Source organism: Anas acuta, chromosome 7 (genome assembly GCF_963932015.1).
Source record: "Anas acuta chromosome 7, bAnaAcu1.1, whole genome shotgun sequence".
NCBI classification, from domain to species: Eukaryota; Metazoa; Chordata; class Aves; order Anseriformes; family Anatidae; genus Anas; species Anas acuta.
The window spans coordinates 1,037,715-1,109,803 of NC_088985.1; the positions used below are offsets into that span (position 1 = coordinate 1,037,715).

At 50.4% G+C, this 72,089-nt stretch overlaps 2 long non-coding RNA genes across 2 annotated transcripts; one reads left to right on the plus strand and one right to left on the minus strand.

The window, feature by feature from the left end:
- The first annotated feature begins 4,593 nt into the window (after positions 1 to 4,593).
- LOC137859466 (uncharacterized) lies at positions 4,594 to 7,383 on the plus strand. The gene is made up of 3 exons (XR_011098306.1): positions 4,594 to 4,707; positions 4,924 to 4,990; positions 7,272 to 7,383. It is a non-coding gene; the product is annotated as an uncharacterized lncRNA (long non-coding RNA).
- Positions 7,384 to 7,693: 310 nt separating this feature from the next.
- LOC137859465 (uncharacterized) lies at positions 7,694 to 13,611 on the minus strand. Its single transcript, XR_011098305.1, has 2 exons — positions 10,387 to 13,611; positions 7,694 to 8,691 (listed from the first exon to the last, which is right to left on the minus strand). It is a non-coding gene; the product is annotated as an uncharacterized lncRNA (long non-coding RNA).
- Positions 13,612 to 72,089: the final 58,478 nt, after the last annotated feature.

Here is a 72,089-nt window from a genome sequence, read left to right on the forward strand (position 1 = left end):
GCCGAGGCAGGGAGTGCTGCTGGGTGGGCTTCGGGGGAGCAGATTTAAGGAAGGGGGGAAAATACTGCTGTGCAACAGCAGCTGGGAGAGAGGATTGTGAAAGCGTGAGAGAAGCAGCCCTGCAGCCCCCCAGGTGAGCGCCGCAGGAGGGCAGGAGGTGCTGCAGGCAGGCAGCAGCAGTTCCCCTGCGGGCTGTGCAGGGAGAGGCCCCTGGTGGAGCAGGCTGTCCCCCTGCAGCCCATGGGTCCCCCATGGAGCAGATCTCCACGCTGCAGCCCCCCCATGGGTGGAGGAGGCCCCGGTGGAGCAGGTGGCTGTGGCCTGGAGGAGGCTGCGGCCCATGGAGAGCCCCCGCAGGAGCAGGCCCCGGGCCGGAGCTGCAGCCCGTGGAGAGGAGCCCACGTGGAGCAGGGGCAGAGAGGGACCGAGAAGGAGTGGTGGAGATGAAGTGCTACAGACTGAGCACAACCCCCAGTCCAGTCCCCCTGTTCCCCTGCGCTGCACGGGGGGAGGAGCTGGAAGAGGTCAGATGGGGGGAAGGAAGGTGTTTTGGGTTTCTTTCCTTTGGTTCTCACTTGTCTAGCCTGGTAGTAGTAGTAGTTAGGCAGGAAATCTTACTGTCTCCCTATGCTGAGTCTGCTTTGCCCATCACGATCCCTGTTGAGCGATCTCCCTGTCCTTGTCTCAACCCTTGAGCCCTTTGCATCGTATTTTCTCTCCCTTTCTCTTTGAGGAGGGGGAGGGAGAGAGTGGCCGTGATGGAGCTCGGCTGCCCACCCACCGAAAAGCACTGCAGCTGCAAAGTACTGGAAAAGTTTTCAGAAGCAACAAGGTGTTTAACAAGGAAATGTATAGTTTCCTTTTTCAGGCTTCCTAAATAATTGGGCTTATTTCATATGCCCAACTCGGAGGAGGAGAATTGTTGATTTCACCTTCTTTTTTCTTCCTTGGAAATCAAAGGTGAACAGCTCTAAAAGGAAGGGGAACGTATCAGAAGCAAGCTTTTTTTGGCTTGTAATCCTTTCTTAAGGAAAAGATTTCTCACACACCTTTCCCCAGTTGTAGGGGGGCAGAGAATAATGTTGGAACTACTCCAATTAAAGTCAGCTTGGGGAGAGTGGTACTTCTCTACTTGTTTCTGAGACGTTCGCATTAGCAACAGAGAGTGTTGTGTTGCCGCTGCCAGGGGCCTACGGTGATGACTTCAGAATCAGAATTGAATGATGTCACTGTGACACCTTGGTAACAGCTGCCTCTGAGCAAGTTTAGCGAGGAGGGACAGAGAAGTGTGCTGGATGAAACCACGTGAGGACTTGTGGATCCCACGTTGAGGTGCATCGAGAGGGCCCACCCTTCTGTAAGTGTTTGGATGCTTCATTTTAGATTTCTGTAGTTTGTGTCAAGTCCTTTCACAAGCATGAAGTTTGGTACTTTGGCTCAGGGATGTAGCTGCACAGAGTGACAGGTGCAACATGTGGCTGAGGGCCTCTGCACGTTCTCTCTTTCCCACACACGATCAAGAAAGAAGGGTAGACAAATAAGAGTGTGCTGTGGTCCTGCCATAGACCTCAAGTACTACAGCATAAACAAGAGACTTAAAAGTAGCCCATCACATTAAACTTCAGGACAGCAATGCACTTCGTCAGCTGGGCTGGCCTGTTGAGTGGAGTGTCTCAGGATGGAGTGTATGAAGATGCACTCCATCTGCTTTCAGATTAGCACTTGCAGTGAGCAAGCTGCCTGGCCTTAACATTTTTCATTTCATTTTTCACCCGACTTTTGTTGGTTCTTCTTGGTCTAGAAAAAAAAAAAAGAAAAAAAAAAAAGTGAACTCAGATCAAAATAGAAGGATTTCCTTTTCATTAATTCCATGTTCTTAACTTGACAGGTTTGGTTATTGACATAGAAGGGACATATCTGGCCTGACTGCAACACCCATGCTCGCAGTGTGGGACAGTTCTCATAAAGGTGATTCCGTGTAGTTTCTGGAAATGAAGACATCAGATGGCAAAGGTAATCTCCCAGATTTTTTAATTTTTTTTATTTTTATTTGTGCTAATGCAGGAAAGGCAAGTAAGAGTAAAAGTAAGAGTCCAGGTAGTGTAAGAAGCAGCAGCTGTGAAGGAAACTTCCTTCTGGCTGATATGGCTCCATATGTAGTTGTGGAGGTCATAGTGCAGGTGGAAGCATGTTCTCGTCCAAATACTTAGCTCTCTGTTTTCACAACAGGTCGAGCAGCAGAATGTCTTTGAAACAACTGTGCCTATGACCAAGTTCATGCATCGTGGTAGACAAGGTAAAAGCTCTGGACAAGCAAAGGGGAGGGCTGGATGGGCATGCAATACGATCACTTCAATCTTCTCTCTCTAAGAAACCTTACTGAGAAAACAAAACAGAACAGAACAAATGAAACAAAACTCTCCAGACAGCTCTGGTGTTGCTGTAGGATGGAATACAATTGTTTTCCTTACAACCCCCCAGTTATTTCCGTGTCTGTTCTGGACCTTGGGATCTCTTTTGGGAGCTACATTACGCAGAGCAATACAATAAGGCTGAGATCACCGCTGCCTCAATGTAATGCAAAGGTGAAGGCCTTTATGACAGGCAGTTTGGAAATGAATGCAGCCCCATCTTGTCAGCATCAGAGCAGAGCCAGCTCCAGCTGGCTCCAAAAAAGAGCTGCTGCTGGCCAGAGCCGAGGCAGGGAGTGCTGCTGGGTGGGCTTCGGGGGAGCAGATTTAAGGAAGGGGGGAAAATACTGCTGTGCAACAGCAGCTGGGAGAGAGGATTGTGAAAGCGTGAGAGAAGCAGCCCTGCAGCCCCCCAGGTGAGCGCCGCAGGAGGGCAGGAGGTGCTGCAGGCAGGCAGCAGCAGTTCCCCTGCGGGCTGTGCAGGGAGAGGCCCCTGGTGGAGCAGGCTGTCCCCCTGCAGCCCATGGGTCCCCCATGGAGCAGATCTCCACGCTGCAGCCCCCCCATGGGTGGAGGAGCCCCCGGTGGAGCAGGTGGCTGTGGCCTGGAGGAGGCTGCGGCCCATGGAGAGCCCCCGCAGGAGCAGGCCCCGGGCCGGAGCTGCAGCCCGTGGAGAGGAGCCCACGTGGAGCAGGGGCAGAGAGGGACCGAGAAGGAGTGGTGGAGATGAAGTGCTACAGACTGAGCACAACCCCCAGTCCAGTCCCCCTGTTCCCCTGCGCTGCACGGGGGGAGGAGCTGGAAGAGGTCAGATGGGGGGAAGGAAGGTGTTTTGGGTTTCTTTCCTTTGGTTCTCACTTGTCTAGCCTGGTAGTAGTAGTAGTTAGGCAGGAAATCTTACTGTCTCCCTATGCTGAGTCTGCTTTGCCCATCACGATCCCTGTTGAGCGATCTCCCTGTCCTTGTCTCAACCCTTGAGCCCTTTGCATCGTATTTTCTCTCCCTTTCTCTTTGAGGAGGGGGAGGGAGAGAGTGGCCGTGATGGAGCTCGGCTGCCCACCCACCGAAAAGCACTGCAGCTGCAAAGTACTGGAAAAGTTTTCAGAAGCAACAAGGTGTTTAACAAGGAAATGTATAGTTTCCTTTTTCAGGCTTCCTAAATAATTGGGCTTATTTCATATGCCCAACTCGGAGGAGGAGAATTGTTGATTTCACCTTCTTTTTTCTTCCTTGGAAATCAAAGGTGAACAGCTCTAAAAGGAAGGGGAACGTATCAGAAGCAAGCTTTTTTTGGCTTGTAATCCTTTCTTAAGGAAAAGATTTCTCACACACCTTTCCCCAGTTGTAGGGGGGCAGAGAATAATGTTGGAACTACTCCAATTAAAGTCAGCTTGGGGAGAGTGGTACTTCTCTACTTGTTTCTGAGACGTTCGCATTAGCAACAGAGAGTGTTGTGTTGCCGCTGCCAGGGGCCTACGGTGATGACTTCAGAATCAGAATTGAATGATGTCACTGTGACACCTTGGTAACAGCTGCCTCTGAGCAAGTTTAGCGAGGAGGGACAGAGAAGTGTGCTGGATGAAACCACGTGAGGACTTGTGGATCCCACGTTGAGGTGCATCGAGAGGGCCCACCCTTCTGTAAGTGTTTGGATGCTTCATTTTAGATTTCTGTAGTTTGTGTCAAGTCCTTTCACAAGCATGAAGTTTGGTACTTTGGCTCAGGGATGTAGCTGCACAGAGTGACAGGTGCAACATGTGGCTGAGGGCCTCTGCACGTTCTCTCTTTCCCACACACGATCAAGAAAGAAGGGTAGACAAATAAGAGTGTGCTGTGGTCCTGCCATAGACCTCAAGTACTACAGCATAAACAAGAGACTTAAAAGTAGCCCATCACATTAAACTTCAGGACAGCAATGCACTTCGTCAGCTGGGCTGGCCTGTTGAGTGGAGTGTCTCAGGATGGAGTGTATGAAGATGCACTCCATCTGCTTTCAGATTAGCACTTGCAGTGAGCAAGCTGCCTGGCCTTAACATTTTTCATTTCATTTTTCACCCGACTTTTGTTGGTTCTTCTTGGTCTAGAAAAAAAAAAAAGAAAAAAAAAAAAGTGAACTCAGATCAAAATAGAAGGATTTCCTTTTCATTAATTCCATGTTCTTAACTTGACAGGTTTGGTTATTGACATAGAAGGGACATATCTGGCCTGACTGCAACACCCATGCTCGCAGTGTGGGACAGTTCTCATAAAGGTGATTCCGTGTAGTTTCTGGAAATGAAGACATCAGATGGCAAAGGTAATCTCCCAGATTTTTTAATTTTTTTTATTTTTATTTGTGCTAATGCAGGAAAGGCAAGTAAGAGTAAAAGTAAGAGTCCAGGTAGTGTAAGAAGCAGCAGCTGTGAAGGAAACTTCCTTCTGGCTGATATGGCTCCATATGTAGTTGTGGAGGTCATAGTGCAGGTGGAAGCATGTTCTCGTCCAAATACTTAGCTCTCTGTTTTCACAACAGGTCGAGCAGCAGAATGTCTTTGAAACAACTGTGCCTATGACCAAGTTCATGCATCGTGGTAGACAAGGTAAAAGCTCTGGACAAGCAAAGGGGAGGGCTGGATGGGCATGCAATACGATCACTTCAATCTTCTCTCTCTAAGAAACCTTACTGAGAAAACAAAACAGAACAGAACAAATGAAACAAAACTCTCCAGACAGCTCTGGTGTTGCTGTAGGATGGAATACAATTGTTTTCCTTACAACCCCCCAGTTATTTCCGTGTCTGTTCTGGACCTTGGGATCTCTTTTGGGAGCTACATTACGCAGAGCAATACAATAAGGCTGAGATCACCGCTGCCTCAATGTAATGCAAAGGTGAAGGCCTTTATGACAGGCAGTTTGGAAATGAATGCAGCCCCATCTTGTCAGCATCAGAGCAGAGCCAGCTCCAGCTGGCTCCAAAAAAGAGCTGCTGCTGGCCAGAGCCGAGGCAGGGAGTGCTGCTGGGTGGGCTTCGGGGGAGCAGATTTAAGGAAGGGGGGAAAATACTGCTGTGCAACAGCAGCTGGGAGAGAGGATTGTGAAAGCGTGAGAGAAGCAGCCCTGCAGCCCCCCAGGTGAGCGCCGCAGGAGGGCAGGAGGTGCTGCAGGCAGGCAGCAGCAGTTCCCCTGCGGGCTGTGCAGGGAGAGGCCCCTGGTGGAGCAGGCTGTCCCCCTGCAGCCCATGGGTCCCCCATGGAGCAGATCTCCACGCTGCAGCCCCCCCATGGGTGGAGGAGCCCCCGGTGGAGCAGGTGGCTGTGGCCTGGAGGAGGCTGCGGCCCATGGAGAGCCCCCGCAGGAGCAGGCCCCGGGCCGGAGCTGCAGCCCGTGGAGAGGAGCCCACGTGGAGCAGGGGCAGAGAGGGACCGAGAAGGAGTGGTGGAGATGAAGTGCTACAGACTGAGCACAACCCCCAGTCCAGTCCCCCTGTTCCCCTGCGCTGCACGGGGGGAGGAGCTGGAAGAGGTCAGATGGGGGGAAGGAAGGTGGTTTTGGTTTCTTTCCTTTGGTTCTCACTTGTCTAGCCTGGTAGTAGTAGTAGTTAGGCAGGAAATCTTACTGTCTCCCTATGCTGAGTCTGCTTTGCCCATCACGATCCCTGTTGAGCGATCTCCCTGTCCTTGTCTCAACCCTTGAGCCCTTTGCATCGTATTTTCTCTCCCTTTCTCTTTGAGGAGGGGGAGGGAGAGAGTGGCCGTGATGGAGCTCGGCTGCCCACCCACCGAAAAGCACTGCAGCTGCAAAGTACTGGAAAAGTTTTCAGAAGCAACAAGGTGTTTAACAAGGAAATGTATAGTTTCCTTTTTCAGGCTTCCTAAATAATTGGGCTTATTTCATATGCCCAACTCGGAGGAGGAGAATTGTTGATTTCACCTTCTTTTTTCTTCCTTGGAAATCAAAGGTGAACAGCTCTAAAAGGAAGGGGAACGTATCAGAAGCAAGCTTTTTTTGGCTTGTAATCCTTTCTTAAGGAAAAGATTTCTCACACACCTTTCCCCAGTTGTAGGGGGGCAGAGAATAATTTTGGAACTACTCCAATTAAAGTCAGCTTGGGGAGAGTGGGACTTCTCTACTTGTTTCTGAGACATTGGCATTAGCAACAAAGAGTGTTGTGTTGCCGCTGCCAGGGGCCTACGGTGATGACTTCAGAATCAGAATTGAATGATGTCACTGTGACACCTTGGTAACAGCTGCCTCTGAGCAAGTTTAGCGAGGAGGGACAGAGAAGTGTGCTGGATGAAACCACGTGAGGACTTGTGGATCCCACGTTGAGGTGCATCGAGAGGGCCCACCCTTCTGTAAGTGTTTGGATGCTTCATTTTAGATTTCTGTAGTTTGTGTCAAGTCCTTTCACAAGCATGAAGTTTGGTACTTTGGCTCAGGGATGTAGCTGCACAGAGTGACAGGTGCAACATGTGGCTGAGGGCCTCTGCACGTTCTCTCTTTCCCACACACGATCAAGAAAGAAGGGTAGACAAATAAGAGTGTGCTGTGGTCCTGCCATAGACCTCAAGTACTACAGCATAAACAAGAGACTTAACAGTAGCCCATCACATTAAACTTCAGGACAGCAATGCACTTCATCAGCTGGGCTGGCCTGTTGAGTGGAGTGTCTCAGGATGGAGTGTATGAAGATGCACTCCATCTGCTTTCAGATTAGCACTTGCAGTGAGCAAGGTGCCTGGCCTTAACATTTTTCATTTCATTTTTCACCCGACTTTTGCTGGTTCTTCTTGGTCTAGGAAAAAGAAAAAAAAAAAAAGTGAACTCAGATCAAAATAGAAGGATTTCCTTTTCATTAATTCCATGTTCTTAACTTGACAGGTTTGGTTATTGACGTAGAAGGGACATATCTGGCCTGACTGCAACACCCATGCTCGCAGTGTGGGACAGTTCTCATAAAGGTGATTCCGTGTAGTTTCTGGAAATGAAGACATCAGATGGCAAAGGTAATCTCCCAAATTTTTTTATTTTTTTTATTTTTTTTTGTGCTAATGCAGGAAAGGCAAGTAAGAGTAAAAGTAAGAGTCCAGATAGTGTAAGAAGCAGCAGCTGTGAAGGAAACTTCCTTCTGGCTGATATGGCTCCATATGTAGTTGTGGAGGTCATAGTGCAGGTGGAAGCATGTTCTCGTCCAAATACTTAGCTCTCTGTTTTCACAACAGGTCGAGCAGCAGAATGTCTTTGAAACAACTGTGCCTATTGTTATAAGTTGCCCCCTTAATTAATTTTCAGAGAGCATTGCATTAATAATAGAAAGGAATTTATTGAGTAAGCAACAGCAAGCAAAACAGCGCTGGGCGGCCGGGGAGTCTCGGCTCCGCCAACGGTGCGCACCTCACCCCCCCCCCAGGGTCTCTTTTTATATCTTGGTGATTTCAGGATTACGCAGCACGTCCGGGTATGTTCTGCGACTGCGCGCACTGTTGCTAGGGGGTCGTCTCTGTCCCTCTGGTGGTCGTGAAGATGAAGGCCGTAGTCTTCCTCGGCGTTGTGGTTCAACTTCTTTCTTTATTTGGTCATGTTGGCCCAGCGTGAGACAGGAAGGCAAGATGTTGATACACTAGTTTAACAACTTATCAGGAGATGGTTACATGAACTTTGCAGCAGTGCTTTTTGAACAAAAGAGGCTACTGAGATGCAGAAGGAGAGAAGGGGAGAGGGTTCTCTTTTTTGTTACATTAAGCAAAGGAATTTTCATAGTGTCTAGCTAAGCATTATACAGCTCCTTACTTCAGCAGGGAGTTTTCACAACGCCCGTTCCTCAAACAGAACTCCTTGTTTTTACAAAAGACAATGAACGAACATTTATTGTGTATTACAATCCCTCCTTTTTCTTTTAGTTACTCATTTTGTTCATTGAAGCTCTGCAATGCCTGGCTACTAAGAACTAATGTTTCCTCGATTCCTTCGTTGGTACTTATTGGCTCGTATCTGGCATGTATGAGCATTAAATGTGCCGCTTCTAAATGTCCCTTTACAATCGCAATCAATTTATTAAAAATACATGGTCCAAAAGTTAGTGCTATTATTAAGAACAACAAAGGTCCTGTTATTGTTGATAATAAAGTAGTAAGCCAAGGTGAATAATTAAACCAAGATTCGTACCAGCTCTGTCGGGCTTCATTCTCCCGTTTCCTTTTTTTTTCAACCCTTCCCTGGGTCTTGCCATTGTATCTCTTACCTCTCCAGTGTGATCAGCATACACACAGCATTCCTCTTTCGGGGCTGCACACAGCCCGTCCTGTTGTAAAAAAAATACCAAATCTAATCCCCTATGATTTTGTAACACTACCTCTGAAAGCAACCTGATAGATTTTCCAGGGCCGAGATGGATTGTTCAATTTGGGTCAGGTCCTCGTCCACAGCAATGCATAAGGAAGTAAATTCTTGATTTTGTTTAACCAATGAGGCTACCCTGGTCCCCACTCCAGCTCCTCCCAGGATTATTAGGGTGGCCAAAGTTAGAGCCATGAATGGTTCCCGTCTTTCCAGATGATGACTTTCCACTGTGTCTGGGTGTACATATAATCCTCAGGGTGGTATAGAATCCTTGGTATAATTATCACCTGTATACAGAAATCACGAGACGCATTAAAGAGTTTTAGTGATAGACAAGGAGTTATGCCCACTCACAAACAAACCCACCTAGCATTGTTGGCTGGGATTAACCACTCGGCTGATTGTTTTCCATTCTCCATGATATTACGTAGGTGACACTTCCCACTAGGAACCGTGCACACACACCTACCACCTCCAGTGACTTGTGTTAGTGTTACCCTTATGTCTTTTCCCCAACTGCATTGTAGAGGGTTGTTCTCGTTTGTGCGGGAGGGCTCCCCAGGATTCCCGATAGCATCATAATATGAAGGCCTTATACTAAAGCATAATCAACAGTGTTTTGTTACATTTGGGTTTGTTTTGTTTAATAATTGGTAGCTGGCATTCATGACCCCCCCATATGTTATTCTCAGCTATGTTATCATTCTCGGCTTTACCTGAGCTCGTAGGGCTGCCGAGGGTTGGAAGTGTAGTATTTTCCGCAGGCTGGATTCCCTGGACATTTTCTGACAATACCTCATTTGGTCCTACTGCCTGGGGCCTATCGGCATCCTCCTTCTTATTAGTATGAGTCCTCCCCTATCTGTTCTGTGTTTGTAAAATCTGACACCTCACATTTTTCCTAGTACCCAGCTAGTATCATCCAAGTTTGTTATATTTATATATAGAACCTTGCAAATTTCTTTATTTCCATGGAAGGTTCCTGTATACCCTATACCATGCCCTCACCACCTGTAACGGGGACCTGCTTGTTGGTTACAACCTTGCGGCCCATATCCCACTTGTAAGAATTTATTCCGACCAGCCCCGAGTGTCCAGTCCATAACAATGGTTTCACACCCCCAGTATGCACAATAATACATGTTCGGGTAATTACAGTACCCCTTTCCTGGGTTAGAACTTGGGCAGAAATAAAATCCTGATCGGTTAAAGCATGGCTGCACTGACACCAGGTCACATAATGTGATGCGGAAACTGGGAGCACCCGCTGTCGTTGTTTGCTGGATGACGAATTGATCCTTCCATCTGATCAAGCTCCATTTAAAAGGCTGATGGGGATGCGCAGACCCATAGCTGACCAAAATGATGATACTGACTCCCATGTATCGTAGGAGGTGGTTGGAGCCCATCTAAATTGGCGGCCCCTCAGTCCCCCACCGTTTTCACTTCTCTGCCTCGCTTGTCAGTTCGGTTGCAGCGAACTACAAGGTATCGGTTCTTCTTGGCAGCAGCAGTGTTCTTCAGGGGAACCTACTAGGGAGCCTTTGAAACAGGGCCTCCTCCCCTTCCCACGATACACAGATAATATAAAATACTTATCGAGTCCGTCTTAGTGTCAGCTTCAAGTCGTCAGGGCCTGGAGCTGCCTCCCATTTACCTTCCCGGATTGGTCCTTTCACACGGCTGGCATGCGTCCATCCTTTCTCCGCAGTTCGAACAGCCGTTTCTGTGGTAAGCAAAACAACATAGGGGCCTTCCCCATCGTGGTGTTAAAGCAGTCTCTTTCCAAGTCTTAATTAGAATTGAGGGTGATCAAGTGGCAATTCCAAGTCATAGGGTATACCATATAGCATTTCAAAAGGAGAAATTCCTACATCAGTTCTGGGCTGTGTCCATATGTTTAACAGTGCAAGGGGTAAGCATTTTACCCAAGAAGCCTTAGTTTCCAGCACAAGTTTTGTTAGTTGTTTCTTAATTTCACCATTCATTCGCTCTACCTTTCCAGAAGAGGAGGGGTGCCAGGGGCTGTGAAAATCCCACTCAATCTCTAAGGCCTGCTTTAACCCTTGCAGTAAAGCTTTACACCCATTCAGTCACATGGTCAATTACGACAAACAAGTAACTCAGTAAAGTCTACCTGTATACTTTGGAAAGGTCAAAACCCTGGCTCCCGTCCCCCTCTAGACAGGTTACAGAAGGCCTTTTTATTTACCTTTTGACATATAGTACATCCTCTGCATGTGTGCTTCTCTAAAGTATATATTCCTACATAGACATGCTTTCTTAGAACAACATCACACATTGCTTGCACCTCCCAATGACTCTTCTGATGTAAAACAGTTGATATTTGCCTCATTATCACTTTATTCAGCATTTCTCTCCCATCAGGGAGTATTGATTTTCCTTAAAATGATCCACATATTTGTAACATTAATACCTCCTTGGGAGGTTGTAATTGCTCCAAAATCTTTTTTAGAATTTACCCAAATAGATAGGTGGCCCTGTATAGCCCTGAGGTAAAATTGTCCACCTATATTGTTGCTTCCGCACCCATTTCAGGGTCTTTCCAGTCAGAGGTGAATATACATGTATGTTTGCTCTCAGGGCCAGAGAGCACTCCATTAATAACACTGTTATTCTAGTCTAACAATTTACTAGTTGAATGCCCAATTTAATCATCAAATCCCTTCCCAACAAGTTAGCCTCTGCCTTGGATACATACAATAATTGCCCAGTGATCATTTTATCCCCTAGTCTCAGCTTGGTATCCCCCAAAAGTGGCACTGTTATCCCAGTCCCTTCTACCCCTATCACATTTAGGGTTTCATTTGTTAATTTAATCCCTGATACTTTACAAGTCAGTAATGACTTAGCTGCCCCAGTGTATTGGGTTTGATGGCAAGGTTCGGGGGTGTGAGGGGTGTGAGGGTGGGAAACTGCAGTGGCAGCCCCCGTGAAAAAACAAAAACAAAAACAAAAAACAGAAACCTCCCCGTGGTAGATAAGGGACAATTTCATCTGGCCCTAAAGGGGCCCACTGCTGCCCAGAGCCAATCCAAACAAACAAACAAAGAAACAAACAAAAAGCTGCTGCTCAACAGCAGTTGGGAGAGCGAAAAACCCCCCCGCAGACACCAAAGTCAGTGCAGAAGGAGGGGGGGGAGGCGCTCCAGGCGCTGGAGCCGAAGCCCCCCTGTGGCCGCTGGAGAGGCCCCTGGTGGAGCAGGCTGTTCCCCCCTCCCCGATGCTTGGGAAACTGAACAAACACCACAGCAAATATGCAAATATACCAAAACTTCTAGACTGTTACTTAGATAATGCCTACATCACCTTTCCCTGCTCATACAACTTCGAATACCTTTAACACTTTCAACAAACCTTTTAACACTTCCTTTATCTTTCTCTAGCCTTTACTTTTCTAATGCCAACATCAAAGGCTCAGTCAGGGGCCAACTTAATTCCGTACCTTTTCCCTCCAAGATGCTGAAACAACCTCAATATACAACATTTCATCCTGTTTTCCTTCTTTCCACAAAAACAACATTGACCGTAATATGGTGTTATAATTAATACTTCCATTTAGGGGCCACTCCGCTCCATCCTCTAGTTTATAAAGTGGCCACCACTGATTACAATATTTGATAAGGGTTCTTTTACTCTCTGTACCCTCTCATCCCACTATATCCCTCCAATGTGTTAGTATACATCCTAGGGGGCTTTTCCTCGGGATTTCTTTGCTTTCAACTTTTCCTATTGTAATCTACAGTGGTTAATATTCCACCGTTTTCCTAGAAGCTCTTTACTAGTCAATCCCAATCCCTCCAAAATCCACAATATATAGATACACAAGTAAAATCAGACCACTGTAAATTAATTGCCTGTAGACAATTACACTGGGAACATTTAAACCTGATGAGCCGATAATACGCCTGGGCAAATTTTGTTCCCTTAGACATACACCTCAATGGCAGTTCTTATATTTACATATTTACATATTGACATAGGTATAAAAGAACACTTTAACAAAAATGCCCGGGCTTGTATATATACAATATACAATGTACAGTTATTATTCCAGTTAGAATTATTCCTCAGCAGCTGGAAACATTATGCCAGTTGCCATTAAAGCTCGCTTACCCTCCTCCTGTCTTTCTTAAAATCTTGGACGTCCCCAGAGTTAATGGGGACAGCCACATATTCCTAGTCACTGGTCCCTGAACGCTAGAGTCAGAGTCGCTATCAGAGTCTCCCTGGGGTTGCAGATTAGGAAGCCCGGGAGTCTGAGGGGCTGCAGGTGGTGGTGGTGAAATATAGGGAGGCAGTGGGGCTGGGGTCTCTAATTCTCGTTTTTTCTTGTGCCTCCCATCCCCTCCTTTTTCTTTTAGAGGATATAAATTGGCTCGAGTTTCCGAGCTGATCCACAAATGTGCATATTCACTTTCTTCCAAACTAAAAGGTTCCTTTGAGTTTACATAAATATTTAGGGCCTGGCAAACCCAATCTTCAAAGGACCCAAATACAGGCCAGTAAAGGTGGTCTCCTTGAATCTGTTTACCACCTCAAACTTCAACACAATAATGTATCATTTTTACTTTATTCCTTCCCTGCCTAAAAGGGGAATCCTCCCAATTTTTAATCATTAATCCTGGGGTAACCTAACATCAGACGTTACCCCGCCCATGGGACCAGAAGGCTTACTCTTCTTCTGTCCCATCTTCTGGAGCGCCTTCACACACACACACACAAATCACTTCCCCCTTTTCGTGGCCCAGTCCCTCGCGGGATGTGGGAACCGCACTACCGAGGGGTCCGCACTCGCTTCGTCCGCAATTGGACGTCTCACAACGCTACGCTCCAGGATATCCAACCCCAACCGAACGGATCACCGGCCTATACTTACTCACTCCTGAGTCTTCGTTCGGTCTTCGTGCACAAAGATTACTAGGGGTTGCCGGCTTTATTTGCTTGCTGACGAATTTAGGGTTCGTCGGTGAAGGATTTGAATGAAAGTAGTCCTAGCGAAGGCCGCTGAAATCAGCGGGGCGCCCCCTCCGAAGGTCTTTCAATCAGATTGCCTTCATCCGAGTCACGGCACCAAATTTGTTATAAGTTGCCCCCTTAATTAATTTTCAGAGAGCATTGCATTAATAACAGAAAGGAATTTATTGAGTAAGCAACAGCAAGCAAAACAGCGCTGGGCGGCCGGGGAGTCTCGGCTCTGCCAACGGTGCGCACCTCACCCCCCCCCAGGGTCCCTTTTTATATCTTGGTGATTTCAGGATTACGCAGCACGTCCGGGTATGTTCTGCGACTGCGCGCACTGTTGCTAGGGGGTCGTCTCTGTCCCTCTGGTGGTCGTGAAGATGAAGGCCGTAGTCTTCCTCGGCGTTGTGGTTCAACTTCTTTCTTTATTTGGTCATGTTGGCCCAGCGTGAGACAGGAAGGCAAGATGTTGATACACTAGTTTAACAACTTATCAGGAGATGGTTACATGAACTTTGCAGCAGTGCTTTTTGAACAAAAGAGGCTACTGAGATGCAGAAGGAGAGAAGGGGAGAGGGTTCTCTTTTTTGTTACATTAAGCAAAGGAATTTTCATAGTGTCTAGCTAAGCATTATACAGCTCCTTACTTCAGCAGGGAGTTTTCACAACGCCCGTTCCTCAAACAGAACTCCTTGTTTTTACAAAAGACAATGAACGAACATTTATTGTGTATTACACCTATGACCAAGTTCATGCATCGTGGTAGACAAGGTAAAAGCTCTGGACAAGCAAAGGGGAGGGCTGGATGGGCATGCAATACGATCACTTCAATCTTCTCTCTCTAAGAAACCTTACTGAGAAAACAAAACAGAACAGAACAAATGAAACAAAACTCTCCAGACAGCTCTGGTGTTGCTGTAGGATGGAATACAATTGTTTTCCTTACAACCCCCCAGTTATTTCCGTGTCTGTTCTGGACCTTGGGATCTCTTTTGGGAGCTACATTACGCAGAGCAATACAATAAGGCTGAGATCACCGCTGCCTCAATGTAATGCAAAGGTGAAGGCCTTTATGACAGCCAGTTTGGAAATGAATGCAGCCCCATCTTGTCAGCATCAGAGCAGAGCCAGCTCCAGCTGGCTCCAAAAAGGAGCTGCTGCTGGCCAGAGCCGAGGCAGGGAGTGCTGCTGGGTGGGCTTCGGGGGAGCAGATTTAAGGAAGGGGGGAAAATACTGCTGTGCAACAGCAGCTGGGAGAGAGGATTGTGAAAGCGTGAGAGAAGCAGCCCTGCAGCCCCCCAGGTGAGCGCCGCAGGAGGGCAGGAGGTGCTGCGGGCAGGCAGCAGCAGTTCCCCTGCGGGCTGTGCAGGGAGAGGCCCCTGGTGGAGCAGGCTGTCCCCCTGCAGCCCATGGGTCCCCCATGGAGCAGATCTCCACGCTGCAGCCCCCCCATGGGTGGAGGAGCCCCCGGTGGAGCAGGTGGCTGTGGCCTGGAGGAGGCTGCGGCCCATGGAGAGCCCCCGCAGGAGCAGGCCCCGGGCTGGAGCTGCAGCCCGTGGAGAGGAGCCCACGTGGAGCAGGGGCAGAGAGGGACCGAGAAGGAGTGGTGGAGATGAAGTGCTACAGACTGAGCACAACCCCCAGTCCAGTCCCCCTGTTCCCCTGCGCTGCACGGGGGGAGGAGCTGGAAGAGGTCAGATGGGGGGAAGGAAGGTGGTTTTGGTTTCTTTCCTTTGGTTCTCACTTGTCTAGCCTGGTAGTAGTAGTAGTTAGGCAGGAAATCTTACTGTCTCCCTATGCTGAGTCTGCTTTGCCCATCACGATCCTTATTGAGCGATCTCCCTGTCCTTGTCTCAACCCTTGAGCCCTTTGCATCGTATTTTCTCTCCCTTTCTCTTTGAGGAGGGGGAGGGAGAGAGTGGCCGTGATGGAGCTTGGCTGCCCACCCACCGAAAAGCACTGCAGCTGCAAAGTACTGGAAAAGTTTTCAGAAGCAACAAGGTGTTTAACAAGGAAATGTATAGTTTCCTTTTTCAGGCTTCCTAAATAATTGGGCTTATTTCATATGCCCAACTCGGAGGAGGAGAATTGTTGATTTCACCTTCTTTTTTCTTCCTTGGAAATCAAAGGTGAACAGCTCTAAAAGGAAGGGGAACGTATCAGAAGCAAGCTTTTTTTGGCTTGTAAACCTTTCTTAAGGAAAAGATTTCTCACACACTTTCCCCAGATGTAGGGGGGCAGAGAATAATTTTGGAACTACTCCAATTAAAGTCAGCTTGGGGAGAGTGGGACTTCTCTACTTGTTTCTGAGACATTGGCATTAGCAACAGAGAGTGTTGTGTTGCCGCTGCCAGGGGCCTATGGTGATGACTTCAGAAACAGAATTGAATGATGTCACTGTGACACCTTGGTAACAGCTGCCTCTGAGCAAGTTTAGCGAGGAGGGACAGAGAAGTGTGCTGGATGAAACCACGTGAGGACTTGTGGATCCCACGTTGAGGTGCATCGAGAGGGCCCACCCTTCTGTAAGTGTTTGGATGCTTCATTTTATGCGTATCCCAGTTTTTGAACGTCCCAGCGCCCATTGCTTTCAAGGTAGTCTTTAACAGGCCATTGTATCATTCAACTTTCCCGGAGGCTGGTGCATGATAGGGGATGTGATACACCCATTCAATACCATGTTCTTTGGCCCAAGTGTCTATAAGGTTGTTTCGGAAGTGAGTCCCATTGTCTGACTCTATTCTTTCTGGGGTTCCATGTCGCTATAGGACTTGCTTTTCAAAGCCCAGGATAGTGTTCCAGGCGGTGGCATGAGGCACAGGATATGTTTCCAGCCATCCGGTGGTTGCTTCCACCATTGTAAGTACGTGGCGCTTGCCATTGCGAGTTTGAGGGAGTGTGATGTAATCAATCTGCCAGGCCTCTCCATATTTATATTTCAGCCATCGTCCTCCATACCAAAGAGGCTTTGACCGTTTGGCTTGCTTGATTGCAGCACATGTTTCACAGTCATGAATAACCTGTGCTATAGCGTCCATGGTCAGGTCCACCCCTCGATCACGAGCCCATCTGTATGTTGCATCTCTACCTTGATGGCCTGAGGTGTCATGGGCCCATCGGGCTATAAATAATTCACCTTTATGCTGCCAATCCAGGTCCACCTGAGCTACTTCAATCTTAGCAGCCTGATCCACCTGCTGGTTGTTTTGATGTTCTTCAGTAGCCCGATTCTTGGGCACATGAGCATCTACGTGGCGTACTTTCACAGCCAGGTTCTCTACCCGAGCAGCAATATCTTGCCACAATGCAGCAGCCCAGATGGGTTTGCCCCTATGCTGCCAGTTGTTTTGCTTCCATTGCTGTAACCATCCCCACAGGGCATTTGCTACCATCCATGAATCGGTGTAGAGATAGAGAACTGGCCATTTTTCTCGTTCAGCAATGTCTAAAGCCAGCTGAATGGCTTTCACTTCTGCAAACTGACTCGATTCACCTTCTCCCTCAGCAGCTTCTGCAACTCGTCGCGTAGGACTCCAGACAGCAGCCTTCCATCTCCGATGCTTCCCCACAATACGACAGGACCCATCAGTGAACAGGGCATATTTCTTTTCATTCTCTGGCAACTGGTTGTACAGTGGGGCTTCTTCAGCACGACCCACCTCCTCCTCTGATGATATCCCAAAGTATTTGCCTTCTGGCCAGTCCATGATCACTTCCAATATTCCTGGGCGACTGGGGTTTCCTATTCGAGCCCGCTGAGTAATCAGTGCAACCCACTTGCTCCATGTAGCATCAGTTGCATGATGCGTAGAGGGGACCCTTCCCTTGAACATCCAGCCTAGTACTGGCAATCGGGGTGCTAGGAGGAGCTGCGCTTCAGTACCGACCACCTCCGAAGCAGATCGAACTCCTTCATATGCTGCCAATATCTCCTTTTCAGTTGGAGTATAGCGGGCCTCAGATCCTCTGTATCCCCGACTCCAAAACCCCAGGGGCCGACCTCGAGTTTCCCCAGGTTCTTTCTGCCAGAGGCTCCAGGTGGGGCCGTTCTCCCCGGCTGCAGTGTAGAGCACATTCTTTACATCTGGTCCTGTTCGAACTGGCCCAAGAGCTACTGCATGGACTATTTCCTGCTTGATTTTTTCAAAGGCTTGTCGTTGTTCAGGGCCCCATTCAAACTCATTCTTCTTACGGGTTACTTGGTAGAGCGGGTTTACAATCAGACTGTAATTTGGGATGTGCATTCTCCAAAACCCCACAACACCTAGGAAAGTCTGTGTTTCTTTTTTGTTAGTTGGTGGAGACATAGCTGTTATTTTGTTGATCACATCCATTGGGATTTGACGACGTCCATCTTGCCATTTTATTCCTAAAAACTGGATCTCTCGTGCAGGTCCTTTGACTTTATTTTGGTTTATGGCAAAACCGGCTTTCAGAAGGATTTGGACTATTTTCTTCCCTTTCTCGAAAACTTCCTCTGCTGTGTCACCCCACACAATAATGTCATCGATGTACTGCAGGTGTTCAGGAGCTTCCCCCTGCTCTAGCGCAGACTGGATCAGTCCATGGCAAATGGTAGGGCTGTGTTTCCACCCCTGGGGCAGCCTATTCCAAGTATATTGGACTCCCCTCCAAGTGAAGGCAAATTGTGGCCTGCACTCTGCTGCTAGAGGGATGGAGAAAAATGCATTAGCGATATCAATTGTGGCGTACCACTTGGCTGCCCTCGATTCAAGTTCATACTGAAGTTCCAGCATGTCCGGCACTGCAGCACTCAGTGGTGGCGTGACTTCGTTCAGGCCGCAATAGTCCACTGTTAGTCTCCACTCGCCATTAGACTTTCTCACTGGCCATATGGGACTATTGAAAGGTGAATGGGTCTTGCTGATCACTCCTTGGCTCTCCAATTGACGAATTAGCTTATGGATGGGAATCAGGGAGTCTCGGTTAGTGCGATATTGCTGCCGGTGCGCAGTTGTGGTAGCGATTGGCACTTGCTGTTCTTCGACCCTCAGCAACCCCACAACAGAGGGGTCCTCTGAGAGACCAGGCAAGGTAGATAATTGTTTAATGCCCTCTGTCTCTAAGGCAGCTATACCAAAAGCCCACCGGAACCCTTTTGGGTCCTTGCAATATCCTCTTCTAAGATAGTCTATGCCAAGGATACATGGAGCATCCGGGCCAGTCACAATGCGGTGCTTTTGCCACTCATTCCCAGTCAGACTCACTTCAGCCTCCAATACAGTCAACTGCTGAGATCCCCCTGTCACTCCACAAATATAGATGGGCTCTGGTCCTTTATAGCTCGATGGCATTATAGTACATTGTGCACCGGTGTCTACTAAAGCCTTATACTTCTGTGCGCATGATGTGCCAGGCCATCGAATCAACACAGTCCAATAAACTCGATTGTCCCTTTCCTCCCCCTGGCTGGAGGCAGGGCCCCCCTAATCCTGGTCAGAATCTTCTTCGTTTCTGTGTTTGAAGGACTGTCTGCTGGAAGTTGGAGCAGCAAACTTTTCAGAGAATCCCTTTTTCCCAATTGTTTTCTTTTGCAACTCACGTACCCGTGCCTCTAGGGTTGTGGTAGATTTTCCATCCCATTTTCTCATGTCCTCTCCATGGTCTCGTAAGTAAAACCACAGGGTGGCACGGGGTGAGTACCCACCATATCGTCTTCCTTGTGTAGATGAATGCCTACCCCTGATAGCTGAGACACTGCTCTGTACAGGTGCAGAGGAGAATAATCTCTCTTCAAGTTGGTGAAACTTTTCAGAAAGTGTTTTCTCCCAGGTGTTCTCTTTCAGTCGTAGGACACTGGTTGGTTCAGGTGGAGAGGAAGATAGATTCTCTTTAAGTTGGTGGAACTCTTCAGAAAGTTTCTCCACAGCTGAGACACAGGCCTGTAAGGAAGAAGAGAGACTTTCTTCGTACTGCCGGAGTTGTTTAGCCACTTCATCCACTGTGGGTTCCTCATCCTCTTTCCAGGCTTATTGCCAATGAGCTGGCATATGATGATGGTGCACTCCGTACAAACTTCCGCCACATGGGTCGTGTACACTTGACTTCATCTGGGTCTTTGGATGTTTGTCTGAGGTCTGGATCCTCATAAATCACTTCCCATACAGCTAATTCCCTCAGGTACTGGATTCCCTTCTCCATAGTGGTCCACTTGCCTGGTAGACATAGAAGTTCTTCCTTGAAGGGATACCTTTCCCTCACAGCTGAGAGGAGACGCCTCCAGAGGCTGGTGGATTGTGCTCCATCTGCAATTGCTTTGTCAATGCCGGTGTCTCGAGCAAGGGATCCCAGCCGCTTGGCTTCCCTGCCATCTAATTCCACACAATTGGCTCCAGAGTCCCAGCACCGGAGCAGCCAGGTGACAAGCTGCTCACCTATACAGCGACCAAAATCTTTTCGCACATCTCGTAGCTCGCGCTCGTTTAGGCTTCGGGTAGTTACTGTTGATTTTTCGACATCCTCATCTTCCTCCTCCTGAATCCTTGATGGCTCAGCATCGTCGTCATCTTCGTCATCTCTATACCTAGTTTTGGCAGAAGCCTTACCTGGATTGGCAGAAGACTCTCTGCGTTCTAAACGACCTGAATCTCTATACCATTTTTTCACCTTCTCTACAGGGGCAGCTTGCACTGCTACTGCTCGTTTCTCTGACTTTGTTACAGGGTCTGCCACAGAGGTTGGAATACCCTCTGCAGGGTCAACTTGCACTGCTACAGCTCGTTTCTCTGACCCCGTTACAGGGGTTGGAATACCCTCTGCAGGGTCAACTTGCACTGCTACAGCTCGTTTCTCTGACCCCGTTACAGGGGTTGGAATACCCTCTGCAGGGTCAACTTGCACTGCTACAGCTCGTTTCTCTGACACGGCCACAGGAGCTGGAGTGGCTGCAGGAGCTGGAGCGGCTGCAGGAGCTGGAGCTGGAGCGTCTGCAGGAGCTGGAACTGGAGCGGCTGCAGGAGATGGGACTGGAGTAGTGGCAGGAGCTGGAGCTGGAGCGGCTGCAGGAGCTGGAGCTGGAGCGGCTGCAGGAGCTGGAGCTGGAGCGGCTGCAGGAGCTGGAGCTGGAGCAGTTGCAGGAGCTGGGACTGGAGTAGCGGCAGGAGCTGGAGCTGGAGCGGCTTCAGGAGCTGGAGCTGGAGCAACTGCAGGAACTGGGACTGGAGCGGCTGCAGGAGCTGGAACTGGAGCGGCTGCAGGAACCGGATCTGGAGCGGCTGCAGAGTCCACCGTAGGGGTCACAGTGGCCGTTGGATCTGTCACAGGGCTTGGAGTGGCCGCAGGGTCTGTCACTAAGTTGATAGCAGTATCAATGGCAGCTCGATAGGCATGAGCCAGGCCCCAGCATGTTACAATGATTTGTGTTACTTTGGAACTGCCAGAATCATGACACCTTTTTTTCAAGCATTCTGCCAGTTTTTGAGGATTTTGCCACTGTTCAGGGGTGAATTTCCAACACACTGGGGGTGCCAACTGCTCTAGATGCCTGCCCATATCCACCCATACTCCCTGCCACTCACAACTATACTGCCTCCGGGCAGATCTCCGGATGAGCTTCCTAAGTAGTTGTTTAACTTTAAGCAGAACCTGAAGTGCATTCAGGAGGCAGAACAACAAGACTATGGTAGTCTGAGTATCCCAAGAATATTCAATATCTTGGAGAGCTATTGTGACAAGCTCAGGGGATAAGAGGGTGGTGAAGGAGGAAGGCAGAGTGATCCAGGAGGATACAGGGGTGGTGAAGGAGAAAGGGAGAGTAATCAACTAAGAAAAAATATCTTCCCCTTTCCCCTCCACAGATTGACTCTCTAATGGAGAAAAACAATAGGTATAATTGCTAATAGTTCCCAAGATACTGTTTCCAAAGTACAGAGTCCACGATGTTACTGAGTATAAATACCAAGTTAGAGTCATGACCAGATATCTTATCGTCTCATAAGCCATTGCTATAACACTCAGTACCATAATGATCTGAAACCAGGGCCCGGAGAGGATAAACAACACTACAGAGAGCACATACGGAAAATAATGTACTATAATACTCAATTTGGAAAACAGGCACAGCAGAGTTGAGATTAAAGCAATCAGCATCGTGACAAGTGACTATTAAGCAGGTCTAATCCTTACACCAATTTTAGTTTAACACAGTCTGGTCAGATCTGCCGTTATCTCAACCTTTCGTGCCCCACGTTGGGCGCCAAAAAGACTGTCGTGGTTTAACCCGGCCGGCAGCTAAACACCACGCAGCCGTTCGCTCACCCTCCCCCCTCCCTCTCTGGGACGGGGGAGAGAAATGGAAAGTGAAGCCCGTGAGTTGAGATAAAGACAGTTTAATAAGACAGGAAAATAATAATAACAAAAATAATAATAACAATAATAATAATAATGATACAATGGTGATAATAGGAAAGTAATAATAATATGTACAAACAAGTGATGCACAATGCAATTGCTCACCACTCGCTGACCGATGCCCAGCCTAACCCCGAGCAGTCCGGCCCCCTCCCCCCGGCTAGCCACCCCTATATATTGTTTAGCATGACGTCAGATGGTACGGAATACCCCTTTGGCTAGTTTGGGTCACCTGTCCCGGGTCTGTCCGTCCCAGCTCTTACTGCACCCCCAGCCTGCCCGTTGGCAGGGCAGAGCAAAAGGCTGAGATGTCCTTGGCTTAGTATAAGCACTGCTCTGCAACAATTAAAGCATCGGGGTGTTATCAGCACTCTTCTCATCCTAGCCAAAACACAACATTCCACCAGCTACTAGGAAGAAAATTAATTCTAACAGAAACCAGGACACCCTCTGATGACGCTGTGATGACTCTGTGATGATGCTGTCATGACGCTGTGATGATGCTATTAGGATGCTAATATGATACTGATGACGCTATGATGATTCTGTGAAGATACTGTTATAACACTGCGATGAAGCTGTGACGACGCTGTGATGATGCTTTGATGACACTTTGATGACGCTGTGATGACGCTGCGATGATCACAGAATCACAGAATTTCTAGGTTGGAAGAGACCTCACGATCATCGAGTCTAACCTCTGACCTAACACTAGCAGTCCCCATAAACCATATCCCTAAGCTCTACATTTAAACATCTTTTAAAGACTTCCAGGGATGGTGACTCCACCACCTCCCTGGGCAGCATGTTCCAGTGTCTAACAACCCTTTCAGTAAAGAAGTCCTTCCTAACATCTAACCTAAAACTCCCCTGGCTACGATGAAGCCGTGATGATGCTGTGATGACACTACAATTATGCTGTGATGACGCTGCGATGACGTTGCGATGACGCTGTGATGATGCTGTGATGATGCTATGGTGATGCTATGATGGCATTGTGATGATGCTCTGATGACGCTACGATGATGCTGTGATGGTGCTGTGATGATGCTCTGATGACGGTATGATGATGCTGTAATGACGCTGCGATTACACTGCGAAGACGCTGTGATGATGTTATGATGATGCCGCGATGATGCTGTGATGATGCTCTAATGATGCTATTGTGACGCTGCGATGACGCTGTGATGACGCTGTGATGATTCTGTGATGACGCTATGTTGAAGCTGTGATGACGCTGTGATGACACTTTGATGATGCTGTGATGACACTATGATGATTCTTTGATGACTCTGTGATGACGCTGTGATGACACTGTGATAACGCTGCGATTACACTGTGATGACGCTGTAAGGACTCTGTGATGACGTTGTGATGACGCTGCTAAGACGCTCTGATGATGCTGAGATGATGCTCTTGTGATGCTATGATGACGCTGTGATGACGCTGCAATGACTCTCTGATGATGCTGTGATGATGCTGTGATGACGCTGTGATGGCGCTGTGAGGATGCTACGATGACGCTGTGATGATGCTGTGATGACGCTATGATGATGCTCTTATGGCGCTACGATGATGCTGTGATGACGATGTGATAACGCTATGATGCTGTTATGACGCTGCGATTACACTGCGATGACTCTGTGATGACGCTGTGATGACGCTGTGATGAGGCTGTGATGATGCTGTGATGACGCTGTGATGATTCTGTGCTTACGCTGTGATGATGCTATGATGATGCTATTATGACGCTGTGATGACACTATGATGACGCTATGATGATGTTGGTATTACGCTGCAATAGCGCTGCAATTACTGCAATGACGCTGTGATGATGCTGTTATGATGCTGTGATGACATGATGACGCTATGATGATGCCCTTTTTGCACAGCGATGACGCTGTAATGACGCTGTGATGACACTGTTATGATGCTCTAATGATGCTGTGATGACGTTGTGATGACACTGTTATGACGCTACTATGATGCTATGATGATACTGTGATGACACAGTGATGACGCTATGATGAAGCTGTGATGACGCTGTTATGACGGTGTGACGACGCTGTAATGACGCTGTTATGACGCTGTGATGACACTTAGATGGTGTTGTGATGATGCTGTGATAATGCAGATATGATGCTGAGATGGTGCTGTTATGATGCTGTAATGATGCTATGATGACGCTATGATGATGCTGTGATGATGCTGTTACGACGCTGTAATGATGCTGTGATGACGCTGTGATGATGCTGTGATGACCCTGCGATGACGCTATGATGAAGCCATGATGATGCTGTGATGACACGACGATTATGCTGTGATGATGCTGTGATGATGGTGTGATAATGCAGATATGATGCTAAGATGGTGCTGTTATGATGCCGTAATGATGCTGTGAAGATTCTGTGATGATGCTCTTGTGACGCTGTGATGACACTATGATTATGCTGTGATGACCCTGTGATGACGCTATGATGAAGCCATGATGATGCTGTGATGACACTACGATTATGCTGTGATGACACTGTGATGATGCTGCTATGATGCTGAGATGACGCTGTGGTGATGCTGTTATGATGCTACTATGATGCTATTATGACGCTATGATGATACTGTGATGACACTGTGATGACGTTATGATGAAGCTGTGATGACGCTGTGATGACAGTGTGATGATGATGTTGTAATGATGCTGCAATGACGCTGTGATGATTCTTAGATGGTGTTGTGATGATGCTGCGATAATGCAGATATGATGCTGAGATGGTGCTGTTATGATGCTGTAATGATGCTGTGATGACTCTGTGATGATGCTGTGATGACGCTGTGATGATGCTTTGATGATGCTGTGATTATTCTCTGATGATGCTGTTATGACACTGTCGTGGTTTAACTTGGCCAGCAGCTAAACACCACACAGTTGTTCGCTCACCCTCCCCCCTCCCTCTCTGGGACGTGGGAGAGAAATGGAAAGTGAAGTCCGTGAGTTGAGATAAAGACAGTTTAATAAGACAGGAAAATAATAATAACAATAATAATAAAAATAATAATAATAATACAATGATGATAATAGTACTACTACTAATATTATGTAGAAACAAATGATGCACAATGCAATTGCTCACCACCCGCTGACCGATGCCCAGCCTAACCCCGGGCCACTCCTATTTATTGTTTAGCATGACGTCAGATGGTATGGAATACCCCTTTGGCTAGTTTGGGTCACCTGTCCTGGGTCTGTCCCCTCCCAGCTCTTACTGCACCCCCAGCCTGCCTGTTGGCAGGACAGAGCAAGAAGCAGAGATGTCTTTGGCTTAGTTTAAGCACTGCTCTGCAACAATTAAAACATCGGGGTACTATCAGCACTCTTCTCATCCTAAGCCAAAACACAGAATTCCACCAGCTACTCGGAAGAAAATTAATTCTGTTCTAACTGAAACCAGGACAGACACTACGATGACACAGTGATAACGCTGTGATTATGCTGTGAAGATGCTGTAATGATGCTGTGATGATGTTGTGATGATACTGTTATGACGCTGCGATGACACTTGAAGAAGCTGTGATGACGCTCTGATGATGCCATGATGATGCTGTTATGATGCTGTCATGATGCTGTGATGATGCTGTGATGATTCTGTGATGACGCTACGTTGATGCTGTGATGACTCTATGATGACGTTCTGATGACGCTGTGATGATGCTGTGATGACTCTTTGATGATGCTGTTATGTCACTGTGATGACTCTGTGAGGACACTCTGATGACGCTGGGATGACGCTGTGGTGATGCTGTGATTACGCTGTGATGACACTGTCATGATGCTGTGATGATGCTATGGTGATGCTATGATGGCATTGTGATGATGCTGTGATGATGCTACGATGATGTTGTGATGGCGCTGTGATGATGCTTTGATGATGCTGTGATGACACTACGATGATGCTGTGATGACGCTGTGATGATGCTGTGATAATGCCCTGATGAAGGCATGATGACGCTGTGATGATGCTGTTATAAGGCTCTGATGACGCAGTGATGATGCTGTGATGACTCTCTGATGACACTGTGATGACTCTGTGATGACGCTATATGATGATACGATGACGCTGTGATGACGCTGTTATTACGCTGTGATGATGCTGTTATTATGCCGTGATAATGCCGTGATGATGCTTTGATGACGCTGTAATGACACTATGATTATGCTGTGATGATGCTGTGATGACGCTGCGATGACACTTTGATGACGCTGTGATGATGCTGTGACAACGCTGCGATGATGCTGTGACGACGCTGCGATGATGCTGTGATGACGCTGTGATGAGGCTGTGATGATGCTGTGTTGATGGTGTGATGACGCTGTAATGATTCTGTGCCTACGCTGGTATGACACTGTAATGATGCTATGATTATGCTGTTATGATGCTGTGATGACACTATGATGACGCTATGATGATGCTGGTATTACGCTGCAATAACGCTGCAATGACTGCAATGACGCTATGATGATTCTGTGATGATGCTGTGATGACGCTGTGATGATGCTGTTGTCACACTGTGATGATGCTGTGATGACGCTGTGATGACACTGATAACGCTGCGATTACACTGTGATGACGCTGTAAGGACTCTGTGATGACGTTGTGATGACGCTGCTAAGACGCTCTGATGATGCTGAGATGATGCTCTTGTGATGCTATGATGACACTGTGATGACGCTGCAATGACTCTCTGATGATGCTGTGATAATGCTCTTGTGACACTGTGATGATGCTGTGATGACGCTGTGATGATTCTGTGATGACGCTATGTTGACGCTGTGATGACGCTGTGATGACGCTATGATGAAGCTGTGATGATGCTGTGATGACAGTGTGATGAAGCTGTAATGATGCTGCAATGATGCTGTGATGACGCTGTGATGGTGATGTGATGATGCTGTGATAATGCAGATATGATGCTGAGATCGTGCTGTTATGATGCTGTAATGACGCTGTGATGATGCTTTGAAGATGCTGTGATGATGCTCTTGTGACGCTGTGATGACGCTGTGATGACACTATGATTATGCCGTGATGACGCTGTGATGATGCTGCGATGATGCTGTGATGACGCTGTGATGATGCTGTGATGACCCTGTGATGACGCTATGATGAAGCCGTGATGATGCTGTGATGACACTACGATTATGCTGTGATGACACTGTCATGATGCTGTGATGACCCTGTGATGACGCTGTGATAACTCTGTGATGATGCTGTCATGACGCTGTGATGATGCTATTAGGATGCTACGATGATGCTGTGATGACGCTATGATGATTCTGTGAAGATACTGTTATAACACTGCGATGAAGCTGTGACGACGCTGTGATGATGCTTTGATGACACTTTGATGACGCTGTGATGACGCTGCGATGATCACAGAATCACAGAATCACAGAATTTCTAGGTTGGAAGAGACCTCAAGATCATCGAGTCTAACCTCTGACCTAACACTAGCAGTCCCCATAAACCATATCCCTAAGCTCTACATCTAAATGTCTTTTAAAGACTTCCAGGGATGGTGATTCCACCACCTCCCTGGGCAGCCTGTTCCAGTGTCTAACAACCCTTTCAGTAAAGAAGTCCTTCCTAACATCTAACCTAAAACTCCCCTGGCTGTGATGATGCTGTGATGATGCTATGGTGATGCTATGATGGCATTGTGATGATGCTCTGATGACGCTACGATGATGCTGTGATGGTGCTGTGATGATGCTCTGATGACGGTATGATGATGCTGTTATGACGCTGCGATTACACTGCGAAGACGCTGTGATGATGTTATGATGATGCCGCGATGATGCTGTGATGATGCTCTAATGATGCTATTGTGATGCTGCGATGACGCTGTGATGACGCTGTGATGATTCTGTGATGACGCTATGTTGACGCTGTGATGACGCTGTGATGACACTTTGATGATGCTGTGATGACACTATGATGATTCTTTGATGACTCTGTGATGACGCTGTGATGATGCTGTTGTCACACTGTGATGATGCTGTGATGACGCTGTGATGACACTGTGATAACGCTGCGATTACACTGTGATGACGCTGTAAGGACTCTGTGATGACGTTGTGATGACGCTGCTAAGACGCTCTGATGATGCTGAGATGATGCTCTTGTGATGCTATGATGACACTGTGATGACGCTGCAATGACTCTCTGATGGTGCTGTGATGATGCTCTTGTGACACTGTGATGATGCTGTGATGACGCTGTGATGATTCTATGATGACGCTATGTTGACGCTGTGGTGACGCTGTCATGACACTTTGATGATGCTGGGCTGACACTATGATGATTCTTTGATGACACTGTGATAACGCTGTGATGACGCTGTGTTGACGCTGTGATGATGCTATAATGATGCTGTGATTAGGCTGTGATTACGCTGTTATGATGCTGCTATAATGCTGTGATGATGCTCTGATTGTGCTGTTAGTATGCTGCAATGATGCTGTGATGACGCTATGATGATGCTGTGATGACACTATGACGATGCTGTTATGACGCTATGATTACGCTGTGATTACGCTGTGATGATGCAGTGATGATGCTGTTATGGTTCTGTGATGATGCTTTGATGACACTGTGATGATGCTGTGATGACGCTGCAATTCCACTGAGATGATGCTGTGATGACGCTGTGATGATGCTGTGATGACTCTATGCTGATGCTGTGATGATGCTGTGATGACGCTGTGAGGATGCTACGATGACGCTGTGATGATGCTGTGATGACGCTATGATGATGCTGTGATGACACTATGACGATGCTGTTATGACGCTATGATTACGCTGTGATTACGCTGTGATGATGCAGTGATGATGCTGTTATGGTTCTGTGATGATGCTTTGATGACACTGAGATGATGCTGTGATGACGCTGTGATGATGCTGTGAGGATGCTACGATGACGCTGTGATGATGCTGTGATGACTCTATGATGATGCTCTTATGGCGCTACGATGATGCTGTGATGACGATGTGATAACGCTATGATGATGCTGTTATGACACTGCGATTACACTGCGATGACTCTGTGATGACTCTGTGATGACGCTGTGATGATGCTGTGATGATGCTGTGTTGATCCTATAATGATGCTGTGATGACAATGAGATGACACTATGTTGATGCTGTGATGAGGCTGTGATGATGCTGTGATGACGCTGTGATGACACTATGATGACGCTATGATGATGTTGGTATTACGCTGCAATAGCGCTGCAATTACTGCGATGACGCTGTTATGATGCTGTGATGACATGATGACACTATGATGATGCCCTTTTTGCACAGCGATGATGCTGTAATGACGCTGTGATGACACTGTTATGATGCTCTAATGATGCTGTGATGACGTTGTGATGACACTGTTATGACGCTACTATGATGCTATGATGATGCTATGATGATACTGTGATGACACAGTGATGACGCTATGATGAAGCTGTGATGACGCTGTGATACAGTGTGATGACGCTGTAATGACGCTGTTATGACGCTGTGATGACACTTAGATGGTGTTGTGATGATGCTGTGATAATGCAGATATGATGCTGAGATGGTGCTGTTATGATGCTGTAATGATGCTATGATGACGCTATGATGATGCTGTGATGATGCTGTTACGACGCTGTAATGATGCTGTGATGACGCTGTGATGATGCTGTGATGACCCTGCGATGACGCTATGATGAAGCCATGATGATGCTGTGATGACACGACGATTATGCTGTGATGATGCTGTGATGATGGTGTGATTACACTCTGATGACGCTGTGATAATCACAGAATCACACAGAATCACAGGATTTCTAGGTTGGAAGAGACCTCAAGATCATCGAGTCCAACCTCTGACCCAACGCTAACAGTCTGCCCTAAACCATATCCCTAAGCTCTACATCTAAACGTGTTTTAAAGACTTCCAGGGATGGTGACTCCACCACTTCCCTGGACAGCCTGTTCCAGTGTCTAACAACCCTTTCAGTAAAGAAGTTCTTCCAACATCTAACCTAAAACTCCCCTGGCGCAACTTAAGCCCATTCCCCCTCGTCCTGTTACCAGGCACATGGGAGAACAGACCAACCCCCACCTCACTACAGCCTCCTTTAAGGTATCTGTAGAGAGCGATAAGGTCGCCCCTGAGCCTCCTCTTCTCCAGGCTGAACAAGCCCAGCTCCCTCAGCCGCTCCTCATAGGTCTTGTTCTCCAGGCCCCTCACCAGCTTCGTCGCCCTTCTCTGGACCCGCTCAAGCACCTCGATGTCCTTCTTGTAGTGAGGGGCCCAAAACTGAACACAGTACTCGAGGTGCGGCCTCACCAGAGCCGAGTACAGGGGCACGATCACCTCCCTAGCCCTGCTGGTCACACTGGTTCTGATACAAGCCAGGATGCTGTTGGCCTTCTTGGCCACCTGAGCACACTGCTGGTTCATATTCAGCTGACTGTCCACCATCACTCCCAGGTCCTCCTCTGCCAGGCAGGTCTCCAACCACTCATCTCCCAGCCTGTAGCTCTGCTTGGGGTTATTGCGCCCCAGGTGCAGGACCCGGCACTTGGCCTTGTTGAACTTCATGCAGTTGACCTCAGCCCATCGGTGCAGCCTATCCAGATCCTCCTGCAGAGCTTTCCTACCCTCGAGCAGATCAACACATGCACATAGCTTGGTGTCATCTGCAAACTTACTGAGGGTGCACTCAATGCCCTCGTCCAGATCATTGATGAAGATATTAAAGAGGACCGGCCCCAGCACCGAGCCCTGGGGAACGCCACTAGTGATGGGCCTCCAACTGGACTTGACTCCATTTACCACAACTCTTTGGGCTCGGCTATCAAGCCAGTTCCTAACCCAACGAAGCATGCGCCAGTCCAAGTCCAGAGCAGCCAGTTTCTTGAGGAGAATGCTGTGGGAGACAGTGTCAAAAGCTTTGCGGAAGTCAAGGTAGACCACATCCACAGCCTTTCCCTCGTCCACCCAGCGCGTCACTTTGTCATAGAAGGAGATCAGGTTCGTCAAGCAGGATCTGCCTTCCATAAACCCATGCTGACTGGGCCTGATCGCCTGCCTGCCCTGCAAGTGCCGCATGATGACTCTCAAGAGGATCTGCTCCATGAGCTTCCCTGGTACTGAGGTCAAACTGACAGGCCTGTAGTTTCCCGGGTCTGCCCTCCGGCCCTTCTTGTAGATGGGCGTCACATTTGCTAGCCACCAGTCAGCTGGGACCTCCCCCGATAGCCAGGACTGCTGATAAATGATGGATAGGGGCTTGGCCAGCTCCTCTGCCAGTTCTCTCAGTACCCTTGGGTGGATCCCATCCGACCCAATCGATTTGTGCACATCCAAGTGCCGTAGCAGGTCACCAACCAGTTCTTCATGGATAGTGAGGGCCACATCCTGCTCCCCATCCCCTTCCACCAGCTCAGGGTACTGGGTATCCAGAGAACAACCGGTATTGCCGCTAAAGACTGAGGCGAAGAAGGCATTAAGCACCTCCGCCTTTTCCTCATCTCTTGTAACTAAGTTTCCCCCCGCATCCAGTAAAGGATGGAGATTCTCCTTAGTCCTCCTTTTTGTGTTGATGTATTTATAAAAACGTTTTTTGTTATCTTTAACGGCAGTAGCCAGATTGAGCTCCAGATGAGCTTTGGCCTTCCTAATTTTGTCCCTGCACAGCCTCGCTACATCCTTATAGCCCTCCCTAGTGGCCTGCCCACTTTTCCAAAGATTATAAAACCTCTTTTTTCTCCTAAGCTCAAGCCACAGTTCTCTGTTGAGCCAGGCTGGTCTTCTTCCCCACTGGCTCGTCTTTGGGCACATGGGAACAGACCGCTCCTGCGCCATTAAGATTTTCCTCTTGAAGAGCGCCCAGCCTTCCTGGACCACTCTGCCCTTCAGAACTGCCTCCCAAGGAACTCCACCGACTAGTGTCCTGAGCAGCCCAAAGTCAGCCCTCGGAAAGTCCAATACAGCGGTTTTACTGGTCCCCTTCCTGGCCTCGCCAAAAATAGTGAACTCTACCATTTCGTGGTCACTCTGACCAAGACAGCTCCCGACAATCACATCCTCCACCAGTCCTTCTCTGTTTGTGAAGAGAAGGTCTAGCGGGGCACCACCCCTGGTAGGTTCACTAACCAGCTGCGTCAGGAAGCTATCTTCCACTCCAGAAACCTCCTAGACTGCTTTCTCTGGGCTGCGTTGTGCTTCCAGGATATGTCAGGGAAGTTGAAGTCCCCCACGAGTACAAGTGCTGAAGATTCCGCAACTTCTGTCAGCTGCCTTTCTTGATGGAGGCAGTCCTGAGGCGTGGAGTCGACCTCCTCGCCCTAGGCATCCTCCTGGGAACACTTGCTACCTCTTCCTCAGCTACTGGTCTGTCAAGCTCCAGGGCCTCAAACCTGTTCTGTAAGGGCACCTGGGAAGGTGGGGCCGGAAGGGGAGGGCATCGCCTGCGATGTCGAGCAGGGACCTGTTTCCATTCCTCCTCAACTCCCAGATCCCCTCCCTCTGCCCGACAGCAACAGGGCAGGGGGTCCACCCCATTTGGGGTGTCTCACCCCGGTAACTCTCCTTGAGGCCCTGCAGGGAGTTACTCCACAAGTCTATCTCCCGCTCACACTCCCTGATATACCTCAACCTCTCCACCTCCTCCTTGAGCTCCGCCACCATGTGGATCAGGTCATCCACCTGCTCGCACCTCACGCACGCAGTTTCTCTGCCTCCCTCCAATGGCAGCAACAGGCTCAGACACTCCCTGCATCCGGTGACCTGAACTGCTGCATTCTTTAACGGGTAGTTGGTCTGGGTGTGTACCGACTTCCAGGAAAGCGCAGAGTGCCTGGTGACCATTATCACCTAGCTAACGGCTGTCGTTAAGAGGTGTTCGTGTGGGCAGGGGGAGCACTCTGCCCTTCCTGCTCGCCCTGCCTGCGCGAACTGCCACGCTAACTGCCGCGCCACTCCCTTCTGACACGCCACGCCCTGTTTGCCCGCCCTGGTCGCCGCGCTCCTGGTCGCTCGCGCTCCCTAGGGGCAGCTTTTGAACGGCTGGGGAGGGGGTGCTGCTGGCTCCGCCTTCGCCTCGTCAGCCTCCCTCACGAGGGCTGCCGGGTCCTGGCAGCTCCCTCAAGTAGGCTCGATGTCGGAAAAATTAGCCCTGAGTGGCCCGATCCCCATCTCCTCTGCAGAACGCGTCTGCCCCGGAGCTGATCGCCTCGGCAAATGGCGAGGCGATTGGCTGATGATGCTGTGATGACGTTATGACGATGCTGTGATGACGCTGTGATGACTCTGTTCTAACGCTGTGATGATGCTGTGATGACCCTATGATGATGCTGTTATGACACTGCGATGACGCTGCAACGACTCTGTGATGACGCTGTGATGACGCTGTGATAATGCTTTTATGACACTAAGATGATGCTATGATGATGCTATGATGATGTTCTGATAACGCTGTGATGACGCTGTGATGATGCTGTGATGACGCTCTGATGAAGCCATGATGATGCTATGATGACTCTGTGATGATGCTGTGATGACGCTGTGATGACGCTGTGATGATGCTGTGATGATGCTATAATGATGCTGTGATGAGGCTGTGATGACACAGTTATGATCCTGTGATAATACTGTGATGACGCTCTGATTGTGCTGTTAGGACGCTGTAATGATGCTGAGATGTCGCTAAGATTATGCTATGATTATGCTGTTATGACGCTGTGATGACACTGTGATGATGCTTTGATGACGTTGTGATGATGCTATGATGACTCTTTGATGATGCTGTGATGATTCTGTGATTATTCTGAGATGATGTTGTTATGACACTGAGATGACACTGTGATGATGCTGTGATGATGCTGTAATGATGCTGTGATGACGTTGTGATGATGCTGTGATGACATTGTGATGATGCTGTGATGACGCTTTGATGATGATGTGATGACGCTGTGATGACGCTGTGATGACACTGTGATGATGCTGTGATGACGCTGCGATGATGCTCTGATGATGCATAGAGGGTGCAGTGATGTTTTGAAATGGTACTGTTTTGAAACTGTGATGACGTTGTGATGACACTGTGATGATGCTGTTATTACACTGTGATGATGCTGTGATGACCCTGTGATGATCCTGTGATGATGCTGTGATGACGCTGTTATGACACTGCGATGCAGCTGTGATGAGGCTTTGATGATGCTGTGATGACGCTGTGATGACGCTGTTATGATGCTGTGATGACACTGTGATGACACTACGATTATGCTGTTATGATGCTGTGATGATGCTGTTATGACGCTGCGATGACACTGAGATGACACTGCGATTACGCTGTGATGATGCTGTGATGAGGCTGTGATGACGCTGTGAAGACACAGCGATGATGCTGTGATGATGCTTTGATGACACTGTGATAACGCTGTTATTATGCTTTGATGATGCTGTGATGAGGCTGTGATGACGCTGTTATGATCCTGTGATAATACAGTGTTGACTCTCTGATTGTGCTGTTAGGACGCTGTAATGATGCTGTGATGACGCTATGATTATGCTATGATGATGCTGTTATGTCGCTGTGATGATGCTACAATGATGCTGTGATGATGCTACAATGACGCTGTGATCATGCTCTGATGACACTGTGATGACACTGTGATGACGCTGTGATGATGCTGTCATGATGCTGTGATGACACTGTGATGATGCTGTTATAACGCAGCGATGATGCTGTTATAACGCAGCGATGACACTGCGATGACGCTGTGATAATGCTGTGATGACGCTGTGATGATGCTGTGATGACGCTCTGATGATGCTGTGATGACGCTGTGATGACACTGCGATGATGCTGTACTGACACTACGATGATGCTGTGATGACACTGTAATGACACTGTAATGACGCTGCGATTATGCTGTGTTGGCACTATGATGATGTTCTGATGACGCTGGGATGACACTGTGATGACACTGAGATGACGCTGTAATCACGCAGTGATGACGCTTTGATGATGCTATGATGATGCTGTGATTATTCTGTGATGATGTTGTTATGACACTGTGATGACACAGTTGATAACGTTGTGATTATGCTGTGATGATGCTGTATTGATGGTGTGATGACGTTGCGAAGACGCTGTGATAATGCTGTGATGACACTACGATGATGCCGTGATGATGCTATGATGATGCTGTGATGACGCTGTGATGATTCTGTGATGACACTGTGATGATGCTGTTATCACGCAGCGATGACACTGTGATGACACTGCGATGACTCTGTGATAATGCTTTGATGATGCTGCGATGATGCTGTGATGACACTGTAATGATGCTGTGTTGGCGCTATGATGGTGTTCTGATGACGCTGGGATGACGCTGTGATGACGCTGTGATGACTCTGAGATGACACTGCAATGATGCTGCGGTTACTCTGTGATTATGCTGTGATGACACTGCAGTGAAGCTGTGATGATGCTGTGATGACGCTATGATGACGCTGGAATGACGCTGTGATGACGCTGTGATGACACTGTGATGATGATGTCATGATGCCGCGATGATGCTGCGATGATGCTGCGAATACGCTGAGATGACACTGCGATGATGCTGCGATGAGGCTGAGATGACACTGCTATGACGCTGTGATGACGCTGTGATGACGCAGTGATGATTCTGTGATGACACTGTGATGATGCTGTGATGATGCTGAGATGACTCTGTGATGACGCTGCGATGACGCTGCGATGATGCTGCTATGATGCTGTGATGACGCTGTCATGACGCTGCGATGAAGCTGTGATGATGTTGTGATGACTCTGAGATGACACTGCAATGATGCTGCGATGACTCTGTGACGATGCTGTGATGACGCTGCAGTGAAGCTGTGATGACGCTGCGATGACGCTGCGATGACGCTGTGATGACACTGCTATTACAATGCGATGACGCAGTGATGATGCAGTGATGATGCTGCGATGACAATGCGATGACGCTACGATGACGCTGGAATGATGCTGTGATGACGCTTTGATGACACTGTGATGATGCTGTCATGATGCCGCGATGATGCTGCGATGACGCTGCAAATACGCTGAGACGACACTGCGATGATGCTGTAATGATGCTGCTATGACACTGTGATGGTGCTGCGATGACGCTGAGATGACGCTGCGATTACAATGCGATGACGCTGTGATGACTCTGATGATACTGTGATAAAGTTTGATGACGCTGTGATAACGCTGCGATGACAATGCGATGACGCTGTGATGACGCTGTGATGATGCTGCAATGACTCTATGATGACGCTGTGGTGATGCTGTGATGACGTTGTGATGACAGTGTGATGACGCTGCAATGATGCTGTCATGACTTTGCGATGACACTGCGATGATGCTCTGATGACACTGCGATGATGCTCTGATGATACTGTGATGACACTGTGATGATGCTGTGATGATGCTGTGATGAATCTGTGATGACGCTGTAATGATGCTGTGATGATGCTGTCATGACTCTGTGATGACGCTTTGATGATTCTGTCATTACTCTCCAATGACGCTGGGGTGTCGCTGTGATGACGCAGTGATGACACTGCAATAATGCAGTGATGATGCTGTGATGACGCTGTGATGATGCTGCAATGACTCTATGATGACGCTGTGATGATGCTGTGATGACGTTGTGATGATGCTGTGATGATGCTGCAGTGATGCTGTCATGACTTTGCTATGACACTGCGATGACGCTGCGATGATGCCGGGAATACAACATCCTTAGGACCTCCTGACTCCTGGGATCAGTCGACGGGCTGAGCTTCTTTCCCCCCCGCTCCCCCCCCCATTGGGACGCCTTTGGGTGAGATTTGAACACTTGCTTATAAATCTCTCTAGAGTCTTTTATCCTTTTAACGCGTTTATTTCTAAGCTGAGCACCTGTAACACCTGTAACACCTGTAACACCTGAACATTTCATGCATGCTAGCTAGCTTTTGCAGACAGTCACTATCACCAGCAATCCAAAGAACCTGGTTATCTGTTGCTGTAATAAATCATACTTGATTGCATTGTTATAGCTCTCATTATGTGCAACTAGGGTAAGGGTGGTTATCCGTTATAGTTCAGTGTTCTGAATCCAACCAGACCCCAGATAGTTAACATGTTATTGGTGAATATCTGACCGGACCCCAGACAGTTAATGTGTTATTGGTGAATCCGATTGGACCCCCAGACGGTTAATCTGTTATTGGTGAATCCAACTGGACCCCAGACGGTTAATGCGTTACTGGTGAATCCGACTGAACCGCAGATGGTTAATGTGTTATTGGAGAAATCTGTGATTGTGACCGGACCTCAGATTGTTAATCTGTTATTGGTGAATATCCACTCAGAACCCAGACGGTTAATCCATTATTGGTAAATATCCAACCGGACCCCATATGGTTAACGCATTATTGGTGTATCGGACTGGTTCAATACTCTGAACCCAACCGGGCCCATAAAGGTTAATCAGCTACATCCCTTAACGCGATAACTTCCAGCCACAGAAACCTAAATCGAGTAATGTGAAAATACCTGCCAGTCAATAGAGTAGGGCAAAGTCATACTTCGTGTGTTATAGATGCAGAAGGCAAAAAGAATTGCATTGTGCCTGACACTACTTTGGAACGTGTAACCCAGGTCAGGAAACTTTACCTTAGTGCTGACAAGTCCATCACTAAACCACGCTACCAAGCTCTACATCTACACCTTGGCTTTCCAGTCAATGGCCCAGCTCATGGATGGCAATCAGGGAGTCTCGGTTAGCGCGACACTTCCTCAGGTGCGCCACAATGGTAGCCATTGGCACCTGCTGTTCTTTAACCCTCAGCAAACCCTCAGCAGAAGGATTCTCTGGAAGGCCAAGCAAGGTAGACAACTACTTCATGTCCTTTATCTCCAAGGCAGCTATGCCAAAGCCCCACCGGTGGTACCCTCTTTGAACTTTGAAGTTCCCTCTCCTGAAGCAGTCTACGCCGAGGATGCACATAGCCTCTGGGCCAGTTCTAATGGGGTGCTTTGGCCATTCCTTCCCAGTTCGACTCACTTCAGCCTCCAGTACAATTAACTGTTGGGTTCCCCCTGTTACTCCAGATATACAGTTGGGTACTACCTCTTTGTAGCTTGATGGCATTAGGATACAGTCTACACTGGTGTCCAGTAGAGCCTGATACATTTGTGGGTCTGATGTGCCAGGCCATTAAACATACCCAGTCCAGTAAACCCAATTGTCCCTTTCCTCCCCAACTCCCACTGGCTGGAAGCAGGACCCCACTAGTCCTGCTCATAGTATTCATTACTGTGTCTGGTAGATGGCCCACTGGAAACACGTCCCACTATGGCACAGTCATCCCACAAGACAGGGGACAGGGCACTGACAGCCACGGGACACATTTGGGTGTGGAAAGTGGGGCTTAGCAGCAACAAGGAGTCAAGACAGTTGGGTGAGGGAGTGTCCTAATTTCAATAAGGAAAGAGTTAATCTTCCAGTGGGCTGTCTACCAGTCAAATTAATGAATAATTTTCCTCCTAGTAGCTGGTAGGGTGTTATGTTTTGGATTAGGATAAGAAGAGTGCTGATAACATGATGATATTTCAATTGTTGCAGAGCAGGGCTTACACCAAGCCAAGGATGGTTCAGCTTCTCACTCTGTCCGGTCAGTGGGCAGGCTGGGGGTGCAGCAAGAGCTGGGAGGGGACAGACCCAGGACAGCTGACCAAACTGTCCAAAGGGGTATTCCATACCATCTGACGTCATGCTAAACAATAGATAGGGGTGGCTAGCCGGGGGAGGGGGGCAGGGAAGGGTAGGGGCAGACTGCTCGGGGTTAGGCTGGGCATGGGTCAGCGGGTGGTGAGCAATTGCATTGTGCATCACTTGTCTGTACACATTATTAGTAGTAGTACTATTATCATCATTATTGTTATTATTATTATTATTTTCCTGCCTTAATAAACTGTCTTTATCTCAACTCACAGGCTTCACTTTCCCGTTTCTCTCCCCCATTCCAGAGAGGGAGGGGGGAGGGTGAGCAAACAGCTCTGTGGTTTTTAGCTGCTGTGTGGGTTAAACCACAACACTGAATAATTAAAATAAAATATTAAAATGTAGGAAATAATAATAAAGATAACTAATTAGAAGAAACAATGTTGAGTTTTCTGGAAAACCTGTGAGTCCCATTAGTATAACAGGCACATTATTTATGATGAAGAAGCAGGTATCCAAATAGTTTCCCCACTGCATCCTTGAGCTCCTGGTTCCTCATGCTGTAGATGAGGGGGTTCACTGCTGGAGGAACGACCAACTACAGAAATGACACCACCAGGTCCAGGGTGGGAAAGAGATGGAGGGGGGCTTCAGGTAGGCAAACATCCCAGTGCTGACAAACAGCATGACAAGGGCTAGGTGTGGTAGGCACGTGGAAAAGGCTTTGTGTTGGCCCTGCTCAGAGGGCATCCTCAGCACTGCCCTAAAGATCTCCATATAGGACAGCACAATGAAAACAAAACAACCAAAGGCCAAAAAACCACTAAACACAAGTGCCCCAACTTCCCTGAGGTAGGCATCTGAGCAGGAGAGCTTGAGATCTGGGGGATTTCACAGAAGAACTGGTCCACATCATTGCCTTGGCAGAGGGGCAGGGAAAATGTAGTGGCCATGTGCAGGACAGCATTGAGAAAGCCACTGCCCCAGGCAGCTGCTGCCATCTGGGCACAAGCTCTGCTGCCCAGGAGGCTCCCGTAGTGCAGGGGCTTGCAGACGGCAATGTAGCAGTCGTAGGCCATGACAGAATCACAGAATCACAGAATTTTCTAGGTTGGAAGAGACCTCAAGATCATCGAGTCCAACCTCTGACCTAAAACTAACAGTCCCCACTAAACCATATCCCTAAGCTCTACATCTAAACGTCTTTTGAAGACTTCCAGGGATGGTGACTCCACCACCTCCCTGGGCAGCCCGTTCCAATGCCTAACAACCCTTTCAGTAAAGAAATTCTTCCTAACATCTAACCTAAAACTCCCCTGGCGTAACTTTAGCCCATTCCCCCTCGTCCTGTCACCAGTCACATGGGAGAACAGGCCAACCCCCACCTCGCTACAGCCTCCTTTAATGTACTTATACAGAGCAATAAGGTCACCCCTGAGCCTCCTCTTCTCTAGGCTGAACAAGCCCAGCTCCTTCAGCCGCTCCTCGTAGGACTTGTTCTCCAGGCCCCTCACCAGCTTCGTCGCCCTTCTTTGGATCCGCTCAAGCACCTCGATGTCCTTCTTGTAGCGAGGGGCCCAAAACTGAACACAGTACTCGAGGTGCGGCCTCACCAGAGCCGAGTACAGGGGCACGATCACCTCCCTAGCCCTGCTGGTCACAGTGTTTCTGATACAAGCCAGGATGCCGTTGGCCTTCTTGGCCACCAGAGCACACTGCTGGCTCATATTCAGCCGACTGTCCACCATCACTCCCAGGTCCTTCTCTGCCTGGCAGCTCTCCAACCATTCCTCTCCCAGCCTGTAGTTCTGCTTGGGGTTATTGCGCCCCAGGTGCAGGACCCGACACTTGGCCTTGTTGAACTTCATACAGTTGACCTCAGCCCATCGGTGCAGCCTATCCAGATCCTCCTGCAGAGCCTTCCTACCCTCGAGCAGATCAACACACGCACCTAGCTTGGTGTCATCTGCAAACTTACTGAGGGTGCACTCAATGCCGTCATCCAGATCATTGATGAAGATGTTAAAGAGGACCGGCACAGTGAGAAGGGAAAACTCTGCATCAAAAAAGAAGAGTAAAAAAAGTACTTGGGCAGCACATCCTTGATAGGAGATGGCCCTGGTGTCCCAGAGGGCATTGGCCATGGCTTTGGGCAGAGTGGTGGAGATGCAGCCCGGGTCAAGGAGGGCGAGGTTGAGGAGGAAGAGGTACATGGGGGTGTGGAGGTGGTGGTCGCAGGCTACGGCGCTGAGGATGAGGCCATTGCCCAGGAGGGCATCCAGGTAGATGCCCAGGAAGAGTGCGAAGTTCAGGAGCTGCAGCTTGCGCGTTTCTGCGAATGCCAGCAGGAGGAACTCACTCACAGAGCTGATGTTGGGCATTTGCTGACTCTGGACACAGTTGTCTGTTGAAGACGAGAAGGGAGAACAAAGTTAGAAGAGGCTTCTCTGAGGAAAACATATTGCAAGTTTTGGAGCACCACCCAGCCCAATCCCTGTCTATGCAGTTGAACCTTTCTGCATTTCTCTTGCTTGAGCTGCAGCTGGTGCTGGCTGAGAGTGGCGCTGGGAGCAGGGGCTGTGTGGGCTGCAGAGGAGTCCTTCCTGCTGTGCAGCAGGGGGAAGCAGGAACGTAGGGGAAACTCTAGTTCAGTTCACTGATCAGGTCAATGGAATTAGCAGTGCTGTTTCAAACAATTCATCTCAGTGCAGAACAGAGCTGCAGATGCCACTGCTGAACCCTCCTGTTCTCAGCTGCCCTGTGTGACCCATCTGTGACCTTCAGGACCATCCCACACAGGTGTTTCCCTGAGAAGAAACTGAAGACAGTTGAGAGCAGAGAAGTCCCAGTCCCAGTGCAGCTGAACAGAAGCCTCACCTTGTCTGTGGGTTGTGAGCAAGTTCTCAGCTCTTCCCTCCTAGCCAGAGGTGCAGAGGCATCACTCCAGCTGCCCTGTATCCTTCTGGAGAGCAGCATGCAGCCCAGAAGGATGCCCCACAGACAGAGCTAGATATTCGCAATCTGGGGTGTCCCAATATCCAATCTGCATCCCCTGCAGTGTCTGGAGGAGGCTTGGCCACCACACTCGTGGCTGACTAGGGGTAGCTAGGTTATGACACTCCAAGGGGCTTCTGCCAGACTTCCTCACCTCGCACTGTAACCCAGCAGGATTCTCAAAGCCTACTGCATTGCCCACTGCCCTCCCAGAAAGAAGACCCAGCTGGAGACCCTTCCAGGACCTGCAGCTGCATGGCCCTGCAGCCAGACACTTACCTTTTCAAGGGCTGTGCAGGTTTCTCCTGCAGGCAGCTCTCAGCATCCTCCCACTGCCAACTGTCCCCAAACCCTCTCCCATGCCAGCTGCGGTCAGGGCCCCCAGTCCTGCTGCGCTGTGCAGAGGAGCTTCTCCTGGGCACAGCTGTCTCTCTGCACCAGGGCCCTCTTGCAAGGAGCTCTCTTTGTCCCAGGAGACCAGCCCAGCTCAGCAGCACAGCACCAGACCAAGGAACTGGAATCACCCCTCTGGGGGCTTTGCTGATGAGCCCGCGAACCTCAGGCACTCAGAGACAATTGAAGACATCTCTCTAGAAGTCCAAGTCAGAGGCAAGTTTCCTGCAGTGTCCCTGCAGTGTTTCCTGAGGGCCAGCACTGACACAGCCTCCCTTGGAGCTCGTTAGAGCAGAACACTGGAGGCAGTGAGGACAAGGAGACAAAGGCAGTGTGAAGGTGACACTGATGTGGAGGAAAACTGGATGTGTTTCACCAAGCACAAGGGCCAGACCTTGATCCTGGCCCCTGGGAAGGGAGATCCTTTCCCTTCACACCTTGCTCAGGGCTCTTTGTGGGGCAGTAGGAGTTGGGGATGTGCATGGCCAAGTGCAGAAGAATGGTACGACCCCTGCGTGGTTCATTGGAGGGGGTGAGGAGGCAATGAGGCCGTGGTGCTTTCACAGTTAGCTGTCTCGTCATAGGCCTCAGTGACACAGAGCCACAGCCATAGCCGTGGATGCAAAGACCTTGGTCCTGTTGGGACTTTGAGCCTCTCCACAGCCATTGCTCCTCTCCTCACCAGGCTGTCTGAGGGACTCCCAGACTTCCAAATCTTTCACTACTGGATGCAGACCCTTCTGTGTGTAGTGTCATATTGGATCTGAGCTGAGTCTGATAACTCAGATCTTCTTGGAGGTCCTGCTCCTCGTAAGGCAGTTCTTAAGGAAGCTGGCCTGGTTCCTGGTGAGCAGGCACCACTGCTCATATGGCATCCCTCGTTGTGCCTAGGCCCTCCTCCTCCTGGGCACAGCTCACCCAGCAGGGTCCCAGTCTGCCCTCATGTGTGGGTTTCCTCTTCTTCTGGTGCAGTTCTGGGTTTTTCTCCTTGAAAATGTCAAGAGGTTCCTTTTGGAAAAATCCTGCAGTTCCTAAAGATTCCCTCACACTGATGCTCCATTCTGTCAGTTGTTCGTGTCTGCAAGCAGGCAGTTCAGCCTTCGTGTGATTGTGCTCTCTCTGACAAGACAGCAGCATCAGGAGCTGCAGGAAAGTTTGGATAATACAGGAGTAACCAGTTGAATGGAATTTCAGCACAGAGTCACTGAAGGGTAGGGGATGGAGGGCTGCCAGGTTCCACCTCTTCTGTGCTTCCATCTCATGCATGCTGTCAGTTTGTCTGGACTTGTGTCCTGAATGTTATGGGGCTGTGCAGGTCAAAATTAGAAGACCTGTGCCAACCTTCTAGGGTAGGTTTGTGTCTTTTTTTTTTCTCTCCTGCTCTTTCATATTACAAAAGGAAGCTCCACCAACGTGTAAACCACTCCTGAAGTAGGCATCCCAAACCATCAGGCTCATTGCGATCTGTCAGCCAACCAGACACAAGTCACCTCAGCAGCATCTTCCAAGCCAGGGGTCTGCTGCTGGCCTTGCAGCTTCATGGCTAGTCACAGCCAAGCCTTGTGCCCCCTGCTGCCCAGTCATAGACAAGACTGCCTCCAGTCAAGCAGAAGGGATGGGACAACCCATTCGGGGGCCTTCAACTGATCCCAGGAGTCAGGAGGTCCTAAGGATGTTGTATTCCCTTGGGATGGTATCTCCCCTGATGGTGGTATCTTCCCTAACATCCCCTCTCTCTTGGGCCAATTTATATTATTTTCTATCTTTTAGGTGGAGCTTGAGTGACTCTAGTCAAGCATATCTTAGTTATGATTGGTGAAAAGTTCTCTCGTCTCCATTTAAAGTAATAGGGTCTGAGAAATTTAGGGCACATGCTCAGTGAGGGGTGGTCGCACATTGGAGGCGGGTAGCTTTTGGGATGGAGGTGTGTTTTGGTATTATAATGATCTTTTAATGAGCAAAAATTACACTAGGGTACAGCATTTGTCAAAACATGACAGGTCTTTGGCTCAGGGTGGCAAAAGCGCAGCTTATCGGTCTTGGTGTGCACGAGAACAATAGAGTCCCCACCTGGTTACAGAGCCTAGCCGTGGTGTCTCCACTCCACTCTATGCTCCGTGCTGTTCCTTAGGGCTAGCACACCAAGTTTCCCCAGCGTGATATCATCTAAGGTTGGGAGCCTAGGGAACGCTCAGCTAATGCAGCTATGCCCTACCCTGAAAGCCTCTTCAATGCTGTACATTTTCCTTAAAAATGTGAGTGTTAGTTTTATTTTCCTAGTTACTTCAGACAATTCCACCACACAGGGAACTACAGGCCTGTCAGTCTGACTTGTTGCGAGGGAAACTCATGGAGCAGATTATCTTGTGTACCATCACACAACACTTCCAGGACAAACAGTTAATGAGGACCAGTCAGCATGGGTTTATCAAAGCCAGGTCCTGCTTGACAAATCTGATCTCCTTCTAAGACAAGGTGATGTGTCAGTCCTCCTCCCGAACACCGGCTACGTGCGTTGAGGCCCTGCTTCAAGGACGTGGTCAATCATCGCTCATTTGTGGGAAGTAGAGAGTAATTTCTTTCCTCTGCACTTCCACATAGCCTTCATTTGTTTTATTTGTTTGTTTTCCTCCCTTTTTTTAATTTATTTTCCCTTTCCCATCGCTTTTCCCCTTTCCCTTTTTATTTCCCTTTAGTTAAATTGTTAAGTTCATGATATACTTTATTTAATTATTATTATTATTTCCCTTTAATTAAATCATCCTTATCTCAACCCGTGAGTTGTTCTTTGTTTTACTTCTCTCCCTCCTCATCTAAAAAGAGGGGGAGTGAGAGAGCGGTTGTGGTGTTTAGCTGCTCAGCACGGTAAAACCACCACAGTCCTTTTTGGCGCCCAACATGGGGCCTGAAGGGTTGAAATAACAATAGAATTGATTAAAACACGTACAACTAACACACTTACTTGCTAGTAACCATGTTCAGTGTCCTGTTAATAATGGCTTTGATCATATGTCATGCAATCTGTGTCATATTCTCCTTTCTCCTATATATCCAATCCGACAAAGTGCTACAATCCGTGTTCACTTTTTTTAATTCGCTGTGCTGCCAAGCACTGACCTTGAGATTAATCTGGAATTCAGGCTCTGCACTGTTATCATTTGGGTCCCATGGAAACTATCTTTCAGAGAATGTTCAGAACTACACTGCCTTCCTTTTCTCATCTGGATACCAGTTTATTAATAATATCAGGAATGGTACCTTTCCCTTCTTTCACAGTGGGCTAATTACAACCGTTTGGGAGTATTTTGAAGATCCATGTGTAACCCGTGTATTGCTATTTCTAATTCTGAATAACAGGTTTCATTTTCTCTCTAAGATTAGTCAATTGTTTAGAAAGCTTACTTGGGAATCTGTCTCAAAAGAGTCTTGTGGCGAGTGGCAAGGTGTGTGGGATGATGTTGGCAGATACCTGTCACGAGTGTCTCCTCCAATAGTTTTGAACTTCACCCCTGAGCAAGCGCTAAATCCTAAAAACCTGGTAGAATGTTTGAGAGTTGTATGTCCTGACCCTGATAATGCCGGAGAACAACAGCTTGCAACGTTGTGCTGGGTCCTGGCTTACTCCTATCAAACACTGTTTAACATCATACAGCAACTTGAAGGGAGGGAGGAAGTCTCTGAATCTGATGACCAAGTAACACATGCTGTGGCTGACCCAGAGGACCAACCAACTATGGTATCAGTCGCCCCCATAGTCAAGTCAAAACAATGGAAACGGAGGTCAGCTCATTTAGTAAGGGAAGAAGCCTCTCCTAAGAAGGAGGGAGAAGGGGAAATGGCAGGCACCTCTAAAGCAGAGCCATCACAAAAACAGCAGGAAGAAGAGATGGAAATCATAAAGGAATCAGAAATCACTCAATCCTTGTCCCTGAGTAAGTTGCGAGAAATACGAAAGGATTATGGTTGATGCCCAGGTGAACACATCCTCACCTGGCTGCTTCGATTCTGGGATGCTGGGGCCAAAAGCCAACAATTAGAAGGCAATGAAGCCAAGCAGCTGGGATCCCTCTCTAGGGAAAGGGTAATTGACAAAGTAATTGGGAGAGGAGCACAGGCCCTCAGCCTCTGGAGATGACTCCTGGCAGCTGTGAGAGAAAGATATACCCATAAGGAAGATATTGTATGTCACGTAGGCAAGTGGACCACTATGGATAAAGGTCTCCAGCATCTGCGGGAATTAGCTGTGTGGGAGATGATTTATAGTGATTTGGACAATGCCCAGACACCTCAAGACCCCAACGAAGTCCACTGCACAACATCCATGTGGCGTAAATTTGTGCAGAGTTCACCATCAGCACATGCCAGTACACTGGCAGTATTTAACTGGGATGAGGGGATGGGACCAACAGTGTATAATCTGTCCTGCCAGCTTCAAAAATATGAAGACAATCTCTCTGGTCCACTACAGTCCTGTGTCTCAGCTGTGGAGAAACTGTCTGAAAGACTTGACCAGCTCGTGGAACGAGCATATTCCCCATATTCCCCCTCATCTAGACGGAGTGATACTTCAGCCACTAAGAATCAGCATTTGCCTGCTCAAGAGAGAGAGCACCCAAGAAACACACCATGTGGCACCTTGTGGTTTTATCTCCGTGACCATGTGGAAGATATGAGGAAATGGGATGGTGTACCTACTTCAACCCTAGCTGCTCGGGTACGTGAACTGAAAGGAAATACAGCAGCAAGAAGAGGGGCTCCTAAGAGAAATGCTGCTCCAGTTTCTATTGGGCAGTACCCCAGAGGCAGTAGAAGAGCTGATGTTATTCTTGACCCTGATGAAGGGAACTCTGTTTCTCATTTGCAAGAATTAAGTGGCAGACACTCCAACCAGGACTAGAGGGGCCCTGCCTCTGGCCAGGCAGAGGAGAGGAATAACCAGATTTATTGGACTGTGTGGATCCGATGGCCTGGCACATCAGAACCACAAGAATACAATGCTCTAGTGGACACTGGCACACAATGTACCTTAATGCCATCAGGCTAGCAAGGGACAGAACTCACCTGTATCTCTGGAGTGACAGGGGGATCCCAACAACTAACTGTACTGGAAGCTGAAGTGAGTCTAACTGGGAATGAGTGGCAAAAGCATCCCGTTGTGACTGGCCCAGAGGTTCCGTGTATCCTTGGCATAGACTACCTCTTGAGAGGGTACTTCAAGGATCCAAAAGGATCCACACAATGGCTCACTGATTTGTTTGGAATGATGCATAGATGGTTACTGGGATTAATCAAAGAGGGATTAAGGATTCTGTTTATTGTGTTGTTAATCATCATTGCGTGTTGTATTATAATAAATGTGGTTAAAGGGTTACTTGCAGAACTGTTACATCAGGCCTGGTTTCCTCAAAAAGAAAAAGGGGGAATTGTTGAGGGGTTTTTGAAACAGTAAGGAGGCTGTGACTTGCTGCAGCTGAGCAAACCAAGCTACCAGGACGACTATGAGAAGTTCCCATGACAATGTTCCCACATCGCCCGACTGAGAATTTAGAAAAATATTGTTGCCAGCAGATGGCTTCAAGGACGAGATCTATGTGACTGCTAATCCCAAGGGGGTTGTTTTCTTGCAAGTGGGGTTGTTTTCTTGCAATTGTTTATCTGAGTGCTTTTGACCAATAATCTTGTGTGAGACTATCCAAAGGGGGCCAAAGATTGCATTAGATCTGTGCCTCATCCTGTGATGCATTCAAGGCCAGTTGGGATGGGGCTTTCATCAACCTGGTCTAGTGGAAGATGTCCCTGCCCATGGCAGGTGAGTTAGAATTATGTGATCTGTAAGGTCTTTTCATCCCCAAACTATTCTGTGATTCTGTAATGAAACACAGCACCATACCAGCTACTAGGAAGAAAAATTAACTATCCCAGACAAAACTAAGAAAACTAAGAAAATATCCACACACAAAAATACTATGACCTTAGTCGATTGGTGTCAATAATGATAATGATAATGATAATGATAATGATAATGATAATGATAATGATAATGATAATGATAATAATAATAATAATAATAATAATAATAATAATAATAATAATAATTCCTTTTGCATTCTATTAAATTGCCTTTATCTCAACCCATGAACTTTTACTTTTTTTTTTTTTGCTCTGAGTTCTCTCCTCCGTCCCATTGGATGAATAGATTTGTAGTGTTGAGCTGCCTGCAAGGTCAAACCACAGCAAGTCTTCTTGGTGCCTAGCGTGGAGCGCAAAGGTTGAGATGCCAGATCTGACCACAGAGTTTTAAAAATAAATTGTTATAAGCATTAGATCAGTTAACAGTTGCTGATCACAATATTGATCTTTTTGATCTGGGGTCTGTTGTGCTTGTTTTCAGAACTGTGTTGTATAGCACATTACTAACTGTCTGTCTTCCATGTCATGCATTTTATCAGTTCTGGGGGCTGGTTTAAGGTTAATGTTTTGCTGTATTGGATAATGCTGATTTATGATAGGATAAAATTGTTGCCACCTCCATAACTTGGGAGCCATCTCTTCACCTCTTAGAAACTATTAATAATTACACTCTTTAAAACTCTTTGCCTTTTCTCCTTGAGGAGTCCCTACAGGCACTCCAGCTCCTGAGATGGGCTTAAGGTTAAACACATCCCTATAATAGGTCCTATAGCTACTCCCAAACCTGCAATAGGCCAAGTAGCCACTCCAACTCCTCTGAAAGTCCCTGCAGCCAGAACAACTCCTGTGATGGACCCTGCAGCCACTCCAGCCCCTGCGATAACTGCATCACTGGGCCAGAGAATGAACCTAAGACAGTATCTGTTGACTGTATATACAAGAGAAAACAGTGGGTGAGAAACTCAGTTTTTCTTTAGAAAGGAAGGAAACCCCTACCCAGACAAGAAAGGAGGAAGAAGAGGATGAGGTAGGTTTCTTCAAAGTTGGTCTATCTTGGAAGCAGGAGCACAAAGCAGAATCATAGAATCATAGAATATCCTGAGTTGGAAGGGACCCTTAAGGATCATCAAGAAATCATATAAGCTGAAGTGGCTCAGGCGGACCTGGACTAGGGATGTAAGGGTGAGCTGTTTGCACCTCGATGGACCCATGAAACATCAGGACATCTAGGGAAGGATGCCACATACAGATGGGCTCAAGATCAAGGGATGGACCTGACCACTGAGGTCATAACACAGGTTACCCATAAGTGTGAGACCTGTGCTGCAATCAAACGAGCCATGAAGGTAAAGTCTCCCTGAAATATGGGGAGATGGCTTGGATTTCAATATGGTGAGGCCAGGCAGATTGACTACATCGGGCCATTCCCACAAACCCACCAAGGCAAACGGTACATACTCACCATGGTAGAAGCAACTACTGGGTGGCTGGAAACCTATCCAGTAAACCATGCCACGGCCTGAAACACTGTCTTGGGCCTGGAAAGACAAGTGCTGTGGTATCATGGTACACCAGAGAGAATTAAGTCTGACAATGGAAGTCCTTTCCGAAACAATCTTGTCACCTCCTGAGTGACATGGTATTGAGTGGGTGTACCACATCCCTTATCACCCACAAGCCTCTGGGAAGGTTGAGAGGTACAATGGACTGTTAGAGACTATAGTCGGCTGAATATGAGCCAGCAGTGTGCTCAGGTGGCCAAGAAGGCCAACAGCATCCTGGCTTGTATCAGAAACAGTGTGACCAGCAGGGCTAGGGAGGTGATTGTCCCCCTGTACTCGGCTCTGGTGAGGCCGCACCTCGAGTACTGTGTTCAGTTTTGGGCCCCTCACTACAAGAAGGACATCGAGGTGCTTGAGCGGGTCCAGAGAAGGGCGACGAAGCTGGTGAGGGGCCTGGAGAACAAGACCTACGAGGAGCGGCTGAGGGAGCTGGGCTTGTTCAGCCTGGAGAAGAGGAGGCTCAGGGGCGACCTTATCGCTCTCTACAGATACCTTAAAGGAGGCTGTAGTGAGGTGGGGGTTGGTCTATTCTCCCACGTGCCTGGTGACAGGACGAGGGGGAATGGGCTTAAGTTGCGCCAGGGGAGTTTTAGGTTGGATGTTAGGAAGAACTTCTTTACTGAAAGTGTTGTTAGACATTAGAACAGGCTGTCCAGGGAAGTGGTGGAGTCACCATCCCTGAAGGTCTTTAAAAGACATTTAGATGTTGAACTTAGTGATATGGTTTAGTGGAGGACATGTTAGTGTTAGGTCAGAGGTTGGACACCATAATCTTGAAGTCTCTTCCAACCTAGACAGTTCTGTGATTCTGTGATTCTGTGATTCTTCTTATCCTAATCCTAAACATAGCACCATACCAGCTACTAGGAGGAAAATTAACTCTGTCCTAAGTGAAACCAGGACATGGAGTCATATGGAATTCACATGGGAAGGAACAAAAAAGGAGTGGGGCTGTTTGTGAGACCACTTGAAGAAGATCCTGTAACTCAGACACATTGATGTTAGAGCAAAGGTGGCCATTCAGAGGAGACCATGCTATTCAGGCTGTCCACCCTGTCAGCCAAGGGAGCTCGCACCGTGTGACTCACTCTGGGCAAAGAGTGGGCTCTGTGCTGCTCCCTGGCCACCGGGGCTGCTCCTCCATGTGGCAGCTGGGCTCTTGGCCCTGAGCCCCTCCTGCAAGCTGGGGCTGCTCCTCCAGCTCCAGAGGAAATGGGAAGAGATGGCAGCTGAGACAATTAAAGTTTTCACAGTTTCTTTATTCTTTCCCACACAGGAAACCTTATTCTGTAAGAATATAAGATGATTGGGGGAAAGTAAATAAAATAATTAATAGACAGCATGCCACAAGTAGAATTAAATCTAAAGCACAAGTTCAAGTAAATAATAATGATAAAAATAAAATAATATCAAGCTATTGTATTAAGATATTTTTTTTTAGATAACCTGTTTGTCCCATTAGTATTATAGGTACATTATTGATGCTGAAGAAGCATGTACCCAAAGAGTGTCTACAAGACATCCTTGAGCTCCTGGTTCCTCATGCTGTAGATAAGGGGGTTCACTGCTGGAGGAACCACCAACTACAGAAATGATACCTCCAGATCCAGGGATGAGGAAGAAATGGAGGCGGGCTTCAGGTGGGCAAACATGGCAGTACTGAGAGTCAGAGAAAAAACGGCTACGTGAGGGAAGCATGTAGAGAAGGCTCTGTGCCGGCCCTGCTCAGAGGGGATCCTCAGCACTGCCATGAAGATCTGCACATAAGAAAATGAAATGAAAATAAAACATGCAAATGCTAAACAGAGACTAACTGCAAGAAGGACAACCTCCCTTAAGCATGACTTTGAGCAAGATAGCTTGAGGATCTAGGGGAATTCACAGAAGAACTGGTCCACATCATTGCCTTGGCAGAGGGGCAGAGAAAATGTAGTGGCCATGTGCAGGACAGCATTGAGAAAGCCACTGCCCCAGGCAGCTACTGCCATCTGGGCACAAGCTCTGCAGCCTCCTTCATCACTCTCCAGGGCCCCGTGCAGCTCTGGCCTCTCCTCAGCTGTGGAATCAGTACGGCTAGTCGGGTAAGGCACGTGCTGCGCCCTTCCCCAAGAAAACACTCTGACCTTCCGTGGCTGAAGGCAACAGCAGAACTGCCCTTTGCATGGCACCAAAGTGCATGCGTCACTGAGGCCGGAGGGGAGCAGAGACTTGCCCTCCCTCCCCCTCCCCCTCCACCAGGGACGCCTATTGGGTGAGATTCCACCTCTTGGTTATACCGAGTGCTTCCCCGGCAATCCTAACATTCTCTATAGCGTTCTTTCATAAGTCAGCACGTGTGTCGTATTCGGGTTGCGTTTGTTATATTCTTGGCATTTGCACGTGCTTTTGCGGACAGTGTAGATATCACCGGCAATCCAAAAGAACCTGTACTCCTGTTGCTTCAATAAACTACACCAGTCGTTTACTGGGCTGAAAGCGTATTTTGCTATTTGTGCATCCCTGATCGGGGTAATTTCATAGACCGAATGGAACTGGACTTACAGTGCCAAATCGGGCATCACTCGGAATCTAAGCCCAGCCACCCCAAGCCCCTCTGATTTCTGAGTACAAGCTGAAACGCAAGCCGGGTAGGTCCTGCCAAACTTCCTTACACTTTAACGCAACACGCGTAAATTCTCCTGTTGCATCGTGACAGCACCCACGACCTCACCCAGCATGGCAGACAGAGCCTGGGCTTGCAAAGCCCATCAAAGCAAAGCCTGCTTCACGATTTCCCGATTGCTCAGGCCCCTTTTTTGAATGACCCTGCATTGGCTCAAGTCTTTGCAAGAACACCAGACTCGCAGAGGGCTTGGGAGGGGCCTCTGCAGCTCACCTGCTCCAAACCCCGGCTCAAGCAAGGCTGCCTAGAGACGGGTGGACACACTGGGCACCACCGGAAAGGGCCTGGCTTCGTCTTCTTTGGACCCTCTCTTTGCAGATTTATATATAGCGAGGAGATTCCCCTCCGCCCCCTCCCCCGAGCCCGCTCTTCTCCAGGACGAACAGTCCCAGCTCTCTGTCTCTCCTCGTAGCAGAGATGCTCCAGTCCTGCACCCAGGAGTGGCTCGGCTGCCGCTCACTGGTCTCTCTCCGCTCTGTCCATGCCTCTGCTGCACTGGGGAGCCTCCAACTGGACCCAGTCCTCCAGCTGTGGCCTCACCACAGCTGAGCTGAGGGGAACAATCACAGCAAGCTGCTGGCAGCGCTGCTCCTAATTCGGCCCAGGGAAAAGCCACTGCCAGGGAAAACTGAGGCTAAAACTTGTCGGAGTACCTCAGCCTTCTCCACGTCGATTGTCACTAGTTCTCCTGCCTTGTTCATCAGGACACTTGCGTTTCGTGGAATCCTCCTCTTCAGAACAACAAGGGCTTCCTCTGCAGAAGCCCTTCCTCTTGCCTAATTCAGCTCCACCTCTGCTTTGGAGACCATTGCTGTTCCAGCCCCTTGTCTGCAGAGCTCCTTTCCAGCTGGGCACTCCCGGCATGGCATGGTGCCTCTGCTTCTTCCTCCCCAGGGGCACGACTTCAAACTTCGCCTTGTTGAACCCCATCAGGTGCCGTCAGGCCATTTCTCCTGCCTGTCCACGTTGCTCTGGCAGGCAGCATGACCCTCTGCTGCATCAGACACTCCTCCCAGTTCGGGATCATCAGCAGACTTGCCGAGGGTACGCTCTGCCCCACAGCCTGGGTCGTTCATGAAGACAAAGAGAGGATTAGACCCAGTGTTGACCCCTGGGCTTCACCACCACTTCCTGGCGTAACACTGGGGTAACTCCTCCCCTGGTGATGGACTTTGCCTCTCCTGTTGTCGGACCTCATGTGGTGCCTCTCAGACCAGGTCTCCAGCCTCTCCAGGTCCCTCGCAAAGGCAGCGCAACCGTCTTGTCCCTCCGCTTTTGGTACCAGCTGCACGCTTGATGAATGAGGGTGCACTCCGTCCCAGCAAAGGACACGCTCCTCACGCCGTAGAGGAAGGCCTGCCACACCCCTCCCACAGCCAGCAGCAGGGCAAGATGGCAGGCCGTGGAGAAGAGCAGCCCAGCACTGGCACTCGCTACCTGCGCTACCACAGCTCTAAAGGGCTCTGGTATAGTCCTGCCTGGTGACAAAGAAGGCACCACGTAAGAAGCGGAGGTTCTGTCCTGGTCTCTTGCCACCAGATACTATTCTGCCCAAGTGAGAGCGTGGCTTGTCTTTCCAAGGAGCACGGGACATCTCCTGACAGTTTTCTAGCCATTGCTCGGGGCTGGAGACCCACACCGGGCCTTAGAGCGCCCCCCGGACCTTTCCAAACCAGCACGGTCGCCTCCATATCTTGCCGGGTGACAGCTTGAACCACGCGGTGCCACTCAGCGGCTGCTGCCTCGGTCCCGTGCTCTGGCACACCGGCCCATCAGAAAAGTTGCCTTTCCAGCCCCTGGCCACGTTAGGACAGCAACCTTCCTCTTCTTGGTCTGTGCTCCACCAGTGACCGAGAGTAGGTATGTCAGGGCACGTCTCTGCTGTCCTCCTTTGTCTGCCCTTTCATCAGGGAGCGGGATGGCGTTTCAAGGCGTCACCAAGTGGTCGGGCAAGATGCCAATGGCCGTGACAACCCTGCAAGGAAGGCTATGTTTCTGCAAGTACAAGGACGTGGGGTCGTGACCAGAGTCACTTACACACCGGAAGCCTTGTCCCCAGCATGCCGGATACCAGCATGTGGATGACTCACACCGAGGTTCACCTGAGGTTTCTTACAATGCCTCAGCACTTTCTGGTGACTCACAGGTAAGCGCAAAGCGGTCTGCTGATGCCACCTTGCAATTAAAGGGCACTGCATGTGCCTCGCTGTCCCTTAGCAAGAGAAAACAAGCCAGAGCCTCTGGGTCAGTGACCGGAAAAACAACCCACCAGGGAACGGTGCCAAGATGACTGTGGCTTGGCAAGACAGTGCTGAAGCCAGCAGATTCTCCTGGTTACGGCTCACTTTCGGGCATGACTCAGCAGCCTCCTTCATCACTCTCCAGGGCCCCGTGCAGCTCTGGCCTCTCCTCAGCTGTGGAATCAGTACGGCTAGTCGGGTAAGGCACGTGCTGCGCCCTTCCCCAAGAAAACACTCTGACCTTCCGTGGCTGAAGGCAACAGCTGAACTGCCCTTTGCATGGCACCAAAGTGCATGCGTCACTGAGGCCGGAGGGGAGCAGAGACTTGCCACGGGGAGGCCTGACCCACTGCAGCAACTGGCCTCAGGGTCCCTCGCCCTGCACACACACAAGGGTTTCTATCCAGATTGCAGGGGACCTTGTCTGACCACCGCCTTCCGCCCACCCCAGCGCATCTGAGCCTCCTCCAGGCTCTGTCCTGCAGAGGCAGTCCTCCTGCAGGGCACCTGTCCTGCAGGGCAGTCCTCCTGCAGAGGCTTGCCTGTGCTCTGAGCTCCTCCATAGGCTGCGGGCACCGCTGTTGCTCAGGCTCGGCCTCCGCCTGTCAAATGGAAACGCTCGAGACGTCCCTTCATCAGTGCTCCTAAAAAAAAGTCCTAAGTGGTGGCCATGATCCCCAGCAAGGGGAGGATGTGCGCAACCCCTGCTCGTGGCCTGAGCCTTCTGCACGTCTTCACCAGCACCTGCAATGAGCCCTCAAATGGAGAATTGGTCTGAGGCAGAAACAGATCTGCCGTCAAGCAACTCTCTTCCGCCTTACGTGGCACAACAAGACAGCCAAACATTTCAGGGGAAGGAGGAATGTCTTTCATCTGCCAGCAGAGCTTTGAAAGTCCAAATTACCCTTTCTGCCTGGGCTTCACGATCATGCCATTTCAGCTGCCTCGAGGCGCTGGGCTGCAGTATAAGAAGGTGCCAGCTCCCAGCTGCTCTATCCTCTGCTTGGGCCTTGCTCTCTTCTGTGAAATCGGTAAGTCTCAGTTCAGTTCCCTTTGCCTCTTGTCTCCTCACTGCTCAGAGTGGATTTTGTGGAGAGGGCTGCACTAGTTTTTCCTCCCTCGTCCTCCACAAATGGCCCGGAACTGACAACCACGCCTGACTTCTCTTCTGGGAGGGAACGTGGGAAGGCGTAGCTTCTTTCACCTGAAACGGGGCTTGGGTGGCCTTCTTTGTCAGCCGTAGCTCTTTTCAAGGCTCCGGGGCTATTGCCGACACTCTCTAAACAATGACCGGGCTTCTTCCTCCACCATCCGTGGGGAAGCAGTGCCCTTGTTTCATTTTTAGCATGATGAGGAGTTTCCAAAGTAGACCTAGACCAAACCCCTGCCCCCCCTCGGCACCCCAGACGTATGGCAGTATGGCGGCTAATGTCCCCAGGAGCCCCATTGTCTTTTACTCAGAGCTGTCCCCCGCTGAAAGAAGTGGGAGAGAGGAGTTTACCTGACTAGACCAGGGCGCTTGCGAGGGGGAGGAGACCTATTCGTCAGAGCAAACAAACTGAGGTCCAGATGCTGGAAGAGTAAATTGCCTTCTGCTGGGAACAGCGGCTGATGAGCAAGACCTTCACAGCGGGGTGGCGAGAGGGAGCCTCTTGGTCTGCAGTAGAAAATCTTGCCCTGTCTGAGGCACTAGCAGCGAGGCTAAACTCAACCGATGAGAAACAATTTGCATCCAGGTCCTCCTACCTCCTCGGGAGCTGGTGAACTGAGGACTCGCGTTTTCCTGGCAAATTTTCCAGTGCAGCCTTCGAGGCGGAGCAGAACCCTTGTTGTAGGTCGCGAAGGAAACAGCCTTGCAGGCTGGAGATGTACCCTTGGAAATGGAGCAAGCGGAGGCCAGAGAGGGCCTCCACTGGGCACGTTGGGGAGAGGTGAGACAGGCTGGACAGGAGCTTGAGTTGCACAGGGGGAGCCTCCCCCTCTGTGATCACCCGTAAACTACCAACAGCTACACACCGCATGCCCACCCAAATACCCACAAACACCCCCTCTGGTGCCACGGCAGGGCCTTCAACAACTGGGTCGTGCTACCACAGTGTCTTGTGCTGCACAACTACTGCATTGTGCTGCACTGTGCTGTTCTGCCCAAACACAGCGTGGCGCCATGGCGGACCCTCTTGCCAGACATAGCTTGCCGGAACGAGGCCCCTCGCCTAGGTCCTTCTCTCCGCTGAGCTCCCAGCTCACGAGAGGTGCTAAGCTGGGAGCTGGGGGAGACTGAAAGGCTGCGACAGCTCACGCCTTCTGCTCCCTCCCGCCTCCGTCTTGCAGGGTCAGCTCCCTCCTCCGCCAGACATGTCGTGCTACAGCCCGTGCCTGCCAGCCGCCTGCGGCCCAGCTCCTCTTGCAAACAGCTGCAACGAACCGTGTGTCCTCCGGTGTGCTGACTCCAGCGTTGCGATTCAGCCCTCGCCAGTCCTGGTGACGCTGCCGGGCCCAATCCTCAGCTCCTTCCCTCAGAGCACAGCCGTGGGATCCACAGCATCGGCTGCCGTGGGGAGCTCGCTCAGCGCTGGCAGCGTGCCCATCAGTGCCGGGGGCTCCCTGGGCCTGGGGGGCTTTGGGTGGTCAGGGCTGGGCCGCGGGCTCTGCGGTCCTCTAGGACGGGGCAATCTCTTCTGCTAAAGCGCGTCCATCACCTGCCTGTGGGTGAGCGCCACAAGCTTCCAAGGGAGCCCTGGAGCCAGCCCTGAGAGCACGGCCGTGGTCTGCAGAGGAGCCAAGCTTCCACCTCCGTGCCTGGAGGCGGGTGCCTGTGCCAGCCTCCTCCTTCTCCTCATCCGCCTGCCCTCTTTCCCACCTTTACTCCCCTTTGCCTTGAAGGGCAATTGAAAAAGAAGCATCCCAGGCGTGGGGGTGTGCCTTCAGATGGGAGCCCTTCTCTGAGCTTTCCACATCGTGGCAAATGCATTTCTTGGTCTTTCAATGGTCTTCTTCTCTGCCTTTTTCCCATTAAAGGACGCTGTAGATTAGAGTTGGTGAACTGTCCACTTGCCTTGTCGTCCCTCCCGGCTGAGCTTCCCGGACAGACAAGGTGGTGCAACAGATAAGGTGGGCACGGGGAGCATCCATGCCCAAAGCCTGCTCCGAGCATTAGGGCCATTCTCTGAGCTTTGCTGAACATCCAAAGTACATTGCTTGAGCTCTCATCTTTTGCATTTGCCTTTGATTTTCTCATTAAAGACATGGAGCATCGCCCTTGGAGTCTTGTTTCATTCTCCCCTCTTCTCAAATCCCGGGCAGCTGAGTAGGCAAGCGAGTTCGTTCCTTTCCAAAACCCCGTGCTTGTCTGCAGTCTGCAGGGTTGGAAAGAGCCTTGTCTTTCATCCCTCGCATAATACATGCGAGGACATAAGGTCATCTGTGGGCTGAGAGCTTGTTTGGACAGAGTATCATTACTCATTGGCATGCCTCAAAAGCTGCAAAGCAAAGTAGGAAGGAAGCCCACGTTTTCTGTTGAATGTCCCTGGGCTGCACTGCCTACAGCAGGGGCTCAACAGATTGCTGGATCAGTGAGGGCTGACACTGGCCCTGGCTACTTTGCAAGGAAACGCCCTGCAAAGAAGCCAGAACGTCAAGCCAAAGTATCTTGCACAGCCTGTAGAAAGTCAGCTTTCCTACGCCTTTTCCACACGGGGCAACGCCAGTCTTGCAACGGGTCCAGAAAGCCAAGGGGCAAGACAGAGGCAACCCTCAGGGCTCCATTGCTGGAGGCAGGAAGAGACTGCGTGCCTTTACCCTCTCCCCACAAACGGGACAGTGTAACAAGGGATGTAGTCAGCATGCCTAATGAAGGAGGTTTTGAAGGGAGCGAGTTCATCCTTGTGGGGGAACCCCAGTAATGTCCTGATCCAGCTCGGACATACATTTGGTTTGACGAGGAATACACACAGAGCAGCTTATCCTCGCTGTCTCTCTCTCTCTCTTTCCTATCTTCCTAGCTATCAATCAATCTAACTATCTAGCTATCTACTTATATCTACCATGTGCCTTCTTAATCACAGGAGACTTGCTAGTGGTGATTGCTGTTGATCTGTAATAAACACAGGGTTTTGGAAAATAGAGCCTGCGTGTCCTTGTGTCCTTGTCCCGCATCCTTCAAACCCACCATTGCCATCTCTATACACCCATGGGCCGTGTTGTGGACTAAGTGCTGGAGGTGACTTGTTGAGGCCAAACGTTTGTCCACTTCTTAAGAGGAGGTTCAGCGTTGAGGAAACTTCCAACGTGAGATGCGGCAGAGATGCGAGGAATCTGTTCCAGGATGGTCCCCTTGCCAACATAGGCTGCAGCCTTAGGTACTGGCAACGCCACGGGAGCTTGGTGTGCTGACTGTAAGAGGTATAGCGCGGAGGCTGGTGCGGAGTGAAGGCTCCGCAGACAGGCTCTATGCTGTCACTGCAGGGAGAGGGAATCGGATGGTACTATGGAACTGACAGATTGCATGGCCAGCCCTGAGTCTAACTGCCAAATCACGTCCTCTGGGTGAACTTTGCTCCTTATAATCTCATCATAATGCCAAAACACACCTCCATCCCAATGGCTACCCGCCTGCCAGGGTGTGACCACCCTTCACTGAGCATGCATTCTCAATTCCTCTCAGCCTATACCTGTAAACAAAAAGCGAGAAAAATTTATGCCAATCACAGCGAAGACACGTATGACTAGAGTCACTCAGGCTCCACCTAGAAGTAAGAAAATAGTCTAAAAATGGCTCAAGAGAAGGAAAATGGAGGGGAAGTCACGGTCACAGACAAGTTGGAAGGGCATCGCTTACTTCTGGGATCCGTCGAGAGGCTGAACCTGTCCCTCCCTCCCCCTCCCCCTCCACCAGGGACGCCTATTGGGTGAGATTCCACCTCTTGGTTATACCGAGTGCTTCCCCGGCAATCCTAACATTCTCTATAGCGTTCTTTCATAAGTCAGCACGTGTGTCGTATTCGGGTTGCGTTTGTCATATTCTTGGCATTTGCACGTGCTTTTGCGGACAGTGTAGATATCACCGGCAATCCAAAAGAACCTGTACTCCTGTTGCTTCAATAAACTACACCAGTCGTTTACTGGGCTGAAAGCGTATTTTGCTATTTGTGCATCCCTGATCGGGGTAATTTCATAGACCGAATGGAACTGGACTTACAGTGCCAAATCGGGCATCACTCGGAATCTAAGCCCAGCCACCCCAAGCCCCTCTGATTTCTGAGTACAAGCTGAAACGCAAGCCGGGTAGGTCCTGCCAAACTTCCTTACACTTTAACGCAACACGCGTAAATTCTCCTGTTGCATCGTGACAGCACCCACGACCTCACCCAGCCGGGCAGACAGAGCCTGGGCTTGCAAAGCCCATCAAAGCAAAGCCTGCTTCACGATTTCCCGATTGCTCAGGCCCCTTTTTTGAATGACCCTGCATTGGCTCAAGTCTTTGCAAGAACACCAGACTCGCAGAGGGCTTGGGAGGGGCCTCTGCAGCTCACCTGCTCCAAACCCCGGCTCAAGCAAGGCTGCCTAGAGACGGGTGGACACACTGGGCACCACCGGAAAGGGCCTGGCTTCGTCTTCTTTGGACCCTCTCTTTGCAGATTTATATATAGCGAGGAGATTCCCCTCCGCCCCCTCCCCCGAGCCCGCTCTTCTCCAGGACGAACAGTCCCAGCTCTCTGTCTCTCCTCGTAGCAGAGATGCTCCAGTCCTGCACCCAGGAGTGGCTCGGCTGCCGCTCACTGGTCTCTCTCCGCTCTGTCCATGCCTCTGCTGCACTGGGGAGCCTCCAACTGGACCCAGTCCTCCAGCTGTGGCCTCACCACAGCTGAGCTGAGGGGAACAATCACAGCAAGCTGTTGGCAGCGCTGCTCCTAATTTGGCCCAGGGAAAAGCCACTGCCAGGGAAAACTGAGGCTAAAACTTGTCGGAGTACCTCAGCCTTCTCCACGTCGATTGTCACTAGTTCTCCTGCCTTGTTCATCAGGACACTTGCGTTTCGTGGAATCCTCCTCTTCAGAACAACAAGGGCTTCCTCTGCAGAAGCCCTTCCTCTTGCCTAATTCAGCTCCACCTCTGCTTTGGAGACCATTGCTGTTCCAGCCCCTTGTCTGCAGAGCTCCTTTCCAGCTGGGCACTCCCGGCATGGCATGGTGCCTCTGCTTCTTCCTCCCCAGGGGCACGACTTCAAACTTCGCCTTGTTGAACCCCATCAGGTGCCGTCAGGCCATTTCTCCTGCCTGTCCACGTTGCTCTGGCAGGCAGCATGACCCTCTGCTGCATCAGACACTCCTCCCAGTTCGGGATCATCAGCAGACTTGCCGAGGGTACGCTCTGCCCCACAGCCTGGGTCGTTCATGAAGACAAAGAGAGGATTAGACCCAGTGTTGACCCCTGGGCTTCACCACCACTTCCTGGCGTAACACTGGGGTAACTCCTCCCCTGGTGATGGACTTTGCCTCTCCTGTTGTCGGACCTCATGTGGTGCCTCTCAGACCAGGTCTCCAGCCTCTCCAGGTCCCTCGCAAAGGCAGCGCAACCGTCTTGTCCCTCCGCTTTTGGTACCAGCTGCACGCTTGATGAATGAGGGTGCACTCCGTCCCAGCAAAGGACACGCTCCTCACGCCGTAGAGGAAGGCCTGCCACACCCCTCCCACAGCCAGCAGCAGGGCAAGATGGCAGGCCGTGGAGAAGAGCAGCCCAGCACTGGCACTCGCTACCTGCGCTACCACAGCTCTAAAGGGCTCTGGTATAGTCCTGCCTGGTGACAAAGAAGGCACCACGTAAGAAGCGGAGGTTCTGTCCTGGTCTCTTGCCACCAGATACTATTCTGCCCAAGTGAGAGCGTGGCTTGTCTTCCCAAGGAGCACGGGACATCTCCTGACAGTTTTCTAGCCATTGCTCGGGGCTGGAGACCCACACCGGGCCTTAGAGCGCCCCCCGGACCTTTCCAAACCAGCACGGTCGCCTCCATATCTTGCCGGGTGACAGCTTGAACCACGCGGTGCCACTCAGCGGCTGCTGCCTCGGTCCCGTGCTCTGGCACACCGGCCCATCAGAAAAGTTGCCTTTCCAGCCCCTGGCCACGTTAGGACAGCAACCTTCCTCTTCTTGGTCTGTGCTCCACCAGTGACCGAGAGTAGGTATGTCAGGGCACGTCTCTGCTGTCCTCCTTTGTCTGCCCTTTCATCAGGGAGCGGGATGGCGTTTCAAGGCGTCACCAAGTGGTCGGGCAAGATGCCAATGGCCGTGACAACCCTGCAAGGAAGGCTATGTTTCTGCAAGTACAAGGACGTGGGGTCGTGACCAGAGTCACTTACACACCGGAAGCCTTGTCCCCAGCATGCCGGATACCAGCGTGTGGATGACTCACACCGAGGTTCACCTGAGGTTTCTTACAATGCCTCAGCACTTTCTGGTGACTCACAGGTAAGCGCAAAGCGGTCTGCTGATGCCACCTTGCAATTAAAGGGCACTGCATGTGCCTCGCTGTCCCTTAGCAAGAGAAAACAAGCCAGAGCCTCTGGGTCAGTGACCGGAAAAACAACCCACCAGGGAACGGTGCCAAGATGACTGTGGCTTGGCAAGACAGTGCTGAAGCCAGCAGATTCTCCTGGTTACGGCTCACTTTCGGGCATGACTCAGCAGCCTCCTTCATCACTCTCCAGGGCCCCGTGCAGCTCTGGCCTCTCCTCAGCTGTGGAATCAGTACGGCTAGTCGGGTAAGGCACGTGCTGCGCCCTTCCCCAAGAAAACACTCTGACCTTCCGTGGCTGAAGGCAACAGCTGAACTGCCCTTTGCATGGCACCAAAGTGCATGCGTCACTGAGGCCGGAGGGGAGCAGAGACTTGCCACGGGGAGGCCTGACCCACTGCAGCAACTGGCCTCAGGGTCCCTCGCCCTGCACACACACAAGGGTTTCTATCCAGATTGCAGGGGACCTTGTCTGACCACCGCCTTCCGCCCACCCCAGCGCATCTGAGCCTCCTCCAGGCTCTGTCCTGCAGAGGCAGTCCTCCTGCAGGGCACCTGTCCTGCAGGGCAGTCCTCCTGCAGAGGCTTGCCTGTGCTCTGAGCTCCTCCATAGGCTGCGGGCACCGCTGTTGCTCAGGCTCGGCCTCCGCCTGTCAAATGGAAACGCTCGAGACGTCCCTTCATCAGTGCTCCTAAAAAAAAGTCCTAAGTGGTGGCCATGATCCCCAGCAAGGGGAGGATGTGCGCAACCCCTGCTCGTGGCCTGAGCCTTCTGCACGTCTTCACCAGCACCTGCAATGAGCCCTCAAATGGAGAATTGGTCTGAGGCAGAAACAGATCTGCCGTCAAGCAACTCTCTTCCGCCTTACGTGGCACAACAAGACAGCCAAACATTTCAGGGGAAGGAGGAATGTCTTTCATCTGCCAGCAGAGCTTTGAAAGTCCAAATTACCCTTTCTGCCTGGGCTTCACGATCATGCCATTTCAGCTGCCTCGAGGCGCTGGGCTGCAGTATAAGAAGGTGCCAGCTCCCAGCTGCTCTATCCTCTGCTTGGGCCTTGCTCTCCTCTGTGAAATCGGTAAGTCTCAGTTCAGTTCCCTTTGCCTCTTGTCTCCTCACTGCTCAGAGTGGATTTTGTGGAGAGGGCTGCACTAGTTTTTCCTCCCTCGTCCTCCACAAATGGCCCGGAACTGACAACCACGCCTGACTTCTCTTCTGGGAGGGAACGTGGGAAGGCGTAGCTTCTTTCACCTGAAACGGGGCTTGGGTGGCCTTCTTTGTCAGCCGTAGCTCTTTTCAAGGCTCCGGGGCTATTGCCGACACTCTCTAAACAATGACCGGGCTTCTTCCTCCACCATCCGTGGGGAAGCAGTGCCCTTGTTTCATTTTTAGCATGATGAGGAGTTTCCAAAGTAGACCTAGACCAAACCCCTGCCCCCCCTCGGCACCCCAGACGTATGGCAGTATGGCAGCTAATGTCCCCAGGAGCCCCATTGTCTTTTACTCAGAGCTGTCCCCCGCTGAAAGAAGTGGGAGAGAGGAGTTTACCTGACTAGACCAGGGCGCTTGCGAGGGGGAGGAGACCTATTCGTCAGAGCAAACAAACTGAGGTCCAGATGCTGGAAGAGTAAATTGCCTTCTGCTGGGAACAGCGGCTGATGAGCAAGACCTTCACAGCGGGGTGGCGAGAGGGAGCCTCTTGGTCTGCAGTAGAAAATCTTGCCCTGTCTGAGGCACTAGCAGCGAGGCTAAACTCAACCGATGAGAAACAATTTGCATCCAGGCCCTCCTACCTCCTCGGGAGCTGGTGAACTGAGGACTCGCGTTTTCCTGGCAAATTTTCCAGTGCAGCCTTCGAGGCGGAGCAGAACCCTTGTTGTAGGTCGCGAAGGAAACAGCCTTGCAGGCTGGAGATGTACCCTTGGAAATGGAGCAAGCGGAGGCCAGAGAGGGCCTCCACTGGGCACGTTGGGGAGAGGTGAGACAGGCTGGACAGGAGCTTGAGTTGCACAGGGGGAGCCTCCCCCTCTGTGATCACCCGTAAACTACCAACAGCTACACACCGCATGCCCACCCAAATACCCACAAACACCCCCTCTGGTGCCACGGCAGGGCCTTCAACAACTGGGTCGTGCTACCACAGTGTCTTGTGCTGCACAACTACTGCATTGTGCTGCACTGTGCTGTTCTGCCCAAACACAGCGTGGCGCCATGGCGGACCCTCTTGCCAGACATAGCTTGCCGGAACGAGGCCCCTCGCCTAGGTCCTTCTCTCCGCTGAGCTCCCAGCTCACGAGAGGTGCTAAGCTGGGAGCTGGGGGAGACTGAAAGGCTGCGACAGCTCACGCCTTCTGCTCCCTCCCGCCTCCGTCTTGCAGGGTCAGCTCCCTCCTCCGCCAGACATGTCGTGCTACAGCCCGTGCCTGCCAGCCGCCTGCGGCCCAGCTCCTCTTGCAAACAGCTGCAACGAACCGTGTGTCCTCCGGTGTGCTGACTCCAGCGTTGCGATTCAGCCCTCGCCAGTCCTGGTGACGCTGCCGGGCCCAATCCTCAGCTCCTTCCCTCAGAGCACAGCCGTGGGATCCACAGCATCGGCTGCCGTGGGGAGCTCGCTCAGCGCTGGCAGCGTGCCCATCAGTGCCGGGGGCTCCCTGGGCCTGGGGGGCTTTGGGTGGTCAGGGCTGGGCCGCGGGCTCTGCGGTCCTCTAGGACGGGGCAATCTCTTCTGCTAAAGCGCGTCCATCACCTGCCTGTGGGCGAGCGCCACAAGCTTCCAAGGGAGCCCTGGAGCCAGCCCTGAGAGCACGGCCGTGGTCTGCAGAGGAGCCAAGCTTCCACCTCCGTGCCTGGAGGCGGGTGCCTGTGCCAGCCTCCTCCTTCTCCTCATCCGCCTGCCCTCTTTCCCACCTTTACTCCCCTTTGCCTTGAAGGGCAATTGAAAAAGAAGCATCCCAGGCGTGGGGGTGTGCCTTCAGGTGGGAGCCCTTCTCTGAGCTTTCCACATCGTGGCAAATGCATTTCTTGGTCTTTCAATGGTCTTCTTCTCTGCCTTTTTCCCATTAAAGGACGCTGTAGATTAGAGTTGGTGAACTGTCCACTTGCCTTGTCGTCCCTCCCGGCTGAGCTTCCCGGACAGACAAGGTGGTGCAACAGATAAGGTGGGCATGGGGAGCATCCATGCCCAAAGCCTGCTCCGAGCATTAGGGCCATTCTCTGAGCTTTGCTGAACATCCAAAGTACATTGCTTGAGCTCTCATCTTTTGCATTTGCCTTTGATTTTCTCATTAAAGACATGGAGCATCGCCCTTGGAGTCTTGTTTCATTCTCCCCTCTTCTCAAATCCCGGGCAGCTGAGTAGGCAAGCGAGTTCGTTCCTTTCCAAAACCCCATGCTTGTCTGCAGTCTGCAGGGTTGGAAAGAGCCTTGTCTTTCATCCCTCGCATAATACATGCGAGGACATAAGGTCATCTGTGGGCTGAGAGCTTGTTTGGACAGAGTATCATTACTCATTGGCATGCCTCAAAAGCTGCAAAGCAAAGTAGGAAGGAAGCCCACGTTTTCTGTTGAATGTCCCTGGGCTGCACTGCCTACAGCAGGGGCTCAACAGATTGCTGGATCAGTGAGGGCTGACACTGGCCCTGGCTACTTTGCAAGGAAACGCCCTGCAAAGAAGCCAGAACATCAAGCCAAAGTATCTTGCACAGCCTGTAGAAAGTCAGCTTTCCTACGCCTTTTCCACACGGGGCAACGCCAGTCTTGCAACGGGTCCAGAAAGCCAAGGGGCAAGACAGAGGCAACCCTCAGGGCTCCATTGCTGGAGGCAGGAAGAGACTGCGTGCCTTTACCCTCTCCCCACAAACGGGACAGTGTAACAAGGGATGTAGTCAGCATGCCTAATGAAGGAGGTTTTGAAGGGAGCGAGTTCATCCTTGTGGGGGAACCCCAGTAATGTCCTGATCCAGCTCGGACATACATTTGGTTTGACGAGGAATACACACAGAGCAGCTTATCCTCGCTGTCTCTCTCTCTCTCTTTCCTATCTTCCTAGCTATCAATCAATCTAACTATCTAGCTATCTACTTATATCTATCATGTGCCTTCTTAATCACAGGAGACTTGCTAGTGGTGATTGCTGTTGATCTGTAATAAACACAGGGTTTTGGAAAATAGAGCCTGCGTGTCCTTGTGTCCTTGTCCCGCATCCTTCAAACCCACCATTGCCATCTCTATACACCCATGGGCCGTGTTGTGGACTAAGTGCTGGAGGTGACTTGTTGAGGCCAAACGTTTGTCCACTTCTTAAGAGGAGGTTCAGCGTTGAGGAAACTTCCAACGTGAGATGCGGCAGATATGCGAGGAATCTGTTCCAGGATGGTCCCCTTGCCAACATAGGCTGCAGCCTTAGGTACTGGCAACGCCACGGGAGCTTGGTGTGCTGACTGTAAGAGGTACAGCGCGGAGGCTGGTGCGGAGTGAAGGCTCCGCAGACAGGCTCTATGCTGTCACTGCAGGGAGAGGGAATCGGATGGTACTATGGAACTGACAGATTGCATGGCCAGCCCTGAGTCTAACTGCCAAATCACGTCCTCTGGGTGAACTTTGCTCCTTATAATCTCATCATAATGCCAAAACACACCTCCATCCCAATGGCTACCTGCCTGCCAGGGTGTGACCACCCTTCACTGAGCATGCATTCTCAATTCCTCTCAGCCTATACCTGTAAACAAAAAGCGAGAAAAATTTATGCCAATCACAGCGAAGACACGTATGACTAGAGTCACTCAGGCTCCACCTAGAAGTAAGAAAATAGTCTAAAAATGGCTCAAGAGAAGGAAAATGGAGGGGAAGTCACGGTCACAGACAAGTTGGAAGGGCATCGCTTACTTCTGGGATCCGTCGAGAGGCTGAACCTGTCCCTCCCTCCCCCTCCCCCTCCACCAGGGACGCCTATTGGGTGAGATTCCACCTCTTGGTTATACCGAGTGCTTCCCCGGCAATCCTAACATTCTCTATAGCGTTCTTTCATAAGTCAGCACGTGTGTCGTATTCGGGTTGCGTTTGTCATATTCTTGGCATTTGCACGTGCTTTTGCGGACAGTGTAGATATCACCGGCAATCCAAAAGAACCTGTACTCCTGTTGCTTCAATAAACTACACCAGTCGTTTACTGGGCTGAAAGCGTATTTTGCTATTTGTGCATCCCTGATCGGGGTAATTTCATAGACCGAATGGAACTGGACTTACAGTGCCAAATCGGGCATCACTCGGAATCTAAGCCCTGCCACCCCAAGCCCCTCTGATTTCTGAGTACAAGCTGAAACGCAAGCCGGGTAGGTCCTGCCAAACTTCCTTACACTTTAACGCAACACGCGTAAATTCTCCTGTTGCATCGTGACAGCACCCACGACCTCACCCAGCCGGGCAGACAGAGCCTGGGCTTGCAAAGCCCATCAAAGCAAAGCCTGCTTCACGATTTCCCGATTGCTCAGGCCCCTTTTTTGAATGACCCTGCATTGGCTCAAGTCTTTGCAAGAACACCAGACTCGCAGAGGGCTTGGGAGGGGCCTCTGCAGCTCACCTGCTCCAAACCCCGGCTCAAGCAAGGCTGCCTAGAGACGGGTGGACACACTGGGCACCACCGGAAAGGGCCTGGCTTCGTCTTCTTTGGACCCTCTCTTTGCAGATTTATATATAGCGAGGAGATTCCCCTCCGCCCCCTCCCCCGAGCCCGCTCTTCTCCAGGACGAACAGTCCCAGCTCTCTGTCTCTCCTCGTAGCAGAGATGCTCCAGTCCTGCACCCAGGAGTGGCTCGGCTGCCGCTCACTGGTCTCTCTCCGCTCTGTCCATGCCTCTGCTGCACTGGGGAGCCTCCAACTGGACCCAGTCCTCCAGCTGTGGCCTCACCACAGCTGAGCTGAGGGGAACAATCACAGCAAGCTGCTGGCAGCGCTGCTCCTAATTCGGCCCAGGGAAAAGCCACTGCCAGGGAAAACTGAGGCTAAAACTTGTCGGAGTACCTCAGCCTTCTCCACGTCGATTGTCACTAGTTCTCCTGCCTTGTTCATCAGGACACTTGCGTTTCGTGGAATCCTCCTCTTCAGAACAACAAGGGCTTCCTCTGCAGAAGCCCTTCCTCTTGCCTAATTCAGCTCCACCTCTGCTTTGGAGACCATTGCTGTTCCAGCCCCTTGTCTGCAGAGCTCCTTTCCAGCTGGGCACTCCCGGCATGGCATGGTGCCTCTGCTTCTTCCTCCCCAGGGGCACGACTTCAAACTTCGCCTTGTTGAACCCCATCAGGTGCCGTCAGGCCATTTCTCCTGCCTGTCCACGTTGCTCTGGCAGGCAGCATGACCCTCTGCTGCATCAGACACTCCTCCCAGTTCGGGATCATCAGCAGACTTGCCGAGGGTACGCTCTGCCCCACAGCCTGGGTCGTTCATGAAGACAAAGAGAGGATTAGACCCAGTGTTGACCCCTGGGCTTCACCACCACTTCCTGGCGTAACACTGGGGTAACTCCTCCCCTGGTGATGGACTTTGCCTCTCCTGTTGTCGGACCTCATGTGGTGCCTCTCAGACCAGGTCTCCAGCCTCTCCAGGTCCCTCGCAAAGGCAGCGCAACCGTCTTGTCCCTCCGCTTTTGGTACCAGCTGCACGCTTGATGAATGAGGGTGCACTCCGTCCCAGCAAAGGACACGCTCCTCACGCCGTAGAGGAAGGCCTGCCACACCCCTCCCACAGCCAGCAGCAGGGCAAGATGGCAGGCTGTGGAGAAGAGCAGCCCAGCACTGGCACTCGCTACCTGCGCTACCACAGCTCTAAAGGGCTCTGGTATAGTCCTGCCTGGTGACAAAGAAGGCACCACGTAAGAAGCGGAGGTTCTGTCCTGGTCTCTTGCCACCAGATACTATTCTGCCCAAGTGAGAGCGTGGCTTGTCTTCCCAAGGAGCACGGGACATCTCCTGACAGTTTTCTAGCCATTGCTCGGGGCTGGAGACCCACACCGGGCCTTAGAGCGCCCCCCGGACCTTTCCAAACCAGCACGGTCGCCTCCATATCTTGCCGGGTGACAGCTTGAACCACGCGGTGCCACTCAGCGGCTGCTGCCTCGGTCCCGTGCTCTGGCACACCGGCCCATCAGAAAAGTTGCCTTTCCAGCCCCTGGCCACGTTAGGACAGCAACCTTCCTCTTCTTGGTCTGTGCTCCACCAGTGACCGAGAGTAGGTATGTCAGGGCACGTCTCTGCTGTCCTCCTTTGTCTGCCCTTTCATCAGGGAGCGGGATGGCGTTTCAAGGCGTCACCAAGTGGTCGGGCAAGATGCCAATGGCCGTGACAACCCTGCAAGGAAGGCTATGTTTCTGCAAGTACAAGGACGTGGGGTCGTGACCAGAGTCACTTACACACCGGAAGCCTTGTCCCCAGCATGCCGGATACCAGCATGTGGATGACTCACACCGAGGTTCACCTGAGGTTTCTTACAATGCCTCAGCACTTTCTGGTGACTCACAGGTAAGCGCAAAGCGGTCTGCTGATGCCACCTTGCAATTAAAGGGCACTGCATGTGCCTCGCTGTCCCTTAGCAAGAGAAAACAAGCCAGAGCCTCTGGGTCAGTGACCGGAAAAACAACCCACCAGGGAACGGTGCCAAGATGACTGTGGCTTGGCAAGACAGTGCTGAAGCCAGCAGATTCTCCTGGTTACGGCTCACTTTCGGGCATGACTCAGCAGCCTCCTTCATCACTCTCCAGGGCCCCGTGCAGCTCTGGCCTCTCCTCAGCTGTGGAATCAGTACGGCTAGTCGGGTAAGGCACGTGCTGCGCCCTTCCCCAAGAAAACACTCTGACCTTCCGTGGCTGAAGGCAACAGCTGAACTGCCCTTTGCATGGCACCAAAGTGCATGCGTCACTGAGGCCGGAGGGGAGCAGAGACTTGCCACGGGGAGGCCTGACCCACTGCAGCAACTGGCCTCAGGGTCCCTCGCCCTGCACACACACAAGGGTTTCTATCCAGATTGCAGGGGACCTTGTCTGACCACCGCCTTCCGCCCACCCCAGCGCATCTGAGCCTCCTCCAGGCTCTGTCCTGCAGAGGCAGTCCTCCTGCAGGGCACCTGTCCTGCAGGGCAGTCCTCCTGCAGAGGCTTGCCTGTGCTCTGAGCTCCTCCATAGGCTGCGGGCACCGCTGTTGCTCAGGCTCGGCCTCCGCCTGTCAAATGGAAACGCTCGAGACGTCCCTTCATCAGTGCTCCTAAAAAAAAGTCCTAAGTGGTGGCCATGATCCCCAGCAAGGGGAGGATGTGCGCAACCCCTGCTCGTGGCCTGAGCCTTCTGCACGTCTTCACCAGCACCTGCAATGAGCCCTCAAATGGAGAATTGGTCTGAGGCAGAAACAGATCTGCCGTCAAGCAACTCCCTTCCGCCTTACGTGGCACAACAAGACAGCCAAACATTTCAGGGGAAGGAGGAATGTCTTTCATCTGCCAGCAGAGCTTTGAAAGTCCAAATTACCCTTTCTGCCTGGGCTTCACGATCATGCCATTTCAGCTGCCTCGAGGCGCTGGGCTGCAGTATAAGAAGGTGCCAGCTCCCAGCTGCTCTATCCTCTGCTTGGGCCTTGCTCTCCTCTGTGAAATCGGTAAGTCTCAGTTCAGTTCCCTTTGCCTCTTGTCTCCTCACTGCTCAGAGTGGATTTTGTGGAGAGGGCTGCACTAGTTTTTCCTCCCTCGTCCTCCACAAATGGCCCGGAACTGACAACCACGCCTGACTTCTCTTCTGGGAGGGAACGTGGGAAGGCGTAGCTTCTTTCACCTGAAACGGGGCTTGGGTGGCCTTCTTTGTCAGCCGTAGCTCTTTTCAAGGCTCCGGGGCTATTGCCGACACTCTCTAAACAATGACCGGGCTTCTTCCTCCACCATCCGTGGGGAAGCAGTGCCCTTGTTTCATTTTTAGCATGATGAGGAGTTTCCAAAGTAGACCTAGACCAAACCCCTGCCCCCCCTCGGCACCCCAGACGTATGGCAGTATGGCAGCTAATGTCCCCAGGAGCCCCATTGTCTTTTACTCAGAGCTGTCCCCCGCTGAAAGAAGTGGGAGAGAGGAGTTTACCTGACTAGACCAGGGCGCTTGCGAGGGGGAGGAGACCTATTCGTCAGAGCAAACAAACTGAGGTCCAGATGCTGGAAGAGTAAATTGCCTTCTGCTGGGAACAGCGGCTGATGAGCAAGACCTTCACAGCGGGGTGGCGAGAGGGAGCCTCTTGGTCTGCAGTAGAAAATCTTGCCCTGTCTGAGGCACTAGCAGCGAGGCTAAACTCAACCGATGAGAAACAATTTGCATCCAGGCCCTCCTACCTCCTCGGGAGCTGGTGAACTGAGGACTCGCGTTTTCCTGGCAAATTTTCCAGTGCAGCCTTCGAGGCGGAGCAGAACCCTTGTTGTAGGTCGCGAAGGAAACAGCCTTGCAGGCTGGAGATGTACCCTTGGAAATGGAGCAAGCGGAGGCCAGAGAGGGCCTCCACTGGGCACGTTGGGGAGAGGTGAGACAGGCTGGACAGGAGCTTGAGTTGCACAGGGGGAGCCTCCCCCTCTGTGATCACCCGTAAACTACCAACAGCTACACACCGCATGCCCACCCAAATACCCACAAACACCCCCTCTGGTGCCACGGCAGGGCCTTCAACAACTGGGTCGTGCTACCACAGTGTCTTGTGCTGCACAACTACTGCATTGTGCTGCACTGTGCTGTTCTGCCCAAACACAGCGTGGCGCCATGGCGGACCCTCTTGCCAGACATAGCTTGCCGGAACGAGGCCCCTCGCCTAGGTCCTTCTCTCCGCTGAGCTCCCAGCTCACGAGAGGTGCTAAGCTGGGAGCTGGGGGAGACTGAAAGGCTGCGACAGCTCACGCCTTCTGCTCCCTCCCGCCTCC